The sequence below is a fragment of the Cyprinus carpio genome, chromosome B19, assembly GCF_018340385.1.
Source record: "Cyprinus carpio isolate SPL01 chromosome B19, ASM1834038v1, whole genome shotgun sequence".
NCBI lineage: Eukaryota > Metazoa > Chordata > Actinopteri > Cypriniformes > Cyprinidae > Cyprinus > Cyprinus carpio.
In genome coordinates this window covers 2,513,912-2,586,000 of record NC_056615.1, presented here as the reverse complement: position 1 = coordinate 2,586,000, position 72,089 = coordinate 2,513,912, and the positions used below count along the sequence as shown (strand labels likewise).

The window sequence follows — 72,089 nt, the reverse complement described above, 5'->3', positions numbered from 1 at the left end:
AAGAATTATTCTTCATTAAAATATAAGCCTTGTATTATTATTATTATTATTATTATTATTATTATTATTATTATTATTATTATTATTATTATTCTGCTTCTGCTGGGCAAAAAAGGCAAATTGAATTGCAATTATTTTATTATAATTGTGTGGGTGTGATGGTATGGATATGAGAATATGGTTTGTGTGCGTTCTGCGTATCATTGACAGCTACCCAAGACTGCTGTTATAATCCAAAATGTTTGAACACCAAACACTTGTTTAAAAATAAAAAATAAAAAACCTTTAAGGGGCATTTAAGGAGTTACAATCCAATCGAAATAATTAATACATTTGGTAGTTATGATCAAGACTGATTTTGGTATATATATTTATATAAAGGCTATGTCAGTGAAGGCAGAAAAAAAAAGATATATATATATATATATATATATTATTAACATAATGCAAATTGGCAAGAGCCACATATCCTACGAGAGCTGCTCTGCGTGATATGGATAGGTGTGTCGCATTGTAGCTGTTGTTGGTAACATAATGCAAATTGGCAAGAGCCACATATCAGACCATATCGTGCAGCCAATGTATTAATGTGTTAATGAGTGTTTTGTGGTTTCTGAAGGAGATTATCTTGGCTCGGTCCAGTCTGCTCTGGCTCTGTCCGTGGGGCTGAAGTACGTGACGTCATTGGGCCTGTCTGGGCTTCAGCTTGTAATTTAACAATCCCAAAATCCGGAATATGCTTGTAAATACCATGTAATGTTAAAAAAGGAGATTAAGCGCTTAATGTGGTTATCTGAATCAGCTGACCAGTATCCCACTAATCCTAATCACAGAATTCTCCCAGTATTCATGACTGGCATAATCTGTGGCAGGGCCGGACTTTGACGCAATTTCAGGCCGGGAAATCTCACACTCATCCAGGCCACACAGAAAAAGATGGGCCAAAATTGTACCTTTTGGGGAACAACAGTTTGACACTGCATAGCAGTACCCTTAAAAGGTCATCTTTGTACCTTTTTAAAGGGATGCTCCACCCCAAAATTACAATTTTGTCATTAATCACTTACCTCCATGTCATTCCAAACCCATAAAAGCTTTGTTCGTCTTCGAAGCACAATTTAAGATATTTTGGATGAAAACCAAAGGTATGATGACTGACACATAGACTGCCAAATAAATAACAGTGTCAAGGTCCAGAAAAGGTATGAAAGTCGTCGTCAGAATACTCCATCTGACATCAGACATGCAATCTGGGTTATATGAAGCGATGGGAACACTTTTTGTCTCTCCATATCACCATATGCTGCATATGCTCTTCTGTATCATCCGCGCCACAAGGACACACTGTTTTCTTTCAAATCAAAGCTAAATACATGTAGGAACAGCGCATCCTTGTGGCACAGATGATACAGAAGAGCATACGCAGATATGGAGAGACACAGAGGAGACTGTTGACAAAGGAATTATTGAATAAAGTCATTATTTTTGTTTTCTTCGCTTACAGAAAGTGTTATTTATTTGGCAGTCTATGGGACAGTCTTAAGCCTCCCAGTTTTCATTCAAAATATCTTAAATTGTGTTCCAAAGACGAACTAAGCTTTTACGGGTTTGGAACGACATGGGGGTACACTGTAAAAAGTGAACAGTTGGATCAACTTAAAAAAATTACTTCAATTGGTAACACCTAAAGAAATTAAGTTTTCTCAACTTAAATTATCATGTTTGATCAACTTCATTTCACTAGGTTAATCACACTTATATTATTTGAGTTCATTCAATCCTATTATTTACATTAGTCTAACTTAATTTCACTGCATTCCAACTTAAATATATTACTTTTTACTACAGTTAGATCAACTTAAAAAAATTACTTCAATTGGTAACACCTAAAAAAATTATGTTTCCTCAACTTAAATAATTATATTTTTCTCAAACAAAACTCAAACAACCACACAAAAATCAATTACCATTAATTCATTTATACGCTAAGTGTTTTCCATATTACAAACTTAAAAACTGTTCATATTTGTTGTGCAAATGAAATTTCATTTACTGACATTGCACACTTTACATCCATGCACATTTTTTTGCACTATAAAAAAAGAAATATAAAAAGTGGTTATGCCCTTAAATGAGCCACCTATAAACAATTAAAGGGATAGTTCACTCAAAAATGGTTCAAGTTGTTCCAAACCTGTATGAGTTTGTTTCTTCTGCTGAACACAAAATAAGATGTGTTGAAAAATGTTGGTAACCAGACAGTTGGACCGTACCCATCGACTTCCAGCAGGAAAAAAAAAGACTGAAAGTCGATGGGTACGGTCAACTGTCTGGTTACCAACATTTTTCAACATATCTTATTTTGTGTTCAGCAGAAGAAACAAACTCATACAGGTTTGGAACAACTTGAACCATTTTTGGGTGAACTATCCCTTTAATATATTCTTAAAATAGAATCATATAAGTGTATTTAAAAGTGCTTTAGAACAGCTTACAGGTAATGCCCTAAACTGAGCCATGATTTTATATATATATAAAAAAAAAAAAAAACTAAAACAGATCATGGAAAATGTTTTTGACAGCTAGAGTTATAGGTAATTACCCTTTCACCAATGTAATATGAACATATGACTGAACAAATGGATAGTCTTACAATAAGAAAACATGAAACATCCAACTAAAACAGACATTCTTTCAAACACATGCACATTTAAACATTACTGCAAGTTCACTGTAGTCTCCTGAAAAGACTTTGAACTTTTGGTGACATCTTGTGCTGATCGAGCTGCAAGAGAACTTTCTGGAATACCTCGAATGTAAACCGAAGTGGTTTTGGATAAGCCAGATTGATGATGTATATCATCCTGAGAAGCAAGGCACAAGCTGATATGAACGAAGGCAGCTCATTCAGAACTTTAACACCCTCAATGACGACACCTTTGTCAGCCGGTGGTTCGTGATGTCCCCACTCCTTCCGAATAACATACACTGCCATGGTGAGCTGCTCCAGCTCTCCCTCGCAATCATCTTGCTGGTTCTCCTAAAGTAGTGTACATAATTATTATTATTTTTTACATTTTTCGTTCATAACTACAAAACACATTTTGTCCTTTCTGAAAAATAAAATCAAAATAGAATATGCGGACTTTTAACTCACAAGGTACTCCTTGATAAGATCTTGAGGATTTTCCCCCAGGAAAACGATGAGGGCCTTCAGGACATACTCTCTTTTCACATGAATGTTTTCAGTCTGTGATAAAGCAATCGATAAAATTATTTTTCTTATTTTAATTACAGAGTAATCTGTAATAGAGAATCAGATTTCGCCAAGGAAGGCAAAGGACAAGAAAATATAAACATTTACAAAACTATAAAAGTTTGTATTAAATGACTGGCCAAAGTATATATATCACAAAAGTATGCAAAAGTTCATTATTCAGATTCAAACGCTGATCTGTATATGCTGATGTCTATGTTACCATTCAAAATAGAAGAAATCACCTTTTGAAAGTAACTGTGTGGTTCAAATAACAACTATATTGCATTGACTAAAGTGGTTCAGCACAGAGCTCCCGGATTCCACGTCAGAATGCCGGCTTATTATTGGCAAGCTCCTGCATCAGCATCATACACATTTAAATTTGGTCTTTTTCATATTAAATCAGCCAGTACTTGAGTACCTTTTACATGCACAATACTGTACATTTTACGTCATATACCGTAATCATTTTGAGCTTCAAAATTGGTTTACACTGTATGGACACTAAGAAAAGAGATATTTTTCTGAAAATCAAAAAAGGCACATGCATTCAGAATGTCATAAGGGTGAGTTAATGCAAATTTTAGTTGGAAAATTCTTAATGAGTATAAAATGCAAGTCAATAACATTAGATGGAATTTACTCAAACATATCCGACATTAGTAATTAATATTATCTATTATAGAATAAATTACTTAAATTAATAGAAATCACTTACCATGTAACGTTATAGCAAAGTGTCCTCCTCAGTCGTCAAATATTAAAAGAGCTTTCAGTTCTAAGGGGAGAAAACAATTTGTAAGTTAAATTTTAAGTGGTAGAAAATGGTTTGCTACAGGTCAAGTAATAAATTAGTTGTGAAAATAATACTATTTCTACAAAAAGAAATCATAATTTTCTACTAAAGAAAACCCTTACATTTTTTCCTGGATGAAGCTAGCACCGTGAGCGAGGCAAATGAAGCTAGCGTTAAGCACAATAGGTGCGTCTCAATCAGCTCCCTAGTTCAGTAGTCAGGGCACTGATAAGGGAATCAGTCAATGGGCTGGCTCCCAGATCAGTGCCCTGATAGCTTAACTAGGGAACTGATTGAGACGCACCCAATGACTTTCATCATCACTATATTTCTGGCCGAAAAAATGTATCGATGAATAAATCAGAGCTAACGTTTTCAAAGACAAATAAAAGAACAGACAAACATTACTTTAAAACATTACTTTACTCAATATTTTACTGCAGGAAATCAAATTCGAGCATTTTATCCCGTTCCCAGAGCACTTCCCGCCCAAAGAATTTCCAATATCTCGCGCGGCACAGACGGTTAACGTTAACTTAAGGAGGCATCAATTTAAAAAATAATTTTATACATACACTCCCAAGATCCAAACTGAACACATTTTTATAAAACAAATAAGTAAATGCACCATGTTGTATAACTTACATAGAACATGTTAAGTAACGCTATATCGCAAACATACGTTCAAAAATTGGGTTAATTACGATTTTGTTAGTATTCATGTTCACAAACAACATTAATTAACTCATAAACAACTAAAACACACGTCCAAAAGATGCATTTTCGAGTATATTAATTAAAATAAATTTCCAACCTACCTTTTTCATCCGAGTCCGGAGAGAAAAAATGGCGGTTGTCAGTTGAGCAACAGAAGTTGAAATCAGGCTCGTGCGTCATGACGTCAGAAACAAACGTCTGGCGCGGAGATCCTTTTAAAGGGAAATTATACTTTGGGTGAAAGTGAGATATTTGAGTGTCTGTGAATTTCTATGCGCTCAAGTTGAATGAATGTACAATAATCAGTTACGATTAGGAAAGCAGAAATACGAAGTAAATAGACTCAAATAGTTCTAGTAATCCAACTTAGACCCATGTTCACTTTTTACAGTGTAAGTGATTAATGACAAAATTTTCATTTTGGGGTGGAGTATCCCTTTAACCCCTAATAGGAACATATTAGTACCTTAGAGTAGTAGTTGGTACTCTTAAGGTAATAATTTGTAGGCCAACCTATTAGGGGTAAAAAATTAACCAATATGTCCTTTTAAGAGTACTGCTCCAGTGACGAGCTGTTGTACCCCAAAATGTGTGATTTTGGCCCCCCTTTTCTGTATATAGCCTTTACATCCAAAACAATTTCTGAAGCCACAGACAACCCTATTATTTGTATTGCCACCACGTAAAAAGTTCTGTCTTGCATTCAACCTCCACAACACCTCCCCCCCCCACCAATCTCCCCCATTATCTCTGAAAACCCCACCAAGAAACCCAATCCTGCATTTATTTAATCCAAAGTACAGCAAGAGCAGTAATATTGTGAAATATTTTTACTTATTTAAAATAACTGCTTTCGATTGGAATACATTTTAAAATGTAATTTATTCCTGTGATCAAAGCTGAATTTTCAGCATCATTACTCCAGTCTTCAGTGTCACATGATCCTTCAGAAATCATTCTAATATGCTGATTTGCTGCTCAAGAAACGAATGTTATTATGTTAATGCTATTTAATGTTATTATCAATATTTAAATTAATTTTTTTGATGAATAGAAACATCCAAATCAGCATTTATCTGAAGTAAAAAGCTTTGTAACATTATACATGCACTATACCAAAGGCTTGGAGTCAGTGTTTTTGTGTGTGTGTGTGGGGGGGGGATTATTACTTTGATTTAACAAGGATGCTTTAAATGGATCAAAAGTGATGATAAAGACATTTATAATGTTACAAAAGATTTCTATTTCAGATAAATGCTATTCTTCTGAACTTTCTATTCAACAAAGAACCCTGAAAATTCTCTAATCTGTTTTCAACATAATAATAATAATAATAATAATAATAATAATAATAATAATAATAATAATAATAATAATAATAATAAATGTTTTTCTGAGTAGCAAATCAGCATATTAGAATGGTTTCTAAAGGACCATGTGACACTGAAGACTGGAGTAATGACGAACATTTAGCTTTGAAATCACAGGAATAAATTACATTTTAAAATATATTCAAATAGAAATCAGTCATTTTAAATAATAAAAATACAATATATTTCACAATATTGCTATTTTTCTGTATTTTGGATCAAATAAATGCAGGCATGGTGAGCAGAAGAGACTTCTTAAAAAAAAAAAAAAAAAAAATATTACTGATCAAATCCTTTTGAATAGTGTATATGAACACAATTCCTAAAGTGCCTAAATGTCACTAATCCTAACTAAGTCTTAACAACTATAGCTGTTTAAATGGTTTGAGGAAACCGATTGCCTTAAATGGTTTAATTTCATCAAACTCAAAGCAATAAAGTTACATAAGACTAAGCAAAAACACTGGTACAAAGAAATCATGACAGAACAGGAGTGTTTTCTCAAGTATTTACTGAAATACAACATAAATGTTTTCAAGTATAAAACAAAATCAGTGGGCTGTATATTCAAAAAATATAACATTTAAGCTATCTTATCTGACTTTTCACCAAATAAGTAAAGACCATACAAACAAGGAAATGTTTAACAAAATCCATTTTAAATGTTAAATATAATTAATAATAATAATAAATAACTGCTAAATAATATGAAACACTGGATCATTTTTTATTTTGTAAAAAAATAAAATAAAACGCTTTCCTCAAGATTAACAGCACTTATATACAAACTTTAAGTAGTTTGTATACTGTAACTACAGGAATACTTTAGTGCCAAAAAAATCTTCAAATACATCTTCAAATACAATGAAAACATCCAATGGGTTTAAAGACAATGTTCCCTCTTCCTCCTTAACACCAAAGATGGTGACAGCTGCCTTCTATACTTGATCAGGCTCCCTTTTTCTAAATGCAGTAAAAAGTTTTGTCAGTGTATGTCACCAAATACCATCATATTTAAACAAAGCAGATATCATATTTAAATTTTCATAAATGACAAAAAAGGTGTGAAAGATCGGGGGAAGTGTTTATTCAATGGAGTATGACCGCATTTAAAATCCTGTAGTACTTTAATTTTCACATCATAACTTCCAGAGTTGTTTATTAGCAGGATTTCCAGGGCTGAATATAAGCTGAATGTTTTAGAGCTTGAATTAAATTTGTTAATTTACATTGCTATTTAATTTGACAATCTAATGTTCCTTTATTACAGAACAGAAATAAAAATGGTGCTTAAAGTGATAGTTCACCCAAACATGCAAATTCTGTCATTAATTACTCACCCTCATGTTGTTCCAAACCCGTAAGACCTTCGTTCATCTTCAGAACACAAATTAAGATATTTTTGATGAAATCTGAGAGCTCTCTGACCTCCATAGAGAGCAACACAACTGAAATGTTCCCAGGTCCAGAAATCCAATAAGGACATTGTTAAAACTGTCCATGTGACACCAGTAGTTCAACCACCATTTTTATAAAGCTATGAGAATACATTTTATGCATTTTTAACAATTCTTCTCCTTCGCATAACCCTATAGGGCGCCATTATGAAGAGTATCACACATGGGTCTCTCTGCACGTAAACAAGGCTCAGCGCAAGCGTGTTCTACGTCAGCAGCAGCACTTGCATGCGCTGATTACATGCAGAGGTTCTCTTGATAATGGTGGAAGGTGTGATTTGGAGAAGAAGAATTGTTGAATAAAGTCATTATTTTTGTTTTCTTTGCGCACACAAAGTGTTCTTGTAGCTCCATAAATTTGAGGTTGAACCACTAATGTCACATGGATTATTTTATCGATGTCCCTGCTATGTTTCTGGGACTCGGAACATTTCAGTTGCACTGCTGTCTATGGAGGGTCAGAGAGCTCTCGGATTTCATCAAAAATATCTTAAAGGGGTCATATGATGCTGCTAAAAAGAACATCATTTTGTGTATTTGGTGTAATGCAATGTGTTTATGCGGTTTAAGGTTCAAAAAATCTCCTCTATGCATTTGTTGCATCCAGTGGGGACATAATTACTGATTATAATGACTTATACCGTCTTTTTACGTGTTGCGTTGCGTATCGCGCTGCCTAAACATAAAACCATGTCTGCATTTGTGATCTGAGAAACGACAAACAACAAGCCTACTCTACTGCTCAAAACTCGTGTTTGAATCATCATTGGCATATTATTAAAATATAAAAAATTTACTTACAGGCTGTGAGTCAGAAGCGCCAGACTGTCCTTGCAAAGTTTGACCTGCCCCACTTTATAGAAACAGACGTTGTGCCACAGACGCATCGCAGGCTACTGGTTCAGGAAACAGTCATCCTCCATACAATGCGCTGCACACATCTGAATATTTGGGTTGAACTGTTCTGGAACAGTGTTGAAATACAACTCAACCACTGATTTCTAGTTGTGTCCTCTTTTGGAAGACCAAACAAAGTTTCACTTCAACGAAACACACTGCGTCTCCACAACATGGCAGCTGCGGCAACAGAGAGAATAAAAGTTACGCCTTCTTTCTTTGCGTGAACATTTTGGTGGCATTGTGCAAATCTTCCCACACAGTGACGTAGATATGTGGGGGCGTGTTAGAACGAGCCGTTTTAGGTAGGAGTGGTTGACTCTTAACTTTTATAAAGAATATCTCTTTGGATTTGAGACTTTAGTCTTTGCAACTTCACAGATCTTCTTTATGCACCAAGAGCTTGTAACACTCCAAAGAGAAAGGAAAAATTGAAATCGCATCATATAACCCCTTTAAAGACTTCACTGGTGCACCCTAGCAGAGTCAGAGCCAGACACCACCAGATCTAAATATTCCCTCACAGTTTAATAGTAATGACTTTATGAATTTCTTCACTGATAAAATAGATAACATCAGAAATACAATAACAAATGTAGATTATACGGCGTCTAATACTTCAGCTCCATTCATTGCACCCAAAGAAAAACTCCAGTGCTTTACAGCTATTGGACAGGAAGAGCTAAATAAACTTATCACTGCATCTAAACCAACAACATGCCTGTTAGATCCTGTACCCACTAAATTACTGAAAGAGTTGTTACCTGTAGCAGAAGAACCGCTTCTCAATATTATTAACTCGTATTATTAATGAACATTTTTGCATTTACATACAGAAGAACTTTGCCTGTTGAATATTAAAAACAAATTAACAAACAAAAAATCTGGATCTCCATGTCTTCCATGCAAATCAACTGTTCCTCCTCATCTCCAGACTGGATCTCTTCTCTCCACTTTCCCTAATGGCAGATTCAATTATTAGATCTGTCAGCATTAATATTTTGGGGGGGATCAAATTGTAACACCATGTCTCCCAACCAGATGTGACGCAATAAAAAAATATATTTTCCATGTAGTTTTTGTCCTAACTAACCCGCGACAGCAACACGTGACAATAAGCGGCACTGGATTCTATTTTAGAAAGGTTTTTTTTTTCTGCAACGTCATGGCAGGAACAACATACAAAATATGACAGTGATAATCTCAGGTAATGATTATGTGCTTTATTCAATGTTAAAAGTGTCTAATGTGAGTTTGAAAATTATTTTGCGTGATCTTTATAGCCATAGTGAAAGCAACAATAGATATTTTACCTCAGATCTTGAAAATTAATTATGCTTAAGCAAACTTATGTATAAATTTGTGAACTCACTCCAAACCAACATCCATAACAAAGATGATAAATTATCACTCACTCACTCAAAACTGTTCAGTCCATTCACATTTGAATCATCTATTTTCAGTGTCCACTTTTCTTTACTTCACACTTGCCATGTTTTTGCTGTCACATGGTATATTTATACTGGACACGACAAAGCATTGCAAATCATTTGAACGTTGTGTCAGCACGTCATAAATAGCACGAGTCAGTAGTTTTCTGTCTGGGATTTGTCACGCCATGCTGTGCCGCATCGAGTGTAGACAGCATCACTGATTATAATAAGTTCTATTGCATTTTGTTGCGTCGTGGTGTAGACACGATGCAAGTTAATGTAACTTTCTGATGCTGCGTTTGAATTTTCATGCCACATTATTTTAAATAAGCGTGGGCCAAACATTTTTCTCTCGTGTGCCGCCTATTGAGGAACCCTGATTTAGATACTTGTCTGATCGCTGTCACTTTGTTTATCTAAATGGGGTGTCATCTCAATTATCACCAGTAAAATATGGAGTGCCACAAAGATCTGTCCTAGGTCCTCTGCTATTTTCAATATACATGTTGCCCCTTGGTAATATTATTAGAAAATACGGGATTACTTTCCACTGTTATGCTGATGATACTATGATGAACTATATATCTCAACAGGACAAGATGAAACTTCTAAATTATCTAAGCTAACAGAATGTGTTAAAAATGTAAAAGATTGAATGACCAATAATTTTCTCTTAGTAAATTATAAAAAAAAAAAAATACTAATTATTCATAAAAAAAAATACCATAACATAAAACTAAAATAATATAAAATAAAATACATGAATCCAGCACAATAAACATGATAATCAGAACCAAAACAGATGTTTTTAGCAGGTCCGAGCTGTAGCATCTCTAATCTGGAAAAAGTGTGGGGAGCAGCAGCTCATTTGCATTTAAAGACACAGGCTCGAAAAACAGCGTGTTTCTGCTTCTACTCAAAATAGGCATTTTCAAAATGATATAATAAATGATCTGTGAGGTATTTTGAGCTGAAACTTTACAGACACATTCTGGGGACACCAGAGACTTATATTACATAATGTAAAAAGGGGCATAATATGTCACCTTTAAATCTAGATTAAAGACACATCTCTTTATAGAATTTCCTATTATCTACTGAGGGAATTCACTGCTGTGTTTATAGCCACTGTTTACATCCCCCCGCGAGCTAACTCCACAGTAGCACTAGGCAAGCTCCATGACATACTAAGCGCACTAGAGACGGCTCACCTTGATGCTGTTTTTATTGCAGCTGGCGACTTTAATGAGTGCAAATTACGGACTGTTCTTCCCAAATATTACCAACATGTGGATATTCCCACCTACGATAAAAACACACTGGACAATGTTTACAGCAACATACGCAATTACCATCGCAGAATCCACAGAAGAGCTGCATCCATCATTAAAGACCCCACCCACCCCCAACACAGACTGTTCACACTCCTACTCTCAGGACGGAGGTATAGGAGTGTAAATTGCAGGACTTTCAGATTAAGGAACCCCTTCTTCCCCCCAGCTATTAGACTCTTAAACAGATAGCTAGCTAGTACTATCTATCTCAGAGAACAATCGGGTCAAATTGTTTCATCAGATTGAACATTTGTAATGTTATTGCTGTTATTACTACCTTTGTATATCTGTTAATATTACTCATGTAGCCTCATCTCAATTTCACATCTGTTACTGTTACAGCTGCTATTGTTATCATGTAGTTGCACTCAATTTGCACGTTACTGCACTATTGTTTTTTGCACACAAGTTAATACTGTACATTTGCATATATAGATAACAGATATCATATACATAGTCTATGTTTCTATTTTTTTCACATTCTATATTACCACTCTATCCTCACATATATAGATATACATAGTCTATACTGTATTTCTATTTCTATATTTTTATTATTATTTTTCTTAACATTGTATGTATGTGTGTGTATAGTTTGTATAGTTTGTGTATGTGTGTGTATAGTTTATAGTCTTGACATTCATTGTGGAGAGCAAAGTAAGAATTTCATTGCTCAGGAAAACTTGTTTCCTCACTGGGTATATGACAATAAACGCTTTGAATCTTGAATCTTTGAATCTTGAATCTTAGGCCAAGCATTCAAATAATCCAGCTCATAATCTTGTACTGCAGTTATATCTGATCAAATGCACATTATTATACTTTAGCTTGGGTTAAACCAATCTATTTTGCTTGGTTGGATCAGCAGCTATGCTAATTATCTTTCTATTTGTTTCTCTGTTTTTGTAACTAGGATTTGCACAAGCTCCAGTCTGGATCCAGAACACCTGAGAAGAGATGATCCAACCCCTCAGAGGGCCTCAGATGATGCCAACCCTGAAACAACATACAGAGGTACCACATTTTTCCATACATTTCTGCCATATGTACATTAACTAACAGTCACCTCTAAGCTACTACTAAATATACTGTAGAAACTTTAACTTGCTTTGAAACGAATGTATTGTAAAAAGCGCTATACAAATAAAGTTGCATTGAATTGAATTCTTCCGAACCAACACAAAATGCAAAAAGACTTTGTCAGAATGATAGACAAACTGAAATTTAATATGTTACTCACTCTGCCAATTCAGTCTGAATCAAAATGGTGGCACACTACATTATATCAACCATGACTGGTGCTTAGATGTCATGATGTCATTCTTGAAGTGAATGTGAAAGTGAACTTTACAGTGAAGGTTGACTATAATTATCTGCATGTCTCATCCATGGAGAACAGGATTTTGGTGGTATTAAGACCCAGAACCAAGCTTACTGAGCAATAAACCTAGAGTGAGCCCTTTTATTAAAATCTCTACAGCCTCTACAGCCCTGAAAGACAGCGGAGACCAGGACAACCAGATGAGCCCCAGAGACAGATCCCCTGTAAAGACCTTGTCTCAGACGACCACCGGGACAAGACCACAGACACAGATGATTCTTCTGCACAATCTGACTTTGCTGCAGCCTGGAATTGAACTGTTGGTTTCGTCTGTTCAGAGGAGAACTGGCCCCCCGACTGAGCCTGGTTTCTCTCAAGGTTTTTTCTCCATTCTGTCACCGATGGAGTTTTGGTTCCTTGCCGCTGTCGCACTCTGGCTTTTTACTTGGGGACACTTCATTTACAGCGATATCGTTGACTTGATTGCAAATTTTGCACAGATACTATTTAAACTGACTGAGCTGCATGATGACATCAATTAATTCAATGATGAACTGCCTTTAACTGTCATTTTGCATTATTGACACACTGTTTTCCTAATTAATGTTGTTCATTTGCTTTGACACAATCTGTTTTGTTTAAGTGAAAGTGAAAGTCGTGACACTTGTCAAGTATGGTAACCCATACTCGAAATTGGTGCTCTGCATTTAACCCATCCAAGTGCACACACACAGCAGTGAGAAGTGAACACACACCCGGAGCAGTGGCAGCTATATACCCAGCACCCGGGGAGCAACTGGGGGTTCAGTGCCTTGCTCAAGGGCACTTCAGCCATGGGTATTGAGGGGGGAAGAGAGCACTGTTCATTCACTCCCCCCTCACCTACAACACCTGCCAATACCAAGACTCGAACCTGCAACCCTTCTGTTACAAGTCCAAATCTCTAACCATTCAATTACAATTAAGTACAAAAAAGCACTATATAAATAAAGGTGACTTGTAATTCACAACTATTTCAATTACAATTAAGTACAAATTAATATTCAGTTGTGTTTTAGGGGAAACGCATGTTTGTAAATGGGCGTTTGATTTACATTTGAGAGAAACTATTGGATACAAACTAGCCACTTTTCACTGAAAATTGCCTAAATTCAAAACAGGCCTTCTATGTAATCTGTGTAAATCTCTTTCAACTTCATACGTCAATACAAAACAATATCAAATTTTGACAAAAAATAAATTTTTAAATGTTATAATAGTGATTTTATAATGTCTTAATATAAATCAATTGGCAAAACATGTGAAAAGAACTATATTGCAAAGTGGAAATGGTAAAGGAGACAATAAATGATCCTCTGCTGCTATTTGATGGTCATAGTGGTAATAATGACATTCATTTTAATAGTATTTGTTTTCTACCAGGTGAAATCTTGGCAGAAATCTTCCACTTAGCATGGTACATTTTCCATGAATTATATCTTTAAGTAAAAAAAAAAAAAAAGAATATAGAATAAATATATTATAGATATATATATATATATACCATATAATATATATATAATTGATATATATATATGCAGACGTTCTTTAAAATAAATTTTCCTATATAAAAATGTGCAAAACTATTAATCATTTTATATATACACAAGTTTTCTGCGCAAGTTAGTGTTAGAGGCTACTAGAATACAGGGGCTAAGCCCACCCAAACCAAAATCACACCCACCCAAACACAGTTGCGCCCCTGGATAAGTCCACCCAAATGACAGTCTTGCCCACCCAATCAAAATTAGATACAGATTGCGATAATTTTTTATGCAGTGATTAAAACCAATCCGAAGTGGACTGTATTTTAAGAAGTTTAAGATATAGCTGGAGACTGCCCCAACAATTATAAAATAACACCAGAAAATTACATTTTTCTTTTATTAGCTGAATGTAGGACACGCTGAAATCACGTGGAGCTTCAGACTGTTGCAGAAAAGCAGAAGCATGACAAGCGAAAAAGGGCAGAAATATTTGCACGCTATTACAGGGAGTTTGTGAGTTATGTGGCAAGGTCAGGAGGAAAAACCAAACAAGATTCAAGGAACATACTGTACAAAAAGAAGGAACAAAAGAGTCACAATGTGTGTCATAAAAGAGAATTCTTTAATAATGATAAAAGATAACTTTTTAGCCTTTATTGTCAAGGTGATTCATGTAACAGCTATGTTGCCAAGTAGATCAGCCAAGATCAAGACAATCCTAGAAGCTGCCTCAGAGTTTCTAGGTATCTGTGGAATTTCAGCAAACATGATACATGATATCCTCACTCGAGCAGCTTCAGTAGAAACTTCCCAGGTATCTGAATAGATATATATGGGGAAAAGCTTTATCCAATGGAATGCAAGGAGCCTTGTAACAAATGGACAATAGTTTAAAAAGTTTGTTTAGATTTAGAATATAAACCAAATGTTATTTGTGTTCAAGAATCATGGCTCAAGCCAAATTTTCAATTTGTAATACCAGGATATAGTTCTGTCCGGAAAGATAGAGAGGGGTCACCAGGGGGTGGAGTAGTTACTTTTTTAAACAATGAACTGTATATAGGGAATTAAAGAGGAAATGGATATAGAATGTGTGGTGGTGGAATTGTTTTATCAAGAAGAATCAATTGTTATATATAATTTTTATAATCCATGTAAAAAGATTTCTCTAAATTTGCTTGAAAGAATAAAAAAAAAGGAATAAGGAATTATCGTGTGGTGATTTTAATGCACACAATTGGTTATGGGGGAGTAAAAACATTGATCACAATGGGGAAATAATAGAACAATTTATGGATAAAAGGTCATTAGTATAAACACAGGAGAAGGTACAGGGTTTAACTTAGCAGGGAATACATTATCATGTACAGATCTAACTTTAATTTCAAATGGAATGGATGAAAAGTGTGAATGGAAAGTATATAGTGGGAGTAATGTTTGAAGTGATCATTTTCCAATTTTTGGTAAATTAAATGTAAATAGTAATGTTAGTAATAGGGAGTGCTTATTACAATGGAAATGGAGGTATGAGAAAGCAGATTGGAATTAATTTAATAAACATTGTGAAGAATATAAAGACAGGGTTGTGGAAGACATGGTAGAAACGTTTTGTAAATCTTTTTTAGATTTAATAATGGAAGCTGCAACTTTATATATTCCTCAAAGAGCTGCGCGTCAGAGGAATAAAAGTATTCTCTGGTGGAAAGAAGAGCGTAGTATAGCAATAAAAGAAAGAGAGAATACTTTTAATCATCTAATGAAAAACATGAGTAATATGATAACTTACAAAAGGGCAAGAGCTAATGCAAGAAGAATAATTAAAAATGCTAAAAGGGAAGGATGGAGGGAATTTTGTTCTACTTCAGAAAAAAGATACTCCTTTGGAAGTCATGGCCTAGTGGTTAGAGAGTTTGACTCCTAACCCTAAGGTTGTAGGTTCGAGTCTCAGGCCGGCAATACCACGACTGAGGTGCCCTTGAGCAAAGCACCGAACCCCCAACTGCTCCCCGGGCGCCGCAGCATAAATGGCTGCCCACTGCTCCAGGTGTGTGTTCACTGCTGTGTGTGTGCACTTTGGATGAACATGGGTTAAAAGCAGAGCACGAATTCCTATTACACGTCATGTCATGTCGAAAAATGGACTGTAGAATGGAGTTTAGATGAAAGGTATACTTGGAAGAAATGTATTGAAGAAACATAGAAAAATGCATTAATTTTTTAAATGTGATGAGATCAGTTGCTGGAAAAGAGTGGGGAGCAGACAGAGAAACTATGTTAACAATATATCAAGCCCTGATTAGATCTATACTTGATTATGGATGTATAGTGTATGATGCAGCATCAGCAACATTGTTAAGGAGATTTTTTAGAATACAGTACAGAGCACTCAGGATATGTCTGGGAGCAACTAAAACAACTCCAGTCAATGCACCATTAGAAGAGGCTAATGCGCACCATTAAGTTTACGTAGAGTAAAATTGTCCCCTGGGTATATTGGACCATCAATGAAGAGTCATGCAACATTGTTTCTAAAGATGTATTAAATAATTGTTGGGTATACAGAGACAAAAAGGGATATGTTTAGGATGGAATATTAATCAACTTGCAGAAAGATATCAGATTGCAAATATAGAATGTAGTATGTCTCCAGTATGGGGCGAGGTACCAGCTTAGTTAATTCCTGAAGTTAAAATTGATTTGGAAATACTAGACAAGAAAAGGGACTGGGAGGAAAAAGTAAAGATTGATATTGTTAGAAAACATATTCTATTTTGAAGTAAGCATGTAGACAGGCTCTTTTGATCAATGCAAGTAAGCATGTAGACAGGCTGTTATATTTGGGGAAGTCGTGGCCTAATGGTTAGAGAGTCGGACTTGCAATCCAAGGGTTGTGAGTTCGAGTCTCGGGCCGGCACACAGTGAACAAGGCACCAAATAACCTACAGCAACCTCTCCACCCTTAATACCATGACTGAGGTGCCCTTGAGCAACGTGCCCAATCGCAAACAAAAAAACAGCTGCCAAATCAAAAAAATGTCTGCCCATTCCTATGTGTGTGTGTGCGTGCGTGTGCGTGCGCACTCGTGCGTGTGTGTGTGTGTGTGTGTGTGTGTGTGTGTGTGTGTGTGTGTGTGTTCACTGCTGTGTGTGTGCACTTTGGATGGGTTAAAAGCAGAGCACGAATTCCAAGTATGTGTCACCATACTTGGCTGTATTTCATGTCACTTTCACTTCACTTTCACTTTATCCTTTTAAGATAATATGCCCACTCAATAAAACAAATAGCCGAATGAACACAGAGACCTCAATACATGGTACACCACACACAATGATGGTAACAATCAATGAATAGTGCTTGAGTATAAATGGGTCATTTTGAGTAGAAAATAAACTTCAGATGTCACAAAAAACTATGTTACTAAACCTAGCATCAAAAGCAACCATAAAACAGTGTAAATACAACTCGAAAACAGTGAACAATTTAACATTTTTAATTATTCATGCCCCAGTGCATGATGGGAAATATGGGATCATAACTTTGAGATTTGCTTAAAGAATCCTTGTAAACATAACAAACGGTTCCTAACATAGAATTTACTTTGTTTTTTTTTTTTAATTCTTGCCTTAACTAAATTATTTAATGTAGAAATTACTTTTGTTTTTATGTAGTATTTACTTCACCGCAAAATCATTTTTATCAGTGTAGAGCAGCTGTTACTACACAGAGCTGTTTTTAACTGACAAGCTGCGCAAATTTGCACGTACATCTTGTCTTGGGAGAACCCTTTGATTTTACATCTGTAAGTAGTTATCAGTTAAAGTAATTGACCTTTTTGATGTTGATATTTAAATATTTCTCTATGTCTGTGTCTTACAGTGTGACACTCCAATCATATGGAGACGGTGGACTCTTATTCATCTGGAGAACTTTAGAGTTTTCTCTGAAAGGTACTGCACATTTCCTCTAGCCCACCATTACATTTGCACCCCCTTCTGACCAATTTGAAACAAGATACATGTATACCACAGTGCAGAAACCCTACAAGAGGCCCTTCCAAGTGGATAACAGGCTACCCTTGTGAGGTATGTCTCAAATCTAACTATCTATCTGTCTGTCTGTCTGTCTATCTATATCTATTATATATATATTACACATTAATAAGAAATATTAAAGTTACATTTTCCTTTAATATTCTGCTCAGGGGGCTAAGCTGTGAAATGGCTCCATTCCTACAGACATCTACTCAGGGGGCTAGTGGAAAACCTCGGAAAGGCCCTCAACAATCTCCTGGAACAATCAGAAGCTTCCAGAGTGCCCTTCATAGAAGATTTTTTCTAGGATTGTCTTAACAAAATGGGCCTAAGAGTGAATTGTTAATTTGATTGTAATGCTCTCTTAGCGGGTCTTCCTGCATGTACTATCAAGCCTCTGCAACTGATCCAGAATGCAGCAGTGAGAGTGGTCTTCAATGAGCTGAAGAGAGCACACGTTACTCCTATCCTCATCAGGTTACACTGGCTACCAGTAGCCGCTCGCATCAGATTCAAGGTACTGATGCTTGCCTACAAGACAACCACTGGCATGGCACCAATATACCTAAACTCACTAGCTCAAACTTGTGCCCTCCAGGAGCTTGCGTTCTGCAAGTGAACGGCTCTGTAACGACATACAAACTTCATAATCACGGTAAGAAGGAGGCGGGAACCGGCGGACACTCAAATAAAACTTTAATAACCAAATGAACCTCACTCAAAACCCACACACAAACAAAAAAAAAACCCCAAAAAACAAAACAAAACACCACTCCTCCTCCCCTCTCGTCCTTCACTGTCGTCGCTCCTCTTTTGTATCCTTCCGTTCTCCTCCGTGGGACTCGAGACGGGTGAGTGGAGCAGGTGTCGCTCATTTCCAAATCACTCCACTGGTCTCGCTCCGTTCCCACAGCTCTCGGCCCCGCCCCACTCCTCACAGGCGCCTTGTGTGGTGCCATCCCAAAGAGGTTCAAAATCACTCTCACGGACCTTTTCCAGGACTGCGCCCAGCTGGTGGAATGACCTCCCGACCAATTTTCGAACAGCTTGGTCTTTAGCCAATTTTTTAAAAAAACATCTAAAGACAAATCTTTTTCGCCAGCACCTGACCAACTAATACTAGCACTTGCCTATTCTATTCTATTCTGTTCCATTCCATTCTATTAAAAAAAAAAAAACTAGCTACGTGTACTGTGCTAGACTAACTGAGACTTGTCACAGCACTTGTATACTGTTGTTGTTCTCTCGCTGGTCTGATTGCTTCCATTGTCCTCATTTGTAAGTCGCTTTGGATAAAAGCGTCTGCTAAATGATTGAATGTAAATGTTTGATACATATTAATTTGAATTTATGCAAGATTGTCATGACAAAATGTGCTCAAGAGTGAAATGTTCAGTTAGTAAATTTTCATGCAGGACTGTCATGACAAAACGGGCTTATTAGTGAATTGTTCATTTTATAAACTTCAGTTTAATTATTGTGTAATTTTGATTGTTACTTTTAAAATGATGCTGCTGTTTGTGTGTGTGTGTGTGTGTTTTATTGAAATGTTTTAGTTCTCATATAGAAAAATGTATGATGCATGTGTTCTTGACTTTGAAGTAAACATTTATTTTGAATCTTGTGATTAAAGTATATTTCATATAAAATTCCCAGAAGTTTCAAACATTATTTTTAATATCACAAACAGGAAACAATTAACTCACATAATTCAAATAATTACAAATAACTGTATACACTGCAAAAAATTATTCCGCATTTTAGTTTGTTCAATGTAATTTTGTAATTTGATACAACTTGTAGTACTTCCATGGTATATATTTTTTCCTACTATGAAAGTCAATGGGACCAATTAACTGTCTGGTTACTGACATTCTTCAAAATATCTTCCTTTGTGTTCAGCAGAAGAAATAAATTCATACAGGTTTGAAACAACATGAGGGTGAGTATATGATGACAGAATTTCCATTTTAAAGTGAGCTATCCCTTAAATGTATTTCTAACTATGTGGATGGAGTATGTATAAGATTAAATATAGCAGAGGCTATGGTATAGGACAATGTAATATCATCAATTGCACTCTTTGGATTGTAATTGTTTCCCTTGGGGACATCTAAAAAATGAATTTTCATGGACTCTCAGTGGCAAAACCCATGCATTTGTATGATTTATTCACACTGGAGAAAAAAAAAAATCACATACTAGCCCTTGTAAATGTTGAAATTTACTTAAATCCCAATGAAAAAACAATTGTGTACTATACCAAAGCCCTGTTTGTTGATTTTACAAGTCTTTCTATTCTAAGTTCTCTGATTTAGAGATATATTTCTAAAGATTTGTGTTTTAAAGTTATTTCAGAAAGATTTAAGGGGTCATTAAGGTAGAAGTCTAACAATAATTACTCATGTTTGAAAATTTTTTTACTTAGATTTCAGCCTCAGTGTTCTATTGTGAAAAGCACCTTTTTTGAAGTTTTTGTCACACAATTTTTTTTTAATAAATCACACGGATTTCAAAGAAGAAATGATCAGGGGCATGGACTCTAGGAATCATTCACAGCGGTGGGAAAATGTGACAGACCCCAGTTCCATCCATGTGACTGTAATGATTGACCCTTGTTTTACATGGAAGCAGTGTTCTGCGAGGACTTGGTGACATACCAAATGCGATGTGAAGTCATGATGGGATTGCTTTATGCTCTTGAATGAAAACTACCCAAAAAATTCAGCACCTGCTGATGAACACTGGAGCGGAGCTAAACCACTGCAGTGCAAGAGGTGCATTACCCCTTAAAAATGTCTTTTTGTTTCTGATGTTGTTGAGTGTAGTTGTGTAGGCTGTAGTTTACTACCAAAAAGCCACAGTTTCATTGAACATTTTTACAGTTTTTCTTTTCTAAGGTGCTCTTAACGCATCGATGGCCTGACATACATCTATTTTATTAACTACAAGATTTCATGTGTTTTTAAAGTTATTTTCAGAATTTAAGGGGTATTATTAATGTGAAGTCTTAGTGTTAGTTTACCCAAAATGAAAATTCTTTTGTTAGATAATCAACCTCATGTTGCTCTAAACCTTAAAAATGACCTTTGTTTGTCTTTTGAACACACAAAGTTATTTTTAATGAAATCTGCGAGCTTTTTCTGTCCCTCCTTTGAACACAGCCTACTCAACTGGCACTTTCAAGGTCCAGAAAGGAAGTAAAAGACATTTCTTAAAGTAATCCAAGTGACTGCAATGGTTTATATATGTTTACATGCAACAGTATCTGTTTTCGTGTTCAAACAAGAAGCATGTGCTGTCATGTTCTTGTAAACATGCGATGGTGAAAACTATTTAATAAATAAAATGGTATGAAACACTAGCAATGATTCATAAAACTGAGCTTAAACCACTGAAATCACTTGGATTACTTTAAGGATGTCTTTTCTTTTCTGGATCTTGAAAGTGCTAGTTGTGTAGGCTGTCAAAGGAGGGACAGAAAGCTCACAGATTTCATTAAAAAATATCTTAATTCATCTTCCAACAAAGGCAAGTCTTAACGGGTATTGGATGGCATAAAGGTGAAAAATTAACAATGGTATTAACATTTTTGTGTGAACAAACTTTGTTTCTAATGAATACACTTTCCATGCATTTTCTTAATACATTGTCACCATTAAACTTTATGAAATTGCAATACCATTTTATGTGACAAATTAATTGTTTTATTTTGAAATGAAATTATTTTTCTGTAATTACTATATAATGTAGTTTTGAGTTTGTATTTACAAATATTCAGAATTGTTTAGAATTTTTACTAAGAGAAGTGTTAGCTGTATTTTACAGTTAAAAAGTTGTTACAAAGAAAAAATTCATGGTAATCCTTTGTTAACTGAGTTTGTCCTTAACATTTATTGAATTGTAAGGGAAAATAAAATCATTTGTATGGAAAAATCTGTTAATTATTTGGTTGAATGTGCTATTGCAAGTTGAGAAAAAATTGAGTTCAATGAACAAACACTTTAGTACAGATAACTTGAAAATGTATGTTATCATATTTCAACTAATCTTTACAAGTCCAGGTTACTTGAAATAAGTTGTTGGGTCAACTATTTTAACTATGTTAACTAAACTTTTTAAGTTGAACATACTTAGTAGATTAAGTCAATAAAACTTAACTGAGTCAAAGCAAAAAGATAACTAAAAAATGTAAGTTGAGTGAACAAATTTTTTTTTTACAGTGTAGGCCATTTGCTTGCCTAACTGTTGTAACCATGAACATCTTTTAGCTATTTTTAGTGGAAACAGATAGGTCCATATTTATTTTTAACTCAGAATAAACCCCGACAGGGTGATCAGGACCCCGACGCGAATGTTCATCAGCAAAACTGCATACATTTGATTTGATTTGAATTGTTTAAAACAATTGTAATACTATTTGTTGGACCAAGAATTGATTTAGTTTGGCGCATTGTAAAATGAATGAGTCTTGCTTAAAACAATTTGTTTTTATGGATATTACTATTTGGGATAGTGTAAATGAATGAAATTAATGTGTAACTCTGCTGTCTAAAATGTATTTTTTAAAAACCATTTTGTTTTTATGGATATATTTCTGATGTTTATTTATTTAAAGCCTAAAACATAAGGGATACTGAAATTTCACCGACATTTTAGCAATAAAAAAACGAATGCCTTACAGTTTTGGTAGGCCCTATGGCACAAACGTCATTATAGTCCGTTTGCCAGAAACGAGAGTGATCCGCGATACTACACAGTTCCTGAATCAACTCTCTTTGAGTTGTTAAACATGGTGTCAAAGGTGAAAATGGGATTAACATGCATGGAAATGATAATGACTCTTTTTGAAACCTTTTTTTAACAGTCTGATGTTCTGAGAATTCCACAGCAAAGCTTGCTGTGAATTATAGTGGTCACAGCAGTTGGGCTCTTGGGAGCAAGCGGCATAGCTCGAGACGGACAATTAAGGGAAAACGGTGCATTGCAGTCAGTCAAAAACTTATTTACAATTAAGGAAATTAAGACAAACATTTCAAGTGCCCACATAAACCAGAATGCACTGCCACACAAGTCTTAATGGCAATTAAAATAGGTTAAGACGAAAATGTTTCTAACAAATCTTACCAGTGCTGTTAAGAATTCATAATCCCACTTACCAGCGTACAAAACAATCGTAGCAAATGGCAACAGCTGTGATTTTCGTCTTTGTTTGAAACACGAGAGCGAGTCCGCACTCAATTATACCAGGATGACATAATTAAACAATTGTACACCTTTTTGAATCGAGTTTTAATACTTTATAGCTAAACAAACGCAAAGCTTCCACCAAGAGAAACTGTTCCTAGCAAGAGTACAGCGCCGACTGCTGTTACCCGGATGAGCCTGCGTTATCAGCTTTTACAGGTGGTTATCGAGGGATAACATACCTCGGAATGTCGCGACTGACCAATCAGAATCAAGTATTCCACAGAGCTGTGTAATAATGCAGTGTAAATACAATCGTCTGATTCGGCGCGTCACTGTCACATTATTTTCAACGTGCAAATCTCACTGTTTTTTCCTAGTTATATCCTTCAAATATAGTGGTATTCTTCATTACGTTGCAAGATATCACGTCATCAGCACCTCAGTGCAGCTTTACCAGACAATGGAGCATTCGACCACTGAATCCAGCAGTGTCCACCATAATATCGAAGAAAGTGCGCATCATTGATCATTGGTCTCGCTAAAATATTTCTCATGTGATCTGTAGTTTAGTTTAAAGATGAATTATTGTGCACCTATAGCAGTCCTCGCTGTCATTTAAACATAGCATACCACAGGAAAATTATGTAGCCTATTGTTAATAAAATCACGTAATTATGTTGTTTGTAAAATTATGTAATTTTAGTGTTTATCTCCATTAATGTGAGTTAAGTATTTAATGTAAAATGTGTATATCGACATGAAAACAGAGCTTAAAATCGATGTTTACTTAATTACTTTTCTCACTCTAGAATATTCGTACATATTTAAGTTTATTTTCTATAAATCACGATATGTGGGTGGAGATTTGCGAACGCTATTTCTATGCCTATTTTATGCATATGAAACGTCTATAAATGAGACCCCTGATCTGTGGACAGATGGAATTAGCCATTACAATCAAGTTTTTTTTTTTTTTTTTTTTTTACTTTGTAATTTATTGGAGCTAACGGTTATAGTTTCCAGCCAATGTGTAAAAGCAAGTCGTAGAACACGGGTTTAACAAAAACAGCATGATAATTACTTTATAATTTCAACATATGTACATATGTTTTTATTACAAATATATTTCACATTGAACAAAAATAATTTTCAGTTGAATAAATAAAAGAAAGTCATCAGACACCATCCGATATGTCAGAAAAATCCCAGAACTACATTCCACAAATCAGAACTACATATCCCATCAAGCGTTGCGACCCCGCTATCTCATTCAACCAATCAACGATGAGCCCGTTGACCAATCAGCGTTACGTTTCGCTGTATAAAAGCACGCGTCACATTCTCCTCTTCCTCCTTCAACCCGCTTTCTCAGAGAATGGAGGTGAGTCTTACACAATCCTGAAACATCGAAGATTGTGTGCTGTGTTATAGGAGCTAGTTTTCATAGATAGTTTGTCTGGATGTTGCGCCACTAGTTCGTTTGTGAATTAAAGGCGTTCAGCGCAGGATGAGTGTTTATGGAGTTTAGTAGAACGCGGGACGCAGGCACAGCGTCTGGCCTTCCAGTTGTTAAATATTAAAAATGACTTGCCCGCAAACATCATCAGGTCTAGATCGCTTTTGTATGTAACGTGGAAGTAGACTAGATGAGTCTGTAGCCTTGGGTACATTATGTAGTCACTTGTGCCTCATTTTTACTCGCTATTGCTAGTTCGAGATACACGTGTTAGGCGTATATGTCTAATGTTAATTCTGTTGTCCCCTGATCTCTTTCTGCTCCGCAGGTGTTTGTCGGAATGAATATCGTATCGCCACGTGGTTCCACCTCAGTCACCACTGCAGAGGTATTGATTCAACTTTAACTACATAACCTTAACGTTACAGTAAACGTGCACGTTTTCATGGGCGCTTTTTAACGACTAATGAATGTTTGGCCCGTGCCCATCTTAAAACTTACAAAAAAAAAAAGTGCATGTGAGGTTAATAATGGTGAGACTGAAACCGTGGCCCTGATCGAAGCCGTTCCCGTTCCTCTATAACGGGGTCGGTCAAACAGGAGCCAAAAGCAACACTTTTACCGACGGTCGCTGAACGGCTCCCCTGTAGCTGTCCCAGCAACATTAAGGAAAAGGACAACCGAAACTCGTCTTCACGGGTGTCTGTCTTTAAGTAGCCCTGCCTAACGTTAGCTGTTCCTCTCTTGCAGGTCAGATGATGCAAAATGAGTTGATTTTTATAGAAAAGCTGTCCCATCATCAAAATACTGCTTGAGATGGTCGAAGTGCGCCTTCTGTAAGAGGTTGGTATCTGTTTAAGGTTTGTTGTTTTAGTGCTGGCTGTGATGACAAACTTGCCCTCTCTGAGAGAGCATCTCTATTATGACACTCAAAGAAACGCTCCTGAGCCAAATCTAACCTTTTTATTATTATTAATGGTGTTCCATTGGTATCTTTGTCTCTAATGTTGTGTTTGCCATCTCAGGTGCTGCAGTGCGCTCCGTGAGAAGACGTCTGTCCTGTGGGTCCGTGCAAGGTCAGCATCTGAAGTGTTTCTGCACGTTTCCTGAGAATCTGCGCTGTCAGCGTGCTCCAGGTTCTCCAACAGAGCGGTCCGGCTGCAGGTGTCTGCATCGGTCACTCGACTGTCCGACACTCTGCACTGGCCGCTGAAGTCGTGCTGCATGGAGAGTTGTGTGCTCTGTTACAGGTGCTGATGGCCTGTAGGACTGCTGGAGCTCGTGCAGGTATGTTGCTGTCCGCTCTTAATCAAGTACAGTGATTCCTGATCAAGGATGAGATTTTTATTGGTGACTGCTGGATGAAACTTGCGGATATGGGACTGAGATCAGTGCTCCTCTATTTGAGGCGTCTGTGCTGTCTATTAAGACTCACACTAATTATTTTCTTTCTTCTTCAGCAGCTCCTGACCAGTGAGTGGAAGTTGTAACAGGAGTGGTGCAAGTCAAACCTAATAAAGTGTGGATCGGGTCTTGCTTATCTGATGCTGTTTGTTGGATCAACTCTGTAAAATAAAGACACATGTTAGCTGCACGCTACTGAACTTGGATTGTGTGTGGGTTTCTTTGACATGTCTCTTTAAATGCTTACCTTAAGTAAACCACCTCAAACAGCAACAGTATGCTGGGCTTAATGCAAAATTTATACTAAATGAGTAGGGTAGAAAATATCCATGACTTTATTTACATTTTGCAAAAACTAAAACATTAAATGCAAAATATTTCCAACACTACAGTATCAGTAAAAAAGTTTTTTTAGAACACTTCAGTATTTCACAAAATGGACAGATGACAACTAAATGTTCCATAACAGTTGACCACAGCACATTTATACATAACTTCCACAAGTTTAATCATGTACAATGGAAAATGAGTTCAATACAAATGGAGCTGCAAGTCTTCGTGTCAAATCCTGTTCCCATGAAACGACAACTTAAACCGCATTCCAGTAGTATGTCCTTTTCAGGAAGCAGACCCTGAAAGAAACCGAACAAGTATAAGCTAAAGCTTGTCTGGAAGTCACACCACATACAAATAGTCACATACTGCAGCGTACCATTAACAGATTCATTCCTGAGCGAGTGAGCATAGTTTGAAGTCTGCGATCTCTGAGTCTGGAGAACTGCTGCCGCTCCGGTCACTGTATGTTTCTCTGTCAACAGAGAGTCTGGTATCATGCAAAACTCAAATAATGAAAGATTTGTGAGGTCTATGTTGAAGGAAGAGCAGCTAGTTTTTATGAGAAATCTCTGGATGACGCTGGGGGAACATCAGTTCATACCGTGGTGAGAGCCGACAGCCCTTCTGAAGATACGCTGGAAGCCCCCCGGCTGCGGCCAGCAGCAGGCCCAAGTACGGCGGAGACGGCTTAATGGGTCTGGATGTGAACTCTGGGTGATACTGGACACCAACAAAATACGGGTGATCTGCAACAACAACAACCCGATGAAAATAGACAAGAAAAAGCACGGTCTATTGATTTCTTGTCAAATGATTGCAGAAATCAATTATATCAATAATCAGCAATGAACCGACTGTTCTCACATCAGCACATATAAATGTTGAAATATGCTTTCAAAATAGCGTGCATTTCAGTTGATCTTGTGTGAGCTTCCTCTGACGTACGTACCGAGCAGCTCGATGACCTCCATTCTCTCACCCTCCACGTCCTGACCCACAAAATGAAAGCCCTTCTCCTCGAAATGCTGCTTCAGCTCTGGGTTCACCTGTGCAAATCAATAATGATAAATACTTTGTACCAGATGTGTTTACATCAGCTCATTTTATCCAGTTGATATATCGGCTTACACAAGTGATGCATGCATTTCTGACAAAACTTCAGTGAGCACAATTGACGTTTTCACCTCTATATAAAAATAAATAAAATAAAAACATGTTTTTAGCAAACATTTAGTACATATTCAAGGGCCGTCTCCTCCACCGAACAGTTTATAAGACGCAAATACAAACAGAAAAAACAGGTGCTCATTCATATTACGAAAAATGTACGCTATGTACACCCACCTCACAGCACCGTGCCTGTATGAATGGTATTTATTTTATATTTGGGTGCTTGTATGAAAGCACAGCTGTTCACAGAGAAATGTGTTCAACTATAGCAAGCAAAATGCCTCAGAAACTGAGAGACGACATTAAACCCGTCAGATGATTGACTGAAACGGTCATCTGAACCGATTCTAAGAAATGAAGGGGTTTACCAAATATAACAACATATTTGGTGACAAACAGAGGTCATAAAAATATCAATCTTTTCATTTTCAAGAGATGAGAACTGTGAAATTATCGAAAAAGTCTGCTAATGACACGCACTTTAGAAAAATGGTCAAATAGAAGTCAATTCAAATAGACGATTAATTTATACAACCACCAAAATCACGACAAATTCAGCCTGTTTAATAAATCCCACATTATACTCACACAGTCATATAAATTCATCTATAACAAAAGCAGAGGTGATGTACCTCAAAGCGATGTCTGTGTCTTTCCTCAACATAATCTACATCTCCATAAAGTTTTCCTGTAAGAGAGAGAGAGAATATGTTTAAATAAGTTCTCTGTTGTATTACTGGTCTAGTATTATACACTTACGAAGTATGCTGTTTTTGGTTTTGAAGATGGTTCTGCGTTTCCCCAGCCGCATAGTTCCTCCCATCTGGCCTGGATTGTGCTCTGGCATGTCAATCACCTGTGAGGGGACCAATCGAATCATTACATCTGCTCCATCTGCTTCTGATGCTGAACAGACCAGAAATCCCATACTCACCACGGGATATTTCGTTTCCGGGTCAAACTCGGTGGAGTTGGCATCTAGGAAAAACAAGAGTCACACCTTGTTCAATAATGCTACACGTTAAACATAGTAGTGTTTCTTTTTCTTTTTTAATGGGCCTAGGAAAAAAATGTACCTTTCCAATCCAACATGTTCCTAGCAAATTCACACACAGCCAGCTGCATCCCCAAACACACACCTGAAAGATGAACGTCCCAGACGGGTTACAATCACAGCTGCTGCAGAACATTCAGTTTTAATGCATTTTAATGGGAGACTACCGAGGAAAGGCTTCTTCTGTTTCCTGGCCCAGCTGATGGCTTGAATCTTGCCCTCCGTCCCTCGTACTCCAAAACCTCCAGGCACTAAAATCCCACTGACGACACGAGAGACCGCAGCAGTGATATTAGCAAAACTACATCAGGATAGCAGGCGAAAACTGATTGTGTCTGAATTCTCCTCAGTGAAAGAACACCACTGAGGCACTTTACTAAGCAGCAGAGATTTGAAGTGCATGAAGTCAGCCGTGTGTATTTTAGGTGTCATTAAACAGCGTGAGTCACTACTCACTCGGCACTGCAGAGTTTCTGCCAGGCCTCGTGGTACTTCACAGGGTCCTCCTGTAACATACCGGCCTCCAAATCTGCAGAGTCAATGTACTGGAGAAAACGAAGAAAGAATTAGAGATAAACATTCAATAAAATAACTAATTTATCGCCTATTTTTTCTGAAATTAATCGTAATTAATCCCAACTGACATTAATCGTTTTTAAACATACTTTTATACTGCAATAATTTCACATTCAATCTTCAAATGAATGTAGAAACAACAGAGACAGTATTTTTCAATATTTGTTTAATGGCATGTTTTTGTTATGACTGCTGGCAAGCTGAAAGCGCCTGTTGTTATCAGTGACACTCTCGTTCAGTGTCGCTCCTAGCAACGTCTTTATTTACAAACATCAACAACCGGTGAGTGGACAACACGTGCGGAGCTGTTGTTGTTGTTGTGTGTCGTGGGATTCATGATAACAGATGGAATGTAAACGCACAATTTACGCGATTAAAGGAGCACGAAAATCTAACCCTTTACAGTGTTATCATCGATGCTGAGAAAACATCGTAACCCTGCAGACAACAGGTAAATGCCGTCATTATCGCTGTTTGTGGAGTTTGTGGAGTAAATGTTTACATGGCTTTTTAAAAATGCTGGTGTTTCGTATGCGTTTGGCCAATCAGCGTACACTGCGTCACTAGAACTGTTTTAGACCCTACTCTGAAGTATGAGCTAATTTAATTGCCCCAAACAGAATTCCTAGAATTAAATGCATTCTTAGTTCCTGCGGTGCAAACACACCAAAAAGTGGGAACTTCCTCCAATAGTTCTAGGAACTATGAAAAGGTTCCTCCTGTGTGAAAGCACCTAATACTACTGAAGTCTCTAGGAAATAGTTCTTTTTTTCCCCTTAATTTTTAGCCATTGACTATATGTAATGTTGACTATACTAGCAATACATTATAATTGAGAGCTACCAATTTTAACAACTAATTTAATTGAACCTTTAACAATCTTCACATAAACCCATTATAATGGATTTTTACCTGTGCCCTTTAGCATATAGGAAATATACAGAAATGTAATGAAGTTACCAAACACTACATTTTAAATGAAATATAGGCTAGATTTATTGTTAAAGCTACAAAAAAGTTATTGATTTTCTCTTTTGCAATTTGATGAGCAGACATCATAGCAGCTGGGTTATAAGGGTTAATTGGCTGCTATTACTTTAAGAGCTGCTGCTGCTGAACATGACGCAGATCTGACACACATACTCGTCGTTTCATTCGAGCTTTAATATGAAATGATACAGTCTACAGCGCGCGGTGCCGTATTTGTGCGTTCAGCTGAAGAGAACACACTATGAGCACAGTATAACGGCTGACAGGACAGGAAAATTCGTTATTACTGACGTGACAACATCTCATCTGACCACAGTTCACCGATGTTCCACTGAAGCTCCTCATCACCTGTACCTTTTCTAAACACTTGTTTGAGTCGCGTCTGTGCTGAGGCGAAGTAGTGCACGCCTGAAAAGCCTCCTGTTTGATGTCGTAAAGACATTCCGTGTCTAAATAAACACAAATCTTGTCAAGAAAAGAGACTGGAGCAGCAGTTTTGAGTGGGTGGCCAACCCTAGCCCCGCCCCTGCGTTAACTGCATTACATATTTTTAACGCCATTAAACTGGAAATTAATTGCACGCATTTACACGCTTACTTTGACAGCACTAATACAAATGCATATTGAGAATTAAAAGATGAAGTATTTTTAAGAGGTAGAATTAGTTGAATCTGCTAAATCAATCTCATCTGGCCGTGTTAAAGGTTTCACTCACCTTAACCTCTAGTTTGTGGCTGATGGCGAGAGCAGAGTGTTCCAGGGCTTTGATCACGGAGGCATACGAGTCTGAAAACTTGGTGTATTTCCCCACCAGAGCAATGGAGCATTGCTCCAACAGCCTGTCTGACCTACCACACAAACACAGTGCAGATAACGTTAAAAAAAGAGCCTTTTTTGTCCTTATCACAATATGAAACAAATCCCAAAAAACCTGGATTATCTTGTGCTACATGATCTTTGAAAGCTTAGTATTCATGTATGAACTGATGCTGAATCGGTTTTAATGTTTTGAGTTTGTACTGGCCTGTCTGACATCTCTTTCCACTTCGCCAGCATTTTCCTGGGTCTGGTTTCAATGGGCAGGTTCAGTCTGCGACAGAAGTATCCCACAACGCCCTGGTCTTCTAAGAGCAGTGGCACTCTGTAGATGGACGACACATCGTGTACGCAGATCACCTGAAGAGAAGACAAACTTTTCATTTAATAATTGTGCATACACATAATGCACATTTCATGCTAAAAGATAAAGACTGCATCAGTATCATGCATCCAATATCAGCGAAAGTGACCCACTGTCCTTCAGACACATTTTGGCTCAGTTTCATCTGCTTTTCCAAAAGGTTCTTGATAATTATGCTTCAGTGAGACAAACTGTTCACATTAACTCAACAGTTATGTTAGTCCTGTTGGCTCCTGGGGGATCCAGACTAACCTGTTCAGGTTCCACATGACAGAACATGGATATCTTCTCTTTCACCGAGTTATCAAGTGGAGTGGAGCAGCGACACATTACCTGCAAGAGCAAGAACAAAACAACACTTACACCTCCGTGTGATATCATCAATGTTGTGGACATGACCCACTTACATTTTATAAACAAAAATCTATCTTCTATCTATCTTTATTTGAATATTTATGCATCCATCATCTGAACCTCAATACAGATAAATATGGCTTGGTTTGATTAGTTTTTATGACATAATATTTTGAGATTTAAATAGACTAACAGTCCTTATGCAAAAAAAAAAAAAAATAATAAAAAATTAATTAAAAAACTTGATAATTTTGTTACAGAAACGTTCCTTTGATAGTTGTAGATGTGCTACTTTTAAAGGGAACATGAATAAAAACATTTAAAGGGGTCATATGATGCGATTTAAAGTTTTCCTTTCTCTTTGGAGTGTTACAAGCTCTTGGTGAATAAAGAAGATCTGTGAAGTTGCAAAGACTAAAGTCTTTCTTAAAGACTTGTCCACGCCCTCCTAAAACACCTCGTTCAAACACGCCCCCACATATCTACATCACTGTGTGGGAAGATTTGCATAATGCCGCCCAGATGTTCACGCAAAGAAAGAAGGCGTAACTTTGACTCTCGCTGAAGTATTGTTGTTGCCACACCGCCATGATGTGTGACGCTGTTTCATTGTGAAAGAGAAACTACTTTGTTTGGTCTTCCAAAAGAGGACACAACTAGAAATCAGTGGTTAAGTTGTATTTACAACACTGTTGCAGAACAGTCCAACCCAAATATTCAGATGTGTGCTGTGCATTTTATGGAGGACTGTTTCCTGATCTCAGACTGTAAATACGTTTTCATTTGTAAAGGATTTGCCACTGATGATTCAAACGCGAGTTTTGAGCAGTGAAGAGTAGCACTTGTTTATCTTCTCGAATCACAAATGCAGACATGGTTTTATGTTTACGCGGCGCAATGCAACGCAACGTGTAAAAAGACAGAATAAGTCATTATAATCCGTAATTATGTCCCCACTGTAGGGCTGGGAGATATATCTAACGATATAATCATGCGCATCTAGTCAGTAAAGCCGGTTCCCTGATTAGCGCTAAATCGCCATCACCTGCTTTCAAATGGAGCGGCATTTAATAGACAGAGCCGTAGATCACTGACAAGCAACGCAATATCGCGTTCATTATCCCAGATGTATCGCCTTCGATAATGAACGCGATATTGTGTAACTTGTCAGTGATCTACGGCTCTGTCTATTAAATGCCGCTCCATTTGAAAGCAGGTGATGGCGATTTAGCGCTAATCAGGGAACCGGCTTTACTGACGAAATGCGCGTGACAATTGCATGCGATACATCGCCCAGCCCTACTTTGAAACGTTTGGATTAAACTGGTCGTTTGCGGCTTTGTCCAGATATCAGAAGGATCAGATAAAATAACAATTTGAAAATTTATCACTAATCACATCCCAAACCCAAACATATAACTAATTTAGTAAACGTGGCCCAGTTTCCTGGAGCGTTCACAATAAAACATCTGTTGACTGACTGCAGCTGCATCACAAACTGTAAGTAAATTATTTCATAATGCTTTGTCTGGAAATTACGGGGCATTGATACGGTTTCCATGCAGTAACATTAGCCAATCATAACAGTGGCCGGTTACTGAGAAGCCTTAAAGGACCCGCCCCTTTTAGACAGAGGATCAGAATGAGGGTTGAAAATAATAATTTTTTCACTTTTTTTTTTTTAGCACAAAAAAAACCTTTTATTAACATTATAAGTAAAGCTCAAGGAACATATTAAAATAAAAATAAAAAAAATCCATGTCATTAGTCATGACCCCTTTAAAATGTCTCTACTCATAGGGTTTTGTTAAAGGGATGCTGAGGCTTTTTAGGTCGGGTAGAATCTGCAGTCTCTGACCCAGTTCATTTGCTGGCTTCAATGGCCGCAATAATCTGTGTTTTCCCCCAACTGGCAACCCAGGGTGTTAAATCCAATTGGGTAAACTGGCAGTGGGCGGAGTCACACAGAAACAGACATTATGTCACAGAATTCAAAGTAGAATAACCAGCTTTGGTATGTCTTCTCTTACAGGGTTTTAGTGAGCTGACAGTTTATGAAAGACCTAAAAAGCCCTCTCTGAGAAGATGTCTCTAAATTCATCCACTGTGAAAAAAAAACACACACACACACACACACACAGATATTGCATACAGAAATGCTCTCTGGAGCTTGCCTCACCAGGTCAGGTGACAGTCCCAGGCCTCTGAGCTCCCTCACACTGTTCTGCGTGGGTTTGGTCTTCTGCTCTCCTGTAGCGCTGGGCTGGACATCACGGACGAGACAGTACGTCACTCACATTACCACGGCATGTGTATGATACGCTCTATGAGATAAGGTGTAATGCACTGCTCTGTGTGTGGAAATCTGAACAGCTCCTGACCTGTGGCACCATACTGACGTGAATGTTGCAGAAATTCTCTCTCTTCACTTTAAACTGGAACTGTCTGAAGGCCTCGATGAAAGGCATGCTCTCTATATCTCCGACCGTACCCCCCAACTGCAAAAACACATCAAAACCCTCAATCAATCATCAGAAACCCGTTAAAACATGTATTTTATCAAATGTAGTGTCCAGGGTTGTGTTTCCCAAAAGCATCGGAAGCCTGCGTAGATCTAACAATAGGGATGGGCGCTACAGGCTAAAAAATATATCACTGTAATTTCTAGTATTTATTGCAATAACAATATCAATGATGATAATCACTTCCTAGTACACACTCTCGGTGTGAATGCAACACTTTAAATGGTACTGAGAAATAGTTTGCGAAAAATCGTCCCAGTATTTTAGCTCTGATCATTTAGTTCTGGAACTAAAGCGGTGCGAAAGGCCCTGTTACAGTCCTAACCAAACCAGTTCCAGATTGTAGAGGCAGCTTAGTTTAGTGATAAACTCCTCCTCATTTTCAAGTTCACCATCCGGCATGTCGCTCCGCACGTTCACACACAGAAATGTCAACAACAAGACTTTGTTATTATCGCAGGAAGAATTTTAGGGTGAATTTTTACCTGTATATCACAAACTATAAGATATCGCCCATCCCCAACTACCACTGGTCTCTAAGATCAACTTACAATGCTTTTGAGGAACGCAGCACAGCTCTTCTTCTCACCTCAATGACGCAAACCTGGGGCTCAACATCGTCATCATCCACAGGAACTTTAGCTTGACGCATCACCCACTCCTGAATAGCATCAGTAATGTGTGGCACCACTGCAACAAAAGAACATACTGTGAAACATGTGGAGATCACAGACGTGCCAGCTTCTCTTACAGCGAACCTCGATGGGACAGGAACTTTAACACTAACTGGGTGTTCACACTTCTCAAGTTCGATTCGGTTAAAACTCTGGCGCAGTTGCTTTGTTAGTGTGATTCATCTGAAAATACATGAACGCTGCCATCCGAACCGAGACCCCTCTTTAGAGGCTGCTTCGGTCCACTTTTAATCAAACAAATCTCCTTGCAGCAGATTTTGGTTTGTGTGTGCAACAGAGGACTTCCTGGTGCTGTTTTAAGTTTATAAATGCATGTAGTCCAGCATACAGCATCGTTAGGATGTTAGTTCTGTGCAAAATATACACGCCATAACAGCAGTCCAATCAGTTAGTGAGCTTGTCCTTAGGCCTTGAGTTCTGTAATTTTATATCCAGTGTTCAGTATGAATGCAAAGCAAACCAGGACTAAATGTATCTTTTTTTTTTTGGTACCGGCCAAAAGAACCAATTTGAAGCCTGAACTCATCCTAAAAAAGGGCATTTAGAAAGTGAGACACATTACTATGAGACCTCCGGCTCACCCTGTACGGTTTTGCCCAGGTAATCTCCCCTGCGCTCTTTGTTGATGACAGACTGGTAGATTTTCCCGGTGGTCAGGTTGTTGTCTTTGGTGAGTCTGATGTCCAGGAAACGCTCGTAGTTGCCCAGATCCAAATCCACCTCTCCGCCATCATCCAAAACAAACACCTCACCTACACAAAACACATCACATTCATATACACACCACAGAACTCAACCATCACCCATATAAACGACATTTTACATATTTTTACATTTTCTGAAGTAGTGAGTGGTTGTGATGCTAAAGTGTTGTTTTTTTTTTTTGTTTGCAATGTGGTTGCTAACTTTAACAGTAATGCATATTCTTGGAGCTTCTATGACGCGTTGCGTGAGATTACCGTGCTCGTACGGCGAGAAGGTCCCCGCATCGATGTTGATGTACGGGTCGATCTTGATGGCTGTGACGTGCAGGCCGCAGGACTTGAGGATGGTTCCCACGCTGCTGGCTATAATGCCTTTCCCGATGCCCGAGATCACGCCGCCCGTCACCAGAATATACTTCATACTGCCAACCACAGCCTGGACAAAGACACGATTCATTTATCTGTCGCTTCCTTAAAACTAGGTTACACTGATTTGATCTGTTCTTGTTAAACAGCGAATTTCATCATCATTTAATGAAGATCAATCGCTAAGTGCAATCACACTTGGCCAAACTCCATGTCTTGAGCAAACGCTTCACACACAGTGATGAGAGGACACTATCAGTTCCCTGAAGAAACTACTGCAGATATCCAATCAAATGATCTATGGCTTTCTTTGTTCTCTATTAACACTGTGTCCTGACCAAACATCATATATTGTCAGACGTTTACAGCCAATCACATTGCAGATGAACAAATAAAACTATGTCCTAAGGTTTCAATGATTGAGTCACATTTATAGCGGATCATTTCCATGAAGACAGTGTGATGCAGTCCTTGACAAAGATGTGAACCATACTCTATCACGGCACATTGGCAACCATAATTTCTTAACAAGTTAACGTTACTTCTAGAAAAACTAACAATTTATCATTTTCAAATACTGTAAAAATTATCATTCGATCATGTTGTTTTGTAGTTCTGATGTATTACTTGGTGACAATGTTCGTTACTATAGCAAGCTACCACACAAAAGAGAAGTAACTGTGGTAGTAACTCTGAATATATCATTGTTAAATATGTCTAAAATCCCTCAAGAGTTCAGATACATTTATCTTTATATTCATGCTTGCGACATGTAAGGTTACCATGTGTTAACAATAGGAACATAATGTTGTTACACACCTATAGTGGCTACAATCCCGGAGATTATCGATGAATAAAGAACACGTTGGCTTCGTTTTCTGTCGTATAGAGTGTTGTGTTGTCTCAAATATCCGCAAACTACACAAACACGCTTTCTGGAACAAAGCTCAACTCACCAGGCGAACTGAAGATGAGATTTTTGGAAACTTGACGCTTGACACGACAGATCTACACCGATCGCTACAGCACAAAACCCGTCACGATGATAAACGTGTTCAGATCACACGTGTTGCTCCAGCGGAACACATACGGCGAGCCGGAGGTGCGTTTCGTAATTCGAACAGACTTTCTTAGGGCGCCAGAGTTGCGAGATTAATAACCTAACCTTTGTTGGCTTCCGGTTAATGAGATTACATAATTACAGAAACAAATACAAATAAAATAAAATTAACACAAGACATATTTATTGGAATACATATAGGCATACCATAGTAGAAATAATATATGTGATCCTGGACCACAAAATCAGTCAATTTTTTGAAATTGCTATTTATACATCATCTGAAAGCTGAATAAATAAGCTTTCCTACTATTCGAAAATCTGGAATCTGAGGGTGCAAAAGAAATAGTTTTTTTGTGTGTTTTGTTTTGTTTTGTTTATTATTTATTTTTTATTAGTTTTTTTTTTTTTTTTTTTTTTGCTATGTGAGGGTTGTCAACTTGCCGAATGTGGTATCATGTCAGGAATAACTTATCTGTGGACTTTTTTGATTACTGTCGGTTAAAGTGACAATGCAGTGTTGCCAGATAGTGCTAGAAACAAATAACCCCCCCAAAAAATATATAAAAAATAGTGCTGTCAAATGATTAATCGCGATTAATCGCATCCAAAATAAAAGTTATTGTTTACATAATGTATATGTTTATTTATTATGTATATATAAATACACAAGAAAATATTTACATGTATATACATTTAGATATTTATATTATTACATTATTATATTATATATGAATATGTTTAATGTATAAAAATAAACATTTTCTGAATTATATACATGCATGTTTTTGTATTTATATATACATAATAAATATAAACAGTACTCACTTAAATATTATGTAAACGAAAACTTTTATTTTGGATGTGATCGTTTGACAGCACCAAAATTAAATAAATAAATAAATAAATAAACCAAAATTATTTAAGATCTTTTGCACATAAGATAAGATAAAGACATCACTGACTAAACTGTAACTTCCCACTTTATAACTTTCTAACGTGTCAGAGTACGATCAACTACGATCGGTTTAACCACTATTACTAACATTCAGGTCCATGTTCAGATAATGTCAAGATCATTTGAGTTTTATTAAAACCAAATCTGAACCTTACAGTGTGTTCCAGAAACTTGAACTGCTTCCAGAAATGCACCTTCAGCTGATGCTAGCAGCCCAACTGAGACCCTGAGGTCTTTCTCCCTCAAAGGTGATGTCATGTCTTGTCCGTCTGCAGCACCTGTACCTCCCCAAGCTTTTGGGCAGCAGCTCAAGGTGTGCTCCAGGGCTCTCTCAGGCTCAGTGGACATGTGTGATGTTGGCAAGGCCCCAGATACAACAAGTGAGACGGGCTTGGAAGGAGATACACTGACTGGACCAGGAATTTTAGTTTATCTGGTTTTGTCTTCCAAAGATCAAGGGATCACTCTTTTGTTTGCTTACACATAGCCACTGCTCTACTCCATTGTTCCTCTTCTGCCACTGCAGGGTCTCTACATGGACCAGTTGACCTCTCTCTCTTCCCTGGGCTTTGTCATAGTGAGATCTTTTAATGCTACCCAGCCTGGCTCACCCTGCTGCCACAGAGACTGCCAGGATGCCATGTCCCAGCTTTGGTTCTGCCTGTTTGACTGCCTCATATGTCCACCACACCGTCTCTCCAATAGTGATGCTCTATAGTGTAACACCTCCCTGACTCTGGTGACCTTGAATTCCTCGGTCAGGCTGGTGAAAGAAAGCTGCAGCTTGTGTCACATGTGCTCTGTCTGTCCTTGGACTTTTATGTTGAAGTGGTTCCCGCGCTTTATTTGTAGTTAGTTTGTAGTCTTTCCTGTTGATTAGTCCCTGATTCATTCTAGATGTGTCCTGTTTGCCAGTCACCCCTTGTGTATGTATACCCCAGTGTTTCTCAGAGGCATCCTAGGTGTATATGACTTTCTTCTTTCAGACAAATCCAACAAGATTAACACAAAATTAAAAACCCCATAAAATCCACCAAGCTGACCTCATACGTCATTCCCCCAGAACTGCTTCCATGTACAACAGTGAGCGCAAGCTAGATTCAAGAGATTATTACATTTTAAATATATATATTTTATAATGATAATCAATCCAAATGACTATATGCAATGCACGCAAACAGAGAGTGTGATCTCTGCAATGCCCAGTTGTACAAAAAATACCTTCCCACCTCTGTAATAACCATGGAGATTTTAGTCTTGTCTAGTCAGACAGACACTCTTCCCTTCATCGGACCGGAGTCCTGGATTTGAAAATGTTTTGGCATGATTTTAAAGGGATTATATGATGTTGCTAAAAAGAACATTATGTTGTGTATTTGGTGTAATGCAATGTGTTTATGTGGTTTAAGGTTCAAAAAACCTTATTGTACATTCCACACTGTACATTATTGTTGCTCCTCTATGCCCTGCCTTTCTGAAACGTGTGGATTTTTATAAAGCTCATCGTTCTGAAAAGCGAGGTATACACTGATTGGCCAACTATCCAGTGCGTTGTGATTGGCCGAATACCTCAAGCATGTGAGGGAAATGTTATGCCCCTCACCATTCTGTGATGCCCTGTGTCTTTACATATTGTGTGATGCCCGGCGCGACGAGACAAAAACAATAAAACCCATTATATGGGGACATAATTACTGATTATAATGACTTATACTGTCTTTTTACATATTGGCTGCGTAAACATAAAACCATGTCTGCATCTGTGATCAGAGAAATGACAAACAACAAGTGCTACCCTACACTGCTCAATACTTGCATATGAATCATTAGTGGCAAGTTCTTTAAATATAAAAAAAACGTACTTACGGGCAGTGAGTACAGATCTTCTTCATGCACCAAGAGCTTGTTACTCTTCAAAGAGAAAGGAAAATTTTAAATGGCATCATATGAGTCCTTTAAGGAAATTTATATTCAGTGTTGGGGAAAGTTACTTTTAAAAGTAATGCATTACAATATTGTGTTACTCTCTAAAAAAGTAACTTATGTTACTTAGTTACTTTTTATGGAAAGTAAAGTGTAACATTACTTTTTAAATCTGGGCTGGGCTTGCAAGTTTATTTTTAATAATTAAAAAATATTCATTTTGAGGAATACTGAATCTGTTTTCGTGCAAGTGAGAGGAGTAAATGCATGTTCATATTTAGAACTACAGTAAGCCTCATGTTTACACAGCGCACACTACCTATGCATCTCACTCCCGATTTCTCTTAACATGAGAACAGGAGAGCTGTCAGTCAATACATGGCAAAACAAAGAAACTGCCGTTACGTATTCAAAAAAGTAGATATTTTCTTGTAAATGTAACAGTAATGTGTTACTTAAAAATGAATCTGATTTTTACGGGGAAGTCGTGGCCTAGTAGTTAGAGAGTTTGACTCCTAACCCTAAGATTGTGGGTTCCAGTCTCGAGCCAGCAATACCACGACTGAGGTGTGCTTGAGCAAGGCACCGAACCCCCAACTGCTCCCCGGGCGCCGCAGCATAAATGGCTGTCCACTGCTCCGGGTGTGTGTTCACGGCGTGTGTGTGCTTTTTGGATGGGTTAAATGCGGAGCATGATTTCTAAGTTTGGGTCACCATTCTTGGCTGCATGTCACGTCACTGATTATGCAACTTGAGTTACTTGTAATGCGTTACCCCCAGCACTGTTTATATTGTCTGTGTTTCATGAAGAGTCATTTAAAAAGCTTTGAGAACACTTTTAAAAAATACAGGTGCTTTACAATGCCATAGAATGAATATATATATATATATATATATATATATATATATATATATATATATAAGTTCATTATTTTCCATAATGTAATGAAAAAAAATAAACTTCCAAAAAAATTAGCAAATTGTGAAAAAGTTCATTATTTTCCATAATGTAATGATAAAAATTAAACTTTCATATATTTTAGATTCATTGCACACCAACTGAAATATTGCAGGTCTTTTATTGTTTTAATACTGATGATTTTGGCATACAGCTCATGAAAAACCCAAAATTCCTATCTCAAAAATTAGCATATTTCATCCGACCAATAAAAGAAAAGTGTTTTTAATACAAAAAAAGTCACAGTTATGCTCAGTTATGCACTCAATACTTGGTCGGGAATCCTTTTGCAGAAATGACTGCTTCAGCGCGGCGTGGCATGGAGGCAATCAGCCTGTGGCACTGCTGAGGTGTTATGGAGGCCCAGGATGCTTCGATAGCGGCCTTAAGCTCATCCAGAGTGTTGGGTCTTGTGTCTCTCAACTTTCTCTTCACAATATCCCACAGATTCTCTATGGGGTTCAGGTCAGGAGAGTTGGCAGGCCAATTGAGCACAGTAATACCATGGTCAGTAAACCATTTACCAGTGGTTTTGGCACTGTGAGCAGGTGCCAGGTCGTGCTGAAAACGAAATCTTCATCTCCATAAAGCTTTTCAGCAGATGGAAGCATGAAGTGCTCCAAAATCTCCTGATAGCTAGCTGCATTGACCCTGCCCTTGATAAAACACAGTGGACCAACACCAGCAGCTGACATGGCACCCCAGACCATCACTGACTGTGGGTACTTGACACTGGACTTCAGGCATTTTGGCATTTCATTCTCCCCAGTCTTCCTCCAGACTCTGGCACCTTGATTTCCGAATGACATGCAAAATTTGCTTTCATCCGAAAAAAGTACTTTGGACCACTGAGCAACAGTCCAGTGCTGCTTCTCTGTAGCCCAGGTCAGGCGCTTCTGCCGCTGTTTCTGGTTCAAAAGCACACGCCTGTGCATGGGGGCTATGGATGTTTCTACTCCAGACTCAGTCCACTGCTTCCGCAGGTCCCCAAAGGTCTGGAATCGGTCCTTCTCCACAATCTTCCCTCAGGGTCAGGTCACCTCTTCTCGTTGTGCAGCGTTTTTTGCCACACTTTTTTCATTCCCACAGACTTCCCACTGAGGTGCCTTGATACAGCACTCTGGGAACAGCCTATTCGTTCAGAAATTTCTTTCTGTGTCTTACCCTCTTGCTTGAGGGTGTCAATGATGGCCTTCTGGACAGCAGTCAGGTCGGCAGTCTTACCCATGATTGTGGTTTTGAGTAATGAACCAGGCTGGGAGTTTTTAAAAGCCTCAGGAATCTTTTGCAGGTGTTTAGAGTTAATTAGTTGATTCAGATGATTAGGTTAATAGCTCGTTTAGAGAACCTTTTCATGATATGCTAATTTTTTTGAGATAGGAATTTTGGGTTTTCATGAGCTGTATGCCAAAATCATCAGTATTAAAACAATAAAAGACCTGAAATATTTCAGTTGGTGTGCAATGAATCTAAAATATATGAAAGTTAAATTTTTATCATTACATTATGGAAAATAATGAACTTTTTCACAATATGCTAATTTTTTGAGAAGGACCTGTATATATATATATACACACACACATATATATATTTGTCTAAATAGTTCCATGAAGAACCTTTAACATCTGATGGAATCCACAGCTCTTTCGTAATCTAAAGTTTCTACAGTTTCTGGATAAACCAGCAGAGGTCGACTAAACCTCAAAACTTTACCTACATTTTTCCTTTTGATGCCACTGAATGATGGACTTAAGTAATTTCTAGAATACAATATTTTATTTTATTTTATTTTGTAAAGATATATCTAAATGGTCTAAATTTCTCCATTAGTTTAAAAATAATAAGAACTAAGAGGTTTGTTGTAAGGATTTTTTCCTTCATGTAATTGATGATGTAATGTTTTCCAGTGTATATAGCCAGGTGGCACTGTTCACCACATTATAACACAACTTCTCTATCTATGCCACTGACCTTGAGACGTGCTGTTTGTACAGTTCTCACACTCATCTAAGTTAACTTCACATAAACCCAGCTAATACGACTTACTTTGACCACCTAAAAACATCTTCACCTTACTGCAAGCGACCATTCGATTCATAACAACTAAAGGTCCACAATTAAAGCTAAAACTAATCGAGACCGGCACTTCAAGACATGGAAAGGGGTGTGTTCGAGCTTGATGACATGGATTTTTATGGATGGAATAAAATTAGCTTAAAGTTTACCTGAACTGGCATTCCCTACTTATATTACTTCCATAGTGTAAAACAATTCTGAATAAAAAATACAATTCAGTGAGGAAAAATGACACAAATGAATTTTACTATGCATAATAAGATAAGAAATATGCATTAATAAGAAAGGCCAGTTTTTATATTGACTTCAACCCATCTTTGCAGAGAGTGAGATCACTAGAGGACATAGACAGATCATCTTGTGTAACTGAACTCAACATAGAGCTCATTTTCTCAGTAGCCCAGAGGACACATTGTCCTCTTTAACCCTCATCAGACGGTTCACTCATTTATACAGGCTCTGATCTCCTGCTGCCACTTTAGTGGAGGTGGAAGTCAAATGTAGAGAAATACAGGGGCAGAGCGGCAACAGACAGTTCATGTGCTGAGATGAGCGCTTGATCTCAGCCCGGGACTGGGCTCTTTACATGTGGAAAATGGTCACCCAACACGTTCAGAGTAAGCGATAAGATTCTTTTAGTTCATCTCTGACAACAAAGCTGATTTAATTAACTCCCCCCTCCCCCCTTGTGGTTCAAGCCTCTCTACCAGCAGCTCTCTAGTCATTTCCTCTAATTAAAACTCAACCAGAGGAACCATATTTGGAGAGGTACAGTCAGACAGATCTGCCACACTAGATCAGTCATGCACACACTCATAATATTCCACATAGTGAGCTGCCTACATTAACAGCATTTTAAAGGGATACTCCACCCCAAAATGAAAATTTTGTCATTAATCACTTACCCCCATGTCGATCCAACCCATAAAAGCCTCATTCGTCTTCGGAACACAATTTAAGATATTTTGGATGAAAACCGGGAGGCTTGTGACTGTCCCATAGACTGCCAAATAAATAACAGTGTCAAGGTCCAGAAAAGGTATGAAAGTCATTGTCAGAATACTCCATCTGCCATCAGACGTGCAATCTGGGTTATCTCTCTCTCTCTCTCTCTGTGTCTATGTTAATATTTTTATTATGAAAACTATTGATAACAATTAGTGTGGTCAACCGATTAATCGCGATTAATCGCATCCAAAATAAAAAAGGTTATGTTTACATAATATATGTGTGTATATTTATTATATATAAATACAAACACATGCATGTATATATTTAAGAAAAATATGTTGTTGAAACTGACAGTCACCACTGATAAGCTACTACTAAATATTGTAGAAACTTAATTTTCTGTAAAGTTGCTTTGTAATGATTTGTATCGTAAAAAGCGCTATACAAATAAACTTGACATATACATTTTGCATTCTGTTATATATTAAATTTATATATATATATATATATATATATATATATATATAAAAAAATAAAAAACGTAATATATATATATACATAAAAATAATATAAAATATAAGAATATGAATATATAAATGTATAAACGTAAATATTTTCAAAATATATACTGTATGTGTGTGTATTTATATATACATAAGAAATATATAATGTAAACAAAAACTTTTATTTTGAATGTGATTAATTCTGATTAATTGTTTGACAGCTCTAATAAAAATAGTTAGATCCAATCAAAATTAGCAGCCCGAGCTCATTGGAAAACCATGCCTGAGGTGACATTTCTGCAAAATGATATTACATTGTTCTTTTACATTTCAACACTTGACACTTTCAAAGTGGAATATTCAGTGAGTGACACTAAAAGCACCTTCAGTTATATCCCAACCAAATGGATGTGAATCTGCAAATATTTTGCTGACTGTTGTAGGTATTGTGGAAGTTCAGTAATTAAATGTTCGATGAGTGGCGCTAAAATGCGAATGCTGTGTTGCATTTGAAAATAACATAGCAACTAGACTAAACCTAAACCTACCATAAACCTAATCGATAGCACTGACATAAGAACATGTGAGAAGCAACCATGCCATTTTAAGTTCTTGAGCTCTTTGATCAAGTGCCTTGACTTGTGTTTTGCACGAGCGCTCCACATCATGAGTGAAACACTGTACCGGGTGCGAAACCGAGCAAGTTTACTGCAACAGAATGTGCAGCTGGCTATGTGATGCAAACATCAACATGTTTTTTTTTTTTATTGTTTTTTTTTATATATTTGCTAACTTTTTTTTTTAAGGGTAAGAGATATTCCACTGACTAACTTTGCAACATGTCAACTTATTCTCTTAACCTTAACCACGACCCAATATAACACTCTACTAATACTCTAGTTTATGTTTCTGTAAAAAAAAAAAAAAATGATAACCTGCCTCCTGGCCAGAGGAGAACTGGCTCCCCGACTGAGCCTAGGTTTTTTTTTCTCTATTTCTGTCACTGATGGGGTTTTGGTTCCTTGGCACTGTCACCTTTGGCTTGCTTAGTTGGGGACACTTGACTGATTGCACAGAAGAGAGCTGAACTGGATGATGACATCACTGAATCATCAATGAACAAAAATGACTCTTTGTTATTGTCCTCTTGCATTACTGACAAACTATTTTCCTGTTTGATACTGTAAAGCTGCTTTGACACAATCTGTACTGTATAAAAAAATATAAAAAAAAATGACACTAAAAAAAACAAAAAAAAAAAATCAACCAAAAAAATCAATCAAAAAATTGCTTTTCTCCCTTTTTCTTTTCTTCCTTTTTTTGTTAACTGAAATGAGGCAACAATACTGTAATTTCCAGTGCTGTCTAAACCGCATGTGCACTCCAGAGGATTTCATTAGCTCAAATGCATGATTGCGTTTTGTACAGTTTGTCTTTAGTACTTTTATTGCCCTCTTGCCTGCACTCCATCGCTGTCATGTATCTCATTATGCAGAACAGATGACATTTGAGCAGGCGTTCTACACTGTGAGCTATCTTCATGTTATCTGGGCGTCTCGCTGGGCACAGAGTCCTCTCTTCCACTCAGACATCAGCTAATTGCATTTGCACTCTCTCTCTCTCTCTCTCTCTCTCTCTCTCTCTCTCTCTCTCTCTCTCTCTCTCTTCACAGCAATTTAGAGGCAGCTGGTGCTTTTCCTGGAGCTTAGACACTGAGAAACATGAATCAGTCTCTTCCTCTCCTTCCTCTCGCAGGTTAGATACTCCTATTATGAATCTCTCACTGGTATTTTATGCATAAATGCGTTGTGCTAAGTGAGAAATTACTTTGAAAACAAGAAGAACATTGATTTTGTCTCCTTCAATGAAGAATTAAGTTTAGAGATTTCACACATTTGTAATTTTTGGTTAACATTCTCATTTGCATATATAAAGCCAATAACATTTATTGAATCAATGTACGAGTACAGCTTGGCACATACCTTGTAATGATTTCTGTGAAAATGTCGTCATGTAGGCCCTCTCGGGATGTTAAAAGTCAATGTGTACATATAAAAACGTATAAAAAAACAAAATATTATAAACGAAAAGTTAAATGCACAGGCTTATAAGAAACAGAACATTACGTTTATAACATACTAGAATGTATTGTTAAACTCTGTGTACTCATGAGTCGCCTCCTAGTGGTAACCTAGTGGTTAAATAATTTTTTGTTCAAGTTTATCAATATCCTACGGTGGCCATGAAGGGCAAAACAGATTACAATTCTGAAAACAAAATAACAAATTACAAACGCAAATGCAAATCTAAAAAACAAAATAACAATTCAGAAAACACAACAACAATTCAGAAAAAAATTATAAAAATTCAGAAAACACAATGACAAATTCGAAAACAAAATAACAAGTCAGAAAACACAAAGACAAATCATACAAACCGTAAGAGTTATGTATAGTTTGAGACAGCGCCATTGGTTTGGGATTACTCACTCCTGACTATAAAAGAAAACAATCAATCAACGTATACAGAAAGAACCAGCCGAAAAACAGCAGAGTCCTGGTAGAAAGTTCAGAGATGGTCTTAAAGTAGCACAGTTTAAATGTATTGTATGAATTGCGCTTACTATGGATTAAAACATACAGAGTGTTTAAAAAAAAAAAAAAAACTGTTCTAATGTGAAGGATCATGGGATGTGGGCGGTAACTTTAATAATTGACCTGGTCCAGTAACATTGTGTCTCTGGTGCTCTGTCAGTGTCTTCAGATTGGCCAGTTCTGATGGCTCATAATATTCTGCTTGCTGTGCAGTGAATTAAATTTTTTTTAAAACAATAGGTGAAACATGCAGTATTTATAAGCTTTTATTCTAGTCATGTCAGAAGCTAAATGCAATAATAGTGTGTGCATTGTTGTTACATGAATGCACAGCAAGCAGAATATTAATGTATGTTAAAAGTGTCTAATGTGAGTTTGATTATTATTTTGCGTGATCTTTATAGCCATAGTGAAAGCAACAATAGATATTTTACATCAGATCTTGAAAATAAATTAGGCTAAAGCAAACTTACGTTAAAAATGTGAACTCACTGCGAACCAACATCCATAACAAAGATAGTATCACTCACTCACTCAAAACTGTTCAGTCCATTCACATTTGAATCATCTATTTTCAGTGTCCACTTTTCTTTACTTCACACTTGCCATGTTTTTGTCACATCGTATCTACACTGGACACGACAAAGCACTGCAAATCATTTGAACTTTGTGTCAGTGCATCTTAAATAGTCAGCAGTTTTCTGTCTGGGATTTGTAGACAGCATCATTGATTATAATAAGTTCTATTGTATTTTGTTGCATCGCGCAGCGCCGCTCGCGTCCAGTGTAGACACAATGTAAATTAATGTCGCTTTCTGATGCTGCAAAGGAAATTTCATGCCACATTATTTGAAATTAGCGCAGGCCAAACATCTTTCTCTCGTGGGCCGGATGTGGCCTGCAGGCCGCCTGTTGAGGAACCCTGATATTAGGTAACGTGTTATTCCGTACAATGTAGTGTTGGATTCTACACTTTTTGACAAATGTAGTATGCAATCTTTCATTTTTATTGTATAATGTATGTTTTTCCAAATATATGACCCATCTTTAGCTGGCTATGGATAACTTAAGAGTAACATACTAGCCTACTTCTCTTACAATTCTAATCTCTCACTTTTGTTTGTGTCTGTTCTTGTATATAGAATGAAAATAATATGAGTTCTCAAACAAACAATACGACACCATTAGCCTCTCTGCTGCCCCCAGCAGTTCTGGAGCTCCCTTAGTGTTTATGTGATGGCACTGCAAGTTGACCTCCCACAACATAAGTTGATATTCACTTACATAAACATTTCCACAGCATTAGTAGTGATGGGCGCTTTTGAAGCACTGCTTCGTGAAGCTTTAAATCTTGAGTGTTACACCTTTGTGAATCATTTGTTTTGAAACAGTGGTTCGGAGCATGTATCAAACTGCTAAAGTCACAGAATTTCAGTAAACAAGGCTTCGTTATGTCATAACTGCCTTGAAACGTTTGGACATTTCAATGGTTTGCCGTTGGGGGGCACAATGATCTCTGTGAAGCCATGAATCATGTTTATTGAGTTTATTGAGATCGCCCCTCAACGGGGAGCCATTGAACCAGTGTCTATGGTCTTTTTTTAATATTTCTTTTTGGCATTTTTTTGCCTTTAATATTATGGGACAGTGTAGAGGAGACATGAAGCCAAGTGGGAGAAAGAGGAGGGTGGGATTGGGCATTTTAATGAGACTTTTGTGTAATTAAAAAAAGTAGTCGTTAATAGCCTATTACTGGCCTGTTTGACAAGCTCTCCATAAAACAAACAAAACAAGCCCTACAAACGAATAACAATTATTTAACACATATTGTACAGACACTTCGTATTTAATGGTATTTTATTTTTATTTTTTATTCTTTTGCAAATAATGTAATATAATTTCAAGAAAACAATTGCAATGAGTTTGTAACAGCTGTTTTTATGCAAGTTTTGGCCTGAGTTTTTGTTGTATTAACATAAGGGCCTTTTGCACCGTGGGAACCTTTTCATAGTACCAGAGCTAATTGTGGAACTGCCCACTTTTTGGTGTTTTCGCACTGCAGAAACTGGGTATGATTTTAGTACCGGACTGCCTTTTTCAAGAACCAAATTAGCTTCTACTCAGGAGCAGGGTCTAACCAGCACAACTGGTACTACCCGTGATGTAAGTATACATTGATTGGCCAAACGCTCTCACCCGCCATGATTTAAAACACTGTGTAGCATACTGTAAACACTGTGACAACTTATTGCGCACAGCGTCCTCCATCCTCCTGTTGTCAAAGTTGTTCTTCTTTGTTTTTGTTGTTGAACACCGCTCACAAATGACATCGCTGTCGACCGGCTTACGTCACATCCTAGTCCACACTGTCGGTGCGGTTGCAGCCCTTTGAATGGTACTGAGAAATAGTTCACACAAAATCATCCCAGTACTTTAGTACTGTACATTTAGTTCTGGAACTAAAGCGGTGCGAAAGATCCTATAATTATGACCAAGAGCATGCAGTGTTTTGAGTGGTGAGACATTTTGCAAAGCAATTGGATCAACTGACTTGAACCTTCGAAAAAGCTTGTTCCTCCCATCAATAGCAGTTAGTTCCAGTTCACACAAAGACACTAAAACAGGTTTATTTAAACAAATAATATTTTGTTGATCTAACTTGATGCATTTCTTATGTTGGCAAGAGCTGGAATTAACAGTTAACAAAAGCGAAACGTCCAGTGAGTGGCGCTAAACACAGGTTCAGGTTGTTGTTACATTCATATGGCATGCATTGCTGTGTTTGTATTACGGAGCTTCAGGTACGTATTGTGGTGGTTCATAATTCAAATATCCGATGAATGTCGCTTCATGTTGGAAATATCCTCTACACCAAACCCAACTCTAAACCTATTTGATAGTGTTAACAAATGCAAAAGGAATATAAAAATGCATTTGTTGATGCAGCCTTATGCAGATTTTCTGAACCGTAGTTTCACGGGGTTTCTTACAAAAGCTCTTCATCACTTAAGAGCTACACTGTATTGCGTGAGCTACTGAGAAACATACTGATTTAGAAAACTCATGCATGTGAAGTTGGATATGTGACACTTACCATCCAATGAATCAGTTTTCAAATTGCACAGCATGTTAAAACTGTTTTGAATTCATAACATAATATTTATTCCTCAAGTAATTATGCAAAAAGTAAGCTTTATTAATCAAAATTTTACTGCCTCTAGTGTTCATTTCCAATGGAAACTACAGCGATTCATATGTACAGGTATTTTGAGTTTTGCAGAAATGTAAGTAGAGGCATACATTTCCAATGGACTTATGTTGATAAAATGACACTCAATTTCAACATTTGTCGCTCTTAATGCAATTCCACGCAATGGCACCTACATTTATTCATGTAGTCCCAAGACAAATTTTTTAGGTTAACTAATGTAAATTGAACATGATGAAAGAAATAGTCAAAAACAAAAAAACTAAATTCATCTTATTTTAACAAATGATTTTGAACAAGAAGCAAACATTGTTATTTATTTATTTGTTTTGTCTGGAAAATCTGCGAATTTGAGAATTTGAGACATCTTTCGAGTTTATTTTTAGTAACTTGAAATGCATGACGCAGCCAGACATCATAGCCACCCTGGAAGAGCATATTTTTAAAGTGTGGAAAATATTACTTCATGGACCTTTAAAGGCATCCTTGCCACCAATGACCAAGTCAAAATCAGGAACCAAACCATCTCTGTGTCCATATGGGAGTGTGGTTAGCATATGCCACAGCAGGAACAGCCAGTGATCCTCCGGTGTGATGCACGCACAGAAGATTAGGCACGGCCAATGAACTGAGGCTGTGTCTATGGGCGCCGCATGCATCCACCAATCAGACGACGTGGAATGTTGAGAATGCTGTTTCCTGTGACATTCCGCTGGCAGGCCAAGAGAAAACAGAGATGCCAGAAGAATAGGCTTTATCATAGTGGAGGCCACACTTACACACAGTACAGACAAAGACGCACAATGTGTCTTAAAGGACACACACACACACAAAAACATTCTTATAAGGCTGAAGATCATGTTGTGGGCACAGGGATTACTTGCTAACACTTTACAATATGATCTCATTATCTTACTTAGGTTAACATAAATGAACAATGAACAATACATTTGTTACAGTATGTAACCTATTACTCTTTGATTTTCATTGTTATTTCATGTTAGCTCAGCTCAGTTAAACTATATTAAAAGATACAACTTTCACTGTTAAATCATGTTAACTAGACAACCAATGTTAACAGAAGAAGCCTCATTGTAAAGTGTTTTTGTTTCCGCACACCCATATGTGCTTCATTTCTCATGTTCTCACACACTTTGTTTCAGTGCTGAAGTACTGCTAGGGCAATATCACTGCATCTATCTAAACCATAACTGTAGTCTTTATGTTATTTATATCAGCAGCTGGCTGTGCTGTGTAATTTCTGTTGTAGAACAAAGGCTCGTAATGTTAACCACAAAATGATTTTTCTCATCAAACCCGGAGAAAATTCTCACGGGAACTCTTGGCTCGAAAATGACAATTCTCCTCAGAGATTCAGGGCTACATCTGAACAACAGTTTATAAAAGATTATCAAATTTGATGGTTAATTATCAAAAGCATAGTTCACCCAAAAATTAAAATTCTGTCATTCCGTTATTCCAAACTGGTGTGCATTTATTTCTATTTTGAAGAATGTTGGTAACCGTTTGGTAATGGACATTTGTCCAAATATCTCTTTTTGTGTTTCGTAGAAGAATGGACACCATACAGGTTTAAAATGACAGCAGGGTGAGTAAATTATGACAAATATTCAGGTGAATAATCTGGGTTCATGTTGTTCATTTTTACGCAGTACTTTCACTCTTAAAAATAAAGATACTTTTTGGGCATCTATGGATCCATGAAGAACTTATAACAAGACTTTAAAATGTTATTCAACTACTGTTAAATCACCCAAATATGTACTTTTAAAAGTGGAGCTGAATATTTTGGCTCTTTTATCAGACATTCCTCTCCTCACGGCGCTGTCTTTCAGTTCATTATGCTAATGATGTGGCATGATTGGGTTTGATCCTTAGCAGCTTGATTGAGCTCATCCCTGGCGAATGTGTCTCTCCTCCCTCTTTCTTCAGCTCTCTCTCTCCTTCTCTCTTCACATCGCTGATTGCAGGTGAAATATGATTAAAGTGAAGACGCAGCTGTTCAGAGTCGAACTGACAAAACAGGAAACATAATCATCTGTCCTGCTCTCTGAGTGTTACTGTCACTCTTCTCTCATCGCCGGAGCCGAAAGCCTGAGGAAAATATGTTTATTAATGTTTTATTCACTTTTAATTTCATCTCTCTCTTATCTACTGATGAGCTCAACGGCTCCCAAGGTAAAAATCTCTGTAAGGTAGATTTCTAGAAATAATACATCAAAGTCGCTGTTACAGTGAACACAGGAATCACAGCAAAATCCCCACAGCTGTGAGATTTGCAGAAAAAAAAGGCCAGCTATTAAATATTAGTCCTAATTCTCTACCATAACTACTCGCCAAATTATTTAAGGTGAGCAGATTTCTGAATCGGATACATTTCCTATTTGAGTGCTCAAAATATCTCTGAAATCTCATTTACATTTAATTAAAAAAAAACTGGGGCAATACATTTTTTAATGTTCTCTTGTTTTAAATTGTTGTGGGTTCTCTATATTATTATTAACATGAATTATTATTATTATGATTAGTTTGATTATTAGGTTTTTATGGTCTGGTTTTAATACAATTCTCTAAAAATCAGTTAATAGCAAGCATTAATTAACACTTATACAAAATTATGACTTTATAGGAACAATAGACATTAAAAATAATAATTATTAAAAATAAAAATGCTAATATAAATAAAGCTGTACTTATTTTTAACATCTTATAATTGTATTTCATATTTTCAAACCAGTTATACTACCCTACAGTATATACAACATTTACAATTTACGACTCTTACTATACGTAACTAAACTTATAATAAATATAATATATTACAATAATAACTAATAATAATTTGCCTTTTTTTCTTATCTGGGTGTATTTCCAATGTGATATAGTTAAAGGGGTCATCGGTTGCGATCGGATATGAATCTTTACGGTCTTAATGAAAAGACTATAACATGCTTTGGTTAAAATTTCTCAATGGTAGTGTAAAACAACACCATTTTCAACTTTTGTAAAATCAGCTCTGCAGACATCAACCCATTCTGTTGCATGTCCCTTTAAATGCTAATGAGCTCTGCTGACCCCGCCCCTCTCTTTCACTGTGTGATGAGCCTTGCTCTGAGAGACTGTTTACTATAGCAGCATTTAGAACAATTCTTGCTAACTAGGGTCAATGCTCAAATGCTAGTATCAATCAACTATCGTGGGAGGGGCCTGCGTCTGTGTGACATCACACAGCCAAGAAGCTGAGAATGGCCTGATTTGGAAAAGGGATATTATTTTTAGGGATTAAATAAAAACCACTGGGTGGATTTTTAACATTATATAAATACTTTTTTAAGATGTGTGTGTGGAAATTGGTTTTGACTGTGGAATTTTTGGGGACATTTAAAACTATCCAGCACCCTCTTGAGGTCCTGTTATGAAGCACATAAAGACAATATTACTTCAAAGTATGTTGCAACATTGAAAGCGATAACAACGTCTCTTTTTGCTCTGCTCATGTCCAGGTTCAGTTCTTCATGAAGTAGCGAAGCCCAACCAAGTAATCACTCAGCTTTTTATGAATGCAGTGTGGCACGGTCACTCATTTACACATAACTCATTCATACTATGTCGTTTTGTCTCACTTTTGATATGTGCTAACATTTAATGTTGCTCTGTGAAAGATAAGGGCTAGATCCAGTCATTTCAATAAGAATTCACTCAAGAGTTTTGTGCATGGGTGAAAAATCAACACTCATGTTCAAGTTGGTCATGTGAATTCACCGCACTGACCAGCAGAAAGCTGCTTGGATTGAAAGTGACTTCTGTGTGAACTGTGTTTCATACATCGTTATACTATAGACAATAGACTTAAAAAAAAAAAAAAAAAAAAAAAAAAGATTTTAGGTCATCACATAATGAGGTCACGTGCTATTATCACAGCACCCAGTAATGATGAAATGTGCATGTTTTTACATGTCTAAAGCATATAAACTGAATAAGCTAATCTTACTCAACCTGCTTTTTACATAAACCACGTGTTACAATAAAGTAACCTACATTTCTCCCTCATTCAAGTGAACTGTCATCCAACTTTCACACCACTATTACACTGACACTTATATATATATATATAAGTAGCTCAGCTGCTTCCAGAATAATGTGCTACTTATTCCAATGATTTATGGTGTAGTGCAACAATATTTTTAATGTCACATTTATATTGCTTTTTTGCTGTACAAGCAGAGGCAAACAACCACAGTATTGGCTCTTTCTGATGCTGGTAAATCAGATTCATTCTATTGAATCAGTTCGTCCTAAATGGTCCTCGTAGCTTTGGAAATTTTGATTCATTATAGTGAGTAGGTTTGTCCTACATGGCCCTCTCTCTCTTATGTAGCTTTGGAAAGCCTGATTCATTCTAGCAAATCTGTTCATCTTAAATGGACTTATTTCTAGTATTATTCATTCTAGTGAATCATTTCGTTGGAACGGTCTAATTCATTTACTCATAAAAGACAGTCTTGGCCTCATATTGTACAGCTCTGAGGTTGTAAAGTGATATGCTTTCAACCATCATTAAATACCTCTTTCATTCTCCTACTGTTGTCCCATAATGCAGTGACAGTAACGGCTGCTCTGGGATATGTACTTTATGACTGTTATATAGAGAAGCTCAGTGAACCACAAATACTACTGTTATTTACATGCCCATGTAATTTCAGTACTGCTTTTGATGTTTAATAACCTGGAAAGTGATAGAGATGAAATGTGTGAATGTCTGACTGCTGATTTTATTGAAAGAGACAAGCTATATCAAGCTCAATGGGGAAAGCTCCCATGAAACCAATTATTCCACCTGGAAACACATTTCTCTGTAAATATTGTGACTGTTCTGACATTGCAAAAGAAAATGATCTGACATCAGCAGAAACGTAAACTCTGTGTGAACATGTCAAGAGTGTTTTAGTAAAAGTAGTTTCAGTCAAGTTGTATTTGGTAAAGCAAGCATCACAAGTAATAAGGTACTCAAGGTGTGCTGTATGAATAAGTCACGGCTAGGCATGTATCAAATTTTCATGTTGCGATAATTGCTGAAGCTTTTATCACAGTATAAGGCATTACCACAATATTGAAATAAGTTGTCAAAATATAACAGGTTTAATAACTTTTTTCTTATAAACAAAAATAATAATATTTAAATACAATAAATGTAAAGTCAACAAATGTTTCAAATGGATTAAAGTGCAAAAGAATTCTAAAGAACAATAGGTGACACTTTACAATAAAGGTCTCATTAGTTAACTTTAGTTAATGCATTAACATTAACAATGAGCAACTGCATTTGTAACAGAAGTTATTATTCTTTGTTAAAAGTCCATTAAATTATACAGTTACAATTTTGATTTTAGTAACAAGTTATTAAACGTTGAAATTAACTAAGATTAATAAATGCTTTAGAAGTATTTTTCATTGGCACTTCACTAATGAATTAACTAATGTTAAATAATGAAGCCTTGATGAAAAGTGTGACTGTCACCGAACTATAAAAAGTCTAAATATTTTCAAACAATATCAAGGGCATGTTGTAGCACTGAGGGAAAAAAAAAAAATTAATAGCCTATTAAGTCTAAGTATTTAAGTATTCAGGGCTGCTATGAACACCATTACAAACACAAAAATCTGAATGGCTGGTAAAATAATTTAAATATTGATCAGAAACAACAACAACAACAAAAAAGCAGCTGCTTTGTTTACAGGGGTTACCGGGAGTAACGGCTGCATTTCTGCTGTTCCTTCAGCGCCATCTGCTGTCAGAGAGTGAACGTGCACTTTCATTCAGCGCAGCTCATACAGTCCTCCCGCTATTCTGGGCTTGTTTACATCAGAGTGTGAATGCCTCTTTGACACAGCATACAGAGGTGCTGTGCAGTTTAGTTGATGGGGAAAGTTTTCTTAAAATGCGTTAAAAAAATCATAATAATTTGTAATAATTATTCACGGCATTTAGAAGTGCACATGATAACAACATTGTGCATGTTCATTACCGTAATATATCGTATTACTAAATACTGGCAAATGTCTGCTCACGGCTGAAGGGCGCTGCTATGCATGAAGAGAAGTCACTGCAACCCCTTTAATCATGACTTATTCACAATACAGCACACCTCAAGTACCTTACTGTTCGTCTTATAAAATGGTTACCACGCGATACAAATGTTAAATAAAAAAATTATGTATTGATGTTGAATTTAAGTAAATTCAGTAAATATCTTTTTGCTAAAAATAGAACAGTGAATAGCAAGAGAATGTTCAAGTGTAACAAGCCTCATTTTATGGGACTCAAATAAAAACAGAGAGTAGGAAGGTTTCTCATCCACCGCGTCATACATTCATTCATTCATTTATTTATTTATCATATATTATCTTTTTTCGAATATCTTTTCTGTTTATCTCTCAGCATGAGAAAAAGTCCAACTTTTAGTTTCAAATAAAAGGATTTTCGGCACAGCTTGAATTTGCAAGTGTCATTACAGGGTAAACTGATGGACATACAGTAACACACTTGAAACAGAATGATAAATACAGTAATGTGGGCTTCCACACAGACACGTGCACACATCAACGTATCACATGAGAACAAGTGTGCCGAGTTCTGAGTCCTGTAAAGTGAAGCCAAAGTGTCTTGATGTCTGGAGGTCATACATCCTATGTAATGTAATGGGATCTGAGACAAACTAAACTTAAAAATTAAATTACACTTAAAATATATTAAGACTCTGGCTCCAAATAAATCATTACTGCACAGACTCTGGCTCTGGATTGTTTGTGTTGCTAAGGGTGTTGCTCAGTGATACACTGGGTGAAGCGGTCATAGCAGTGCTTTATTGTAAATAAAACAAAGCTCTTGACCAATCAGAATTGAGGAATGGAACTAACCATTTAATAATTACTATTATTAGCTCAAAAATAAACATATCGTTGACACATTTGCAAATATAAGTGTTTGTGAAGCCATAACAAGAATTTAAGCTGTTACACAGTCATTGCTCTTCTGTTGTTTTTTGTGACTTACTAATTTTTTGACATTATCTAAAAAAGAGACCATTAAGCGCCTCTGGTTTCTGTGAGTGAGTGCAGTGCTCTTTTGATAGGGACTGCAGCAGCTGGGAGAGACAGCGGCTCTGTTGTCATCAGAGGCAGATGCAGCAGCTTGCGGTGGCAGCCCCAGAACACAGCCAGACAGGGTCACGACCCCCTCAGAAATCAAACCTGCACTCCGCCACATGCAGTGCGCTGGTTTTAAGTGTTTTGGAGGGTATTGCTACGAGCAATGACAGTGGACCTAAGCAACAACTTTCACATCTCTTATAATCTTTAATCTTTAGTGGTTCTTACTATTTTTGTTTTTCTTGGTGTCTCTTCAGTTTTGGTTTCCACTGACTAGGGTGGCCAGATGTGCCATTTATACAGGACACGTCCTAGCCAGGATTTTTATATTGCCTAAAACATCCAAAGTAGTTTGACCAATAACATGCAGGTATTGTACATAATCAACCAATTGTGGTGTGTCAGGCATAAAAATGGCACATATGGTCATCCTACCACTGACAGAATTTGGTTACATTTTCATGCATCTCTTGAGGAAACCCAGGAGCATGGCACGGTGGCAGGCAAATTATCACTGGAAAGGGAATTCCATGCCGGTTCCTCCATCAAACCGGGTCGGAAAAGACTGACTACATCCTTCCACAACACCCATTTAAACACAAGCAAATGTAGTCAAATAAGGGTTGCTTCCACCTGGGCTTCACTTCGTAATGTGATGTCAGGAACACTCCTGTTCTGTTTATGAAAACATTCCATTACACTGGACAAACAAAACTGAGTACGTTTTTGCATTGACTAAAAGTTCAACAAGAGGTGTGTTTACATGCACTCATTTTCATCAGTCAGAAAACACTCCGATTTCAGATTCTGAAAGTTCTGTTTGTATAAACCTTAAACGTTGCAAACCAATTCATATATTCGTTTATATGTGCATAGTACTATTACAAGTAAGGTCACCGAGCATAACTACTGCCTTGATGACATCTAAAAGAAAGCTGACATATAGGTACAACGGAGCTAAAGGCGCCTTGGGGTAAAAGGTACCTTTTATATTATGTTCATCTAAACCATTAGATGGCACACAAATGTGGCGTAGCATTTTCCAAAACATTCACTTTTCAAGATGCACGTGTATATTTGTCTGATCCTTGACACGATCACGGAGCAGTGCAAAGTTGATTCTGTGCTTACTTAATCTATATTTTATGTTTTTTTTTTTTTTTAAATGTTGTAGATTTAAAAAGCAAATTAGAGTCCCTAAAATTAATGCATTTATTCTGTGTTCTTAACAATTTTCAGCTTTTTTTTTTTTTTTAGATAATTAAAGTAACAATTTTTAAATAACGAGAGAATATGTAAAAGTATGGTTGGGGTAAAAGGTTCCCCTGCTGTTGGAGCTAAAGGCACAGTAATTAACATGATAATTAATAGATGGCTGACTTTCCCATTTGTTGACATGACATGGTTAGATTTGAATGGTAAATATCATATATTATGCTGAGTATCCATATTAGTGATAATCACCATGTTTAGAATGAAACCATCATACTTATAAACATGATATTAATCATATCATATAATAAAATATCATTTGTTGTTACTACTGTAAATATATATATTCAATTATTATTTGATCTCCTTCAACACTTTCAGAATCTTTACTTGATTTTGTTTCTGTATTTTAAAATATATTTTTTATATTAACATTTTAATGACAACATATGTATTGAACAGAAATAAATTATTTTATTTTTCAAAAAAAAAGAGAAAGCAGAAAATAGTACAAACTTTGCTAAAGTGATTGTTCTGAACAAGTATTAACTTAGGCATTATTAAAAAACAAAACCAAAACAAAACAACAACATTATTTTAGCTGAATTATTTGTATCAATATTGTGTGCCTTTTGTTCCATGCTGGTGAGCCTTTTAGCCCCTGTGTGGGGTTAAAGGCCACCCCTTGCCACCTCATATATTTATAGGATTTTTAAACAAAATAAAAAACTTATTTATTTATTATTTATTTTCACACAAAATCCGTTGCTCCATTAATGTTCAATACAAACCTATACATATTTTTCTGCAATTATACATTTTAGGCACAGTGAATAGCACATTGTTTCTTGAAGTTTAGCTCCGTTGTACCCTATGTTAGAAGTTATTTATTTATTTATTTATTTTAGCAAATGCTTAGAAAATAAATATTAAGTCTCCACTGAACAGTTTATAAAACATTCAGAAGAAGTAAAACACATACATACACTTCATGCTAGTGCTGGGTCTGAGTCCACCTTGTCAAGTCTGTGTCAAGTTTTTCTGTTGAATGGATCATTTTAGGTCCTTTTAAGTCCCTTGTTTCAATCCAGTCAAAGTTTCATTTGGCTCGAGTTATTTGGGTGCATGCAAATGTGACTAATGACTGCATCTGTGATTATCAGATAATAATTTCTGAATAAATGAACTACTCATCCCAAAAAGCATTGTGGGTCCCACTTTATATTAGGCGGCCTTAACTACTATGTACTTACATTTAAATTAATAATTTGATACAATGCACTTATTGTGTACATACATGTTTTTACATTGTACTTATATTTTAAAAAATACCTGCATGTAATAACAACTGTAATTAATTTCTGTAATTACATTTATAGTTACACTGTTAAACCATCCTTTACACCTTTACCCACCCTTAAACCTACCCATACCACCAAACCTGTCCCTAACCATGTATATCCTACCTCAATAGCAGCAGAAGTGTTTTGCAATACTACATGAACCCAATAAGTACATTGTAATTATTTTTTGATGTAAGTACATAGTAGTTAAGGCCACCTAATATAAAGTAGGACTGCATTGTGAATTATATGGTGTAATTTAATAAAGCTGATCCAGTGTGCAATTGATGTTAAAAAGACATCAAAACTTTGACGTCAAAAAAACTGGTAAAATATGCAAATCAAACTGATGTCAAAAACTTGACTTGATATTGATTTGATGTAAATTGAATGTCAAACATATTGGCCTATATATACATTAAACCAATTTCATTGTGGGATTAACTAACACAAGGGGCATTGTTATGTAGCTAGATAGTTAATGTTAGGTAAGTGCAATTTTACTTCACAGGTGAATTTCACCATTATGTGGAGGGTGATGGCTCATTCCATTGTGCATTTGGCAATTATGCACTTCACACACACACACACACACACATATATATATAAAATGAAACTGAAATCAAGATAACAATATACTCTACAGGAGTATATATTGCATAGTCTTGTTAGATTGTCTTTAAAGACAATATGATAAAGGCAAAAACCACAAAAAAAAACAAAATTTAATAAGATAATCCTAATAATTATCACTATTTCTATGTTACTACAGGACTGTGTAGAGTTGTGTGTGTGTGTGTGTGTGTGTGTGTGTGTGTGTGTGTGTGTGTTATTCTCCATCATCACCTCATTAAGACTGGAACAGCAGGTGAGCAGAACCTGGCCAATAAGAGCTCTAATCAATCAGCTGCTAATGATGCATGCTGGGACAGGGACAGTGTGATGGGAGGGATGCAGATCTTTAGCATTGGTTATTTGGGGATTGAAGCTTTCTTTTTTTTGACTACAGTGATGACCATCTGAGGGAGAATCATGCACACTCAGAAGTCATCAAGAGAGTAGTCAGGAGAATCGCTTGAGGTGCAGATGGCCCTTGTTTTCTAGCACAGAGGAATGTTACATAAGTGGATTGAGCCCAGAAGCCTGAGCCTGCCAGGGAATATATGTGCATATGGGAATATGCGTGGGAGTAGAAAGATAGACTGTGTGTGGAACTGTAAATAGCACAAGTGTTAATAACTCTCATATTTACGACACTTATATTTTCCTGTCACTGTCTTGTATGACTATATTACATGCTCAATGATTCGCCCATCCAGTAAGTTTGTGTGTATTATATATATATATATATATATTTTTTCTTCTTGGGGTTAAAGAGCAACTGAATTTCTGTAGAAAAGAAAAAAACAAACAAACAAACAAAAAAGATCGATCAAGCCTATATCCAACAGGCACTCATGTTCAATGACTGTACTTTATTATTACTTTATTGTACCTGAAGTATTCTTAAAGTATTACTTGGAACAATTACTTGAGAATCGATTCACTGCAATGAGAATACGTTGGTTGCAAGGAGGATGGTATGTAAGTTTTCCCTTTTGGGCCTCCCAGTGGAGTAGGCTCGACAAGGTTTGCGACACAGATCTGATCTTCCAGATCCCAGACAATGACAATGACAGCAGACAATGACAGCTGTAGGGATAATATGTCTCGGAGAGGAAGGAACATTAGGTGAGTGGATGCGTGAGAGAGAGTGAATTGGCCTTGATATTCTTGTATCCCAGTCGGTAGGTGATGGAAAACTGGAATCAGGTGAAGAAGAGTGCCCAGCGGGCCTGGCGGGGATTTAGCCTCCTGGCAATTCTGAGGTATTCAAGGTTCTTATGGTAATTGATTACCATGAAGGGGTGTTGTGCTTCCTCTAGCCAGTGCCGTCACCCCTCCAGAGCCAGCTTGATGGAAAGCAGTTCCCTGTTACCTATGTCATAGTTCTGCTCCACTGTGGCAAGCTTCCTTGGAGTAGTTTCCATGGAGGATGGAGGCTCTCCGTGGTATTGTGACAGCCCTGCCACAGCCCTGCTACCATGCAGATGATTGAGGCGTCCACCTCTATTATGAATGGGAATTGGTGGTCCGGGTGAGTGAGGATGGGAGCAGTGCAGAAGGCCTCCTTGAGCTTCTTGAAGGCTGCCAGAGCTTCGCGGTTCCAGGACAGAGTCTTGAGCTGATGATGGAGCATGGAAGTGAGGGGGGCTGAAAGGAGGCTGAAATTTTGGATAAACCGGCGGTAGAAGTTGCAGAATTCTAGGAATCTTTGGAGTTCCTTGATTGACTGTGGTTGGGGCCAGTCACAGATGGCTTGGACCTTCCCCTGGTCCATCTGAATCCCATCTGCACTGAGAATGTAACCGAGGAACTTGACCGTGGGGCAGTGGAACTCACACTTCTCAAGCTTCAGGTAGAGGTGGTCTTTCCTGAGCTGCTGAAGGACCTGCGTGACATGGTGGCAATGTTCCGCCAGGTTCCGGGAGTATATCAGGATGTTGTTGATGTACACTATGACAAATTGGTGGAGAAACTCCCGGAACACCTCGTTCATGAATCCCTGGAAGACGGATGGTGAGTTGGCTAGGCCGTACGGCATCACCTGATATTCATAGTGGCCTGAGGGGGTTATGAACACCGTCTTCCACTCATTGGCCTCCCGGATTCGAACGAGGTTATATACACTCCACAGGTCCAGCTTCGAGAAGATGCAAGCCCCATGGAGTTCCTCAAGGGCAGCCAGGTTGAGGGTCCGGTAGTCAAATGCAGGGCCACAAGCCTCCATCCTTCTTGCCCACGAAGAAGAAGCTCGGGTGGATGAACTGTTGTTGGAGAGCCTCCTTGATATAATCCTCCATTGCCTTGCACTCCGGGATGGACAGTGGATAGACTCGACCTTTGGGTCGTGTGGCTCCAGGCAGCAGGTCAATGGCAGAGTCCCATGGCTGGTGCAGGGGTAAATGGGTGGCTGCTTGTGAGCAACGGGCGTCCCAGGATGAGGTCCACGGTGGGTCCCTCTAGTACCAGAAAGGAAATTGTCTCATGGTGGAAACATCTCACTTGCAGGGAGATGGGAGGAGCACGGTAGTTGAAACGCCCACGCCCTAACGGTTTTCCTTGAATCGATTCGATTCTGAGCTCCTGGGCTTGCCTCATTCGGGGGAGGCCGAGACATTTTAGGAGGGCTTGGGAGATGAAGTTTCCCAAGGAGCCTGAGTCAACAAGGGCAGACACTGAAATGGAATGATGAGGGGTGAGTAGTTGAACTGTCAGCAGTGGTAAGGTAGAGATATCAGATTATATACGGAGGGTACTTACCGCTGGGCATGGGTGACGAGAAAGGCACATCTTAATGAAGTGCCCCGAGGCTTCACAGTAGAGCCACAGACCCGATGCCAGACGTCGAGCACAATCTGCGCATGTTAGATGGTTGACGTCTAATTGCATTGGTTCTGATACTGGAGGACAGGCAGCGGGTGAGGCTGGTGAATGAGCGGCTTCGTCGGGCTGACAGGTGGTGAGGCACTGAGAAATCCTTATGGCCTTTTGCATGAAGTTCTACAAACCGACAATGTTGTCATAGATGGCCATTTGGGCCCAGAGCAAAGCCCATCCAGAGAGAAGGGAGATCAGACAGGCCACCTTTGACTGCTCCAAGATGAATATTTGGGGCTGAATCTCAATGAAGAGAGAGAGTTTGAGTAGAAAACTGCTACATTCAACTGCCTCACCCGAGTAAGGAGCTGGAAAGGCCATGGGACTGGCAGAGGCAGACTGAGGGTTGGTGACCAGAGAGAGAGCGGCACGGAGATCGCTGACAAGTTCCCAGAGAGCGTCCGCCATAGTGGGGAGTCGGGACTCTATCTCCGGTCCTCATTTGTGGGTCTGGTCTTCTGTCAGTAAATACACAGAGGGACAAGGAGGTAAGTGCACACAACAGCAGCAGGTTTATTAAACAGAGGCAGGTAGATGAAAGCAAGACAACAAACCCAGGTGAGTATACGAGGAGTGGCAAGGGGTTTGGTTCTTATCTGTGAGGTAATGTGTCTTTTTCGTTTTCCAGAGAATCCGAGGAGAACAGCCGAATGTGGAGACGATGGAGCAAAGGAGCAGAGGATCCCAGGGAGAGGATCGATGGAGCGGCTAGCAGGTAGGTAAAAGCAAGTAAGAGTCAGGTGAGTCAACCTAAGTTGATTGAGACCAGTCAAGGACTGTGCGGGAGCAGTGCAAATATACAGTGGGTACGGAAAGTATTCAGACCCCCTTAAATTTTTCACTCTTTGTTATATTGCAGCCATTTGCTAAAATCATTTAAGTTAATTTTTTCCTCATTAATGTACACACAGCACCCCATACTGACAGAAAAACACAGAATTGTTGACATTTTTGCAGATTTATTAAAAGAGAAAAACTGAAATATCATGGTCCTAAGTATTCAGACCCTTTGCTCAGTATTTAGTAGAAGCACCCTTTTGATCTAATACAGCCATGAGTCTTTTTGGGAAAGATGCAACAGGTTTTTCACACCTGGATTTGGGGTTCCTCTGCCATTCCTCCTTGCAGATCCTCTTCAGTTCTGTCAGGTTGGATTGTAAACGTTGGTGGACAGCCATTTTCAGGTCTCTCCAGAGATGCTCAATTGGGTTTAAGTCAGGGCTCTGGCTGGGCCATTCAAGAACAGTCACGGAGTTGTTGTGAAGACAGTCCTTCGTTATTTTAGCTGTGTGCTTAGGGTCATTGTCTTGTTGCAAGGTGAACCTTCGGCCCAGTCTGAGGTCCTGAGCACTCTGGAGAAGGTTTTCGTCCAGGATATCCCTGTACTTGGCCGCATTCATCTTTCCCTCGATTGCAACCAGATGTCCTGTCCCTGCAGCTGAAAAACACACCCCCACAGCATGATGCTGCCACCACCATGCTTCACTGTTGGGACTGTATTGGACAGGTGATGAGCAGTGCCTGGTTTTCTCTACACATACCACTTAGAATTAAGGCCAAAAAGTTCTATCTTGGTCTCATCAGACCAGAGAATCTTATTTCTCACCATCTTGGAGTCCTTCAGGTGTTTTTTTCATGTGTCTTGCACTGAGGAGAGGCTTCCATCGGGCCACTCTGCCATAAAGCCCCGACTGGTGGAGGGCTGCAGTGATGGTTGACTTTCTACAACTTTCTCCCATCTCCCGACTGCATTTCTGGAGCTCAGCCACAGTGATCTTTGGGTTCCTCTCTCACCAAGGCTCTTCTCCCCCGATAGCACAGTTTGGCTGGACGGCCAGCTCTAGGAAGGGTTCTGGTCGTCCCAAACGTCTTCCATTTAAGGATTATGGAGAACACTGTGCTCTTAGGAACCTTAAGTGCAGCAGAATTTTTTTTTTGTAACCTTGGCCAGATCTGTGCCTTGCCACAATTCTGTCTCTGAGGTCTTCAGGCAGTTCCTTTGACCTCATGATTCACATTTGCTCTGACATGCACTGTGAGCTGTAAGGTCTTATATAGACAGGTGTGTGGCTTTCCTAATCAACTCCAATCAGTATAATCAAACACAGCTGGACTCAAATGAAGGTGTAGAACCATCTCAAGGATGATCAGAAGAAATGGACAGCACCTGAGTTAAATATATGAGTGTCACAGCAAAGGGTCTGAATACTCAGGACCATGTGATATTTCAGTTTTTCTTTTTTAATAAATCTGCAAAAATATCAACTATTCTGTGTTTTTCTGTCAATATGGGGTGCTGTGTGTACATTAAGAAGGAAAAAAATGAACTTAAATGATTTTAGCAAATGGCTGCAATATAACAAAGAGTGAAAAATTTAAGGGGGCACTGAACAAAATTATAAATGCAACACTTTGCTCTTGTTAAGTGGTGACAGGTGGTGCTGATTAATAATCAGGGAACTGGGTTCTGGTGAGTGTAGTTGGTGGTGACTGTGACTGCCTCACACATAATGCATGTTTGGCATAGGACTTGCTCTAAGATGCTGGTTAATGGATAGATGGTCTCCTCTGGTGGACTTGATGAAATGTTGACTCAAGCTGAATAACTGCTGTGTATCACTGAATTGAACATGTTTTACAATGGACTTTCCACAATTATTGAACTGAACTGAATTAACTCTGAACTGACTGGAGCTAAGTAATGACACTTTTGTCTTTTTAGAGCTGTTTAATTTGGATTTGTCTCATATTTGATGAAGACATCACTGATTTTGTGACTTACCTGTTTGGTGTGAAACTGTTTTGAAACAGTCTCTACAGTATAAAGCACTTTATCAACAAATGAACCTTGTCTTGACCTAAAGACATCATGGGTTAGGGTTATAATTACACCTTAACCCACCCTAAAACCAACACATACTACCAAACCTGTCCCTAACCTTACCCGTATGCACCTCAATAGCAGCAGAAGTGTTTTGCGTTACAATATGAACTCAATAATATAAAGTGGGACCTATATATATATTTTTTTATTTTATTTTTTGCTGTATTGATCAATGGCTTTATAAATCCAGTGATCATTGGTTTTCCTTATAAATAAGCTGTATATACTGTGGTTAAAACACCATAGCAGAATACCTATCAAACATTTATACACTATCATGCCACCCAGCCCCAGCCCCTGTCTTTGTATTATTATTAGATTTGTCCAGGGACTTGCATGTTTCCTAACTGATGAAATGAGCCTCTGGTTACTTTTGGAACTGCAGTCTTTGCTTGTGTAATGCCATTGGGAATCCTGGCTGTGAAATTTGGGCTACATCAGAGAGCATGCTGGGAGAACACTCAGAATAGCCAATGGCTATGGAGCATGAATAGAGCAATGCAGAAGGTTAGTCGCTTGTATTCTCTGTTTAAGCATCTGATTCATTCTTTCACTTTACTCCACCGCAGCTCTCTACTCCTCCTGTTGTTCTTCGGTTCTTTGGCATTGTAATGATGGACCACATCTTAGACTGTGTGTGTGTGTATGTGTGTGTATGAGAGAGAGAGAAAGTGAGAGAGAGAGAGAGAGAGAGAGAGAGAGAGAGAGAGAGAGAGAGAGAGAGAGAGAGAGAGAGAGAGAGAGAGAGAGAGAGAATGGTGCTTTGTCTCCTACAGACTGCTGCAGCTCACAATAGATCTTTTATCCAGTGAGTGTTGTGTTTCCATACTGCAGGCTGCCTCTTTAAGTCAAAAGTGTGACAGCTTGCACTGGCCTTACTCTATATGCTACACACACACGCATGCACACACGCATTCACACAAGCACGCACACACGTATGCACGCACGCACACACACACACACACACACACACACACACACACACACACACACATACTTTTACACTTTCTTTGCTTTTTCACCCAGTCACTGATACTCATACTGTTACATCTCTGTTGCATCACTGTTCTAAACTGATAGGCCCATTCCTCACAATGCCACAGGAAAAAAACAACGACAAAGACTGTTTATCATGTGCACCAATAATGCAATTGTTTCCCATAAACAGACTAAGAACTTTATTGCAATTAGATGTTTGACATGAGCAAACCTCACTAAATTGTAATTATTTGCTATGAACTGTGGTTATTTTTACCGCCATTATTCACATACCACATAATCACATACAGTAGGAGTGTTACTATGGCCACTGTTTTAATCTGCTTATGTCAAATGCAAAACAGATTTTTATGGACATATTGGCTGATTATTCGGTGCCATGCTGAACATAGAAGTGTGATAGCAATGCTGTTGCAAAAGGGTTTGCTTACACTGCCATTGTGTTCCTCACGACTTGTGGTGGTGAGTTGTGTTGAATGGTGTTGACAGAGTACAGCCATTCAGAGTGGATGGAATACATCTGAATGTCACAGAGTTAGTGTGAACAACACACATGCAATATTACCAAAATCCCCATGTAATCACACTTTGAGGGTGCATGCAAACATAGTCATTGTTAGTTTAAGAACTTAAGAAGAACTTAAGATTTCGTCTCACTTTATTTTGAGGTCCAGTTCTCGCTATTAACAAACCAGTAACTATAACTTTTGCCTCAATAAACTCTTAATTTGTTGCCTATTAGTAAGATTAGTAAGGTTAGTGTTAAGTTAAATACATAAAATAAAAGAGAAACAATGCATGCTGTATGCCACTGTGGCTACAGTATCTCTGTGTGGCCAGAGCACAAGCCTCAGGCTTTCTGGGTTCACAGAATCATTCAGGCTCATAGCCCACATGGTGAAGACCACTGGTTGGTGTGAGAGCTAGGGTTGGATAAGGTCAATTTCCAGCGGTACTTCTGGCTGAAGAGAACTCTGTTTGCTCGCAAAGGAGAAGACAAACATAGAGCCATTTGCCTGAAGAAAAGCTGACAATTTATTTATGGTGAATAGTCTTGATTTAATATAAAATCTTAGTTTATACACTGACTGATGTTATTACATTTTTCATCTTGTTGACACGCTATCTGATAGGATGAAGATTGCATGTGCTTTGCTTATGTCATTCCCATTGGTAGTTGCTCATTTGCATAAAGTTAAGCTTTTCTCAACTTTGTCGCATTGCTTGTCATGCCTACATCCTTATCCCCAATGCTCACTGTCACTGGAAGTCAACTGATTTCAATTGAAATCAACAGGGAACAGGACACATTGTGGCTGTGTGCTGCTAGTGGAGTGAACAGGTTTAAGTTATGACATTATTTCGCAATGACACATGATTATTAATTAATGATTATGACATCAAAATCTGTACAATAAAAATAAACTGCCCAGATTACTGTTTTGCGATAAGACCTTTAACATGCATTAAGTAAAGAAGTAGGACCAACCTTGAGGTCATGTTAACCTTAAACAGTCAACAACAGATCAGTAATTCAACCTGTTTATTTTTACTGTGATGCATGCTGGTAATTGTAGTCCTGTGTCCACCACCATGGACATCATACATTCAGGGTTTGAAACTGACACTTGGAATCAACACATATCAACTCTCTAGCTAATTCGGCGGGCTATGATCCATAAATTATGCCTTCCAACAAGGAACCTCTAACATTAGAAATACAAAGTGTAAAGAGGGTTGCACACTGAACAAGAAACACGGTCAACAGGGCCCAACTACAGCACTACAGGATGCCAGTTTCTAGTTCCTATAGTTTTCAGTCATGTTAAATTATGATTTAGAACAAATATTTGTACATACTGACTTTTCAGAGGTTAGGGTACTGAGCATTTTCAGTGTTGTGGCTTCAATAAAGTACATCTGAGTGATCAAACACCCAAATTCTAAGCCATTGATTCCAATTTGTTCATTCTTAGAGTGAAGTTTTGCCTGTATAGTAGTGATTCACTGTTTTGGACTGTTGCGCTGAACTTGAGCATGTCAGTACAGATAATGGATTTTAATGGATTCCAATGGAGGACAGGCTTTATAACAAATTTAGCAATGAAATCTGACTTTTGTGAAGAAACACCCGATCACTTCATGATCTGACACAGCCTCAACATGTTTACTATTAGATGTTCATTTTGGTGTGCTATATTTATAAATGATCCACAAACTGTCCTGAAACTAAAAGCAAATCAGCGATTCAGAATCAAATTTAATAATCTATTTAATAACCTGGCATATCATTAATTTAATTTAATTTAATTTAATTTAATTTAATTTAATTTAATTTAATTTAATTTAATTTATAGTGCTGTCAAACGATTAATCACATCCAAAATTAAAGTTTTTTGTTTATATTTATATATTGTGTATATTTATTATGTATATATAAACACACACACATAAAGTATATATTTTTAAAATATTGAAATGTATTTACATGTATATATATATATTCATATATAAATGTAACATATTTTTCTTAAATACATGCATGTGTATTTATATATACATAATAAATATACACAGTACACACACAAATATTATGTAAACAAAAACTTTTATTTTGGATTTGATTAATCTGGATTTATCGTTTGACAGCACCAATTTTTAAAGTTATTTTATTTCAGCTTGTTGCTAATATTTCACATTTTCCTTTAGTTGACATCAATGTACTAATATAACAAAACATTACAATGAAATAAAAATTAATAATAATAATAAAAACTAATAAAAATGACACTTCATATTATTCATGATGAAATTTGAGAATAGAGTAGGTCCGCCCTGTTTCAGAAAGATTTACCCACTTGGAGAAACCATTAATCAATTAAAAGAATAATAGTTCTCTGTACTAACTCTCTTTCTCTCAGTGTGTGTCTCTCTGCAGCTGCTCTGTGGTTTCCTCCAGCCGACAGCCTTTTGGGTTCTTTACAATCTGCCCCCCAGCTGCCTCAATTAGAGTCACGATCCTATGGGCCGTCCTGCTCCAAGGACAGAGCTGTCTCTCCCTCTCTAACCAGCAGATGGTTAATGATTCATGGACAGGGATGGTAGCTGTGCGCACGTGTTTTGGTGAGTGTAGCATTTCTCAGGACGTTCCAAGGTGTGTTTTTGCGCATGTGTGTGTGTGTGTGTGAATACTCTGAATGGGGGATGGGAGGCTGAGGTCACTTGAGCTCAAGAAAAAAAAACAAACAAACATGTTTTCGTGTTTTTCATCTGTAAATGCTGACGTAGCTGGAATTGAATTGTTGTAACACTTAAAATATCCAAAATACCTTTCTTCCTCTTAGTCATTTCTCCATTAATTCAGGTACTAAATTTACATTGTCATACAAAACTTGTATAAAGATAACATTTTAGTTTTAGTTTAGCTAGGAAGCATATAGTTTTAGCTTACTTCCTGTTGCCCACAATAAGAGGAAGTGTCTTGATCATTGGGGGCTCTGAGGGAGATGCTACACTTCAGCAATGTGGCCACTGTCAGTGATTATGTGTGTAGATTGAGGTGTGTGTGTCACCTCCTCCAATCCTCTCTGGTCTCCCCCTCCTAAAAACAGAAACACAATAGACCCTATGAGAGATAAAGAGAAGTGCCCACATTGTGTACAGACAACTTTCCTTGTGGATTTGGAAACAAAGAGAAGATGGAGAGAGACAATAGAGACAGTCAGTGTAGTCAAACAGAGTGACACACCTCTGGAGCAGAAAAGAGAGATCAAATCAAATTGCTTATTTACATGAAAAACCCATGGACAATACAGCTTCTGCCTGCGTATGAAAATCACACTCCAACTCTCAGAGCAGTCGGGCTGCGTTATGGAAAATGAAGGCATGGTTCAACTCAACGTGTTCTCAGCAACAGCTCATTAACTACTCTGCTACCCACGTGCCTCTACCTACATTTCTGCAAAACTCAAAAAGCATACCTATATGTACAAATTGCTTCTGTTTCCAGTTGAACTGACACACTAGAGGCAGTAAAACTCTGACAACTTGAATTACTTTTTAGACAAATTATGATTTACAGGTCCAGAGTTTCCATCAAGAAAGTCTATTTCTTTTTTCACACAATTCCTTGCATAATATTTTGTTATGATTTCCAAACAATTTTACCATGCTGTGATATTTGAAAACTGATACTTTTGGATGTTAATGTCACATAAGCAGCTTAATTTTTATGGCTTTTCTGATGCAGGAGGTTTGCTCGGTAGCTCATGCAATATTGTGTTGCATGTGAGGTAAAGAATAACCTGCATATGAGGACGTTAAAATAGGATGGATGCATCAGCTAATGTGTTTTTTATATCACTTTTGCTTTCATTAACACTATTGGATAGGTTTAGGGTTGGGTTTGGTGTAGGGGAATGTTATTTTCCAACACGATAGAGCGTTAACATTTCAACACATACAATAGTGGATTTAACATAAAAATTAAAAGTCTAACTTTAATCCTACCTAATTCCTACCCAATTCTTAAACTTATCTACTTACCTAAGTATTGATAAGCAGTAATTGGGAGCATACTGAGGCAAAATCATAGTTAATAGGTAGTTGTTAGAAACTGGACTCTAAAATGT

General features: G+C 37.5%; 1 protein-coding gene, 1 long non-coding RNA gene and 2 other non-coding genes across 6 annotated transcripts; 3 read left to right on the top strand and 1 right to left on the bottom strand.

The window, feature by feature from the left end:
* Positions 1 to 24,646: 24,646 nt before the first annotated feature.
* Positions 24,647 to 26,392, top strand: LOC122140644. 2 transcript variants are annotated; one of them, XR_006157234.1, is made up of 5 exons: positions 24,647 to 24,713; positions 25,117 to 25,176; positions 25,539 to 25,631; positions 25,814 to 26,075; positions 26,249 to 26,392. It is a non-coding gene; the product is annotated as an uncharacterized LOC122140644 (long non-coding RNA). The 2 variants fall into 2 exon arrangements; XR_006157235.1 differs by lacking the exon at positions 24,647 to 24,713 and adding an exon at positions 24,732 to 24,939.
* On the bottom strand, positions 25,322 to 37,265 carry LOC122140635 (CTP synthase 1). 2 transcript variants are annotated; one of them, XM_042745011.1, is made up of 19 exons: positions 37,096 to 37,265; positions 36,029 to 36,209; positions 35,651 to 35,821; positions 34,964 to 35,064; positions 34,234 to 34,350; positions 34,032 to 34,115; positions 31,751 to 31,831; positions 31,343 to 31,494; positions 31,034 to 31,166; positions 29,209 to 29,297; positions 28,920 to 29,014; positions 28,775 to 28,837; positions 28,633 to 28,676; positions 28,458 to 28,554; positions 28,331 to 28,386; positions 27,478 to 27,574; positions 27,130 to 27,274; positions 26,905 to 27,000; positions 25,322 to 26,824 (listed from the first exon to the last, which is right to left on the bottom strand). In XM_042745011.1, exons 2-18 carry the CDS (start codon positions 36,192 to 36,194, stop codon positions 26,916 to 26,918), a joined length of 1,776 nt encoding a protein of 591 aa, XP_042600945.1. In that variant the 5' UTR covers positions 36,195 to 36,209; positions 37,096 to 37,265; the 3' UTR covers positions 25,322 to 26,824; positions 26,905 to 26,915. The 2 variants fall into 2 exon arrangements, with proteins under 2 accessions (XP_042600945.1, XP_042600946.1); XM_042745012.1 differs by lacking the exon at positions 37,096 to 37,265 and adding an exon at positions 36,959 to 37,089.
* LOC122140879 lies at positions 25,335 to 25,470 on the top strand. Its single transcript, XR_006157421.1, has one exon. It is a non-coding gene; the product is annotated as a small nucleolar RNA SNORA16B/SNORA16A family (small nucleolar RNA).
* Positions 26,113 to 26,182, top strand: LOC122140898. Its single transcript, XR_006157439.1, has one exon. It is a non-coding gene; the product is annotated as a small nucleolar RNA SNORD99 (small nucleolar RNA).
* Positions 37,266 to 72,089: the final 34,824 nt, after the last annotated feature.

Coding starts and splice junctions, on each gene's coding strand:
- LOC122140635 (XM_042745011.1), bottom strand. CDS start 36,194: ATGAAGTATATTCTGGTGACGGGCGGCGTGATCTCGGGCATCGGGAAA. Junction 34,116..34,233: donor ACGTCAGTATGGTGCCACAG/GTCAGGAGCTGT, acceptor CGTGATGTCCAG/CCCAGCGCTACAGGAGAGCA. Junction 29,015..29,208: donor CAGAAACTCTGCAGTGCCGA/GTGAGTAGTGAC, acceptor TCGTGTCGTCAG/TGGGATTTTAGTGCCTGGAG.